Source organism: Henckelia pumila, chromosome 4 (assembly GCF_033568475.1).
Source record: "Henckelia pumila isolate YLH828 chromosome 4, ASM3356847v2, whole genome shotgun sequence".
Lineage (NCBI taxonomy): Eukaryota > Viridiplantae > Streptophyta > Magnoliopsida > Lamiales > Gesneriaceae > Henckelia > Henckelia pumila.
In genome coordinates, this window is record NC_133123.1 from 179,353,026 (window position 1) to 179,425,114 (window position 72,089).

Sequence of the window (72,089 nt, forward strand, 5' to 3'; positions counted from 1 at the left end):
ATGGTGTACAACCAAAACCGCGGACTTTATCCACTCGATAAGTGATAACCACTTGGAAAGTCCGGATAGGGTAGTTCGATTATTCATCCTCTGAATATCCATTTGCATGCTTCGAACATCTCCATGTTCCCTACCAATGAAACGTGGTACTCCGCATCGCAAATGCTAGTCTCAAACTCGAGCGATCCTTATCCTTATTATCGGACGGCTCAATTGACTAGGAACAGTTTAGAATATACAGTGACTATAAGATGTATTTCATGATAGACATCCCCATGTTCTACCACATCTTACATACACTATAGTATATTCAAGGTCTTTATCAAAACAACAATAGTATATCACAATATAACAATATGAAGAAAGATAAAGTCATTGCCATTAATAAAAGTGTAAATTATATTAAACCAAAGATCGTTTGTACAAAGAGTCATCAAAGCCCATAGCCACAAGTTGGCTCACTGGGCACCCACTCTTTCAATCTCCCACTTGCCCTATAGCCAACTAGTCATACTACGTAGACCCATTGCTTCGCGATGTTTGTCAAACAATGGTCCTGGCAAGGGCTTACTAAGCGGATCAGCGATATTGTCTGCAGAGGCCACTCGTTCGACAGTGATGTCTCCTCTTTCCACAATCTCCCGGATGATGTGGTATTTCCTCAGTACGTGTTTGGATCTTTGATGAGACCTTGGTTCCTTTGCTTGAGCAACGGCACCCGTGTTGTCACAGTACACCGGGACTGGACCAACATATTCAGGAATGACGCCCAACTCTTGGACGAACTTCCTCATCCAAACGGCCTCTTTAGCAGCAGCTGATGCTGCAATGTATTCAGCCTCAGTGGTGGAATCCGCTGTGGTGTCCTGCTTGGAACTCTTCCAAGAGACAGCACCGCCATTGAGCATGAACACAAATCCAGAGGTTGACTTCGAGTCATCCACGTCACTTTGGAAGCTAGAGTCGGTATAGCCTTCCAATTTCAGATCTCGTCCTCCATATACCATGAACATATTCTTAGTCCTTCGTAAGTACTTAAGAATGTCCTTCACGGCTTTCCAATGCATTTGACCGGGATTAGCTTGATATCTGCTTGTGACACTCAGAGCAAATGCTACATCCGGTCTGGTAGATATCATCCCATACATGATACTACCTATAGCTGACGCATATGGTACATGTGTCATATTCTCTATCTCTTCATCAGTCTTGGGACACATAGACTTGGATAGAGAAACTCCATGACACATGGGTAGATGTCCTCTCTTGGACCCATCCATTGAAAACCGTTTCAATATGGTGTCGATGTAGGTTGATTGAGTGAGTCCTATCATTCTCTTAGATCTATCTCTATAGATCTGTATCCCAAGAATGTAGGATGCCTCACCCAAATCCTTCATCGAGAATCTACCTGATAACCATATCTTTGTTGACTGCAACATCCCTACATCATTCCCAATGAGTAGGATGTCATCAACATAAAGTACTAAGAATGTCACAGCATCCTTAACTACTTTCTTGTACACGCACGGTTCCTCCTGGTTCTTGATGAAACCAAAATCTTTTATTGTTTCATCAAATTTCTGGTTCCAACTTCTTGATGCTTGTTTTAGACCATAAATTGATCTCTGAAGCTTGCATACCTTATGCTCGCTTCCCATGGATGTGAACCCCTCTGGCTGCTTCATATAGATTTCTTCCTTAATGTCTCCATTAAGAAAAGCAGTCTTCACATCCATTTGCCATATCTCATAGTCATACCATGCAGCTATGGCAATAAGGATTCTTATGGACTTGAACATTGCAACTGGTGAAAAGGTTTCATCATAGTCAACTCCTTGTCTTTGAGTGTAACCTTTCGCCACCAATCGCGCCTTGTAGGTCAATACCTTACCATCAGGCCCAAGCTTTCTCTTATAGATCCATTTACACCCTATTGGAACAATTCCATCAGGAGGATCTACTAAAGACCAAACTTGGTTTGTATGCATTGAATCCAATTCAGACTGCATAGCTTCAAGCCATAAATTTGAATCCGCATCAGAAATTGCTTCCTTGAAGTTTCTTGGATCACATGCAATGTCGGGTTCATCTTGATCCCCTTCAAGAAGAAGACCATATCGAACAGGAGGTCTAGAAGTCCTCTCGGATCTTCTAGGTTCAGGCGTGTCCAGTAATGGTTCCTGAGGCGTAGGATCGTTATTTTGTATTTCGGGTTCTTCTCGAACTTCTTCGAGTTCCATCATCTCGCCTTTCTTATCCAATAAGAACTCCTTCTCCAAGAAGGTGGCATTTCTAGAAACAAACACCTTTGTTTCAGCAGGATAATAGAAATAATATCCGATTGAATTCTTCGGATACCCTACAAAATAACATAAGCTGGATCGACTATCCAACTTATCTCCCACTGTCCGCTTCACGTAAGCAGGACATCCCCAAATCCTCAAGTACGAATACTTAGGAGCTTTGCCATTCCATAACTCGTATGGTGTTTTGTCCACTGCTTTAGTGTGGACGTTGTTCAACAACAATACCGTCGTTTCAAGCGCATAGCCCCAAAACGAAGGTGGAAGCTCAGTGAAGCTCATCATGGATCGAACCATGTCCAACAAAGTTCGATTACGACGCTCCGATACACCATTCAGCTGTGGTGTCATAGGAGGAGTCCACTGAGAGAGAATCCCATTCTCTTTTAGATAGTCCAAAAACTCGGTACTTAAGTATTCTCCACCTCGATCCGATCGAAGTGCTTTAATACTTTTACCTAGCTTGTTTTCTACTTCAGCCTTGAATTCTTTGAAATTTTCAAATGCTTCAGACTTATATTTCATTAAATATAAATACCCATACCTTGAATAATCGTCAGTAAAGGTAATGAAGTAGGTGTGGCCATATTGAGTCCCAACTCTAAATGGTCCACAAACATCTGTATGGATCAAATCCAACAGATTTTGACTACGCTCAGGCTTCCCCTTAAAAGGAGATTTAGTCATTTTCCCTTTTAGACAGGATTCACAAGTAGGTAGAGAGTTAATATCAGACATATCAAACATGCCCTCTCCCACTAGCTTGTTCATCCTCCTTGAGGAAATATGACCTAGTCTAGCGTGCCAAAGGTTTGCCGGGTTTTGACTATCGATTTTTCTTTTGTTTGTTGTTGCCGGTTTATCAATATAATTTATTGGAACGTCTTTCAGTTTTAAGTTGTATAGATCGTTTTCAAGTTGTCCATTTCCAATCAAACATTCATTCTTGTAAATATTGTAAATCTCATTCACAAAATTGCAAGAATAACTATCTCTATCAAGCATAGAAACAGAAATAATGTTTTTAATCAAATCTGGAACAAATAAAACATCTCTCAAAAACTTAAAATTGTTCTGCAAAAATGTCTCCTATAGCTTTGGATTTATCTCTGGAACCATTCCCGAGCCTTGACTGGGTCTCACCCATCCTTAGCCTATTACTTCTTGTCATCATTTGCAACTTATTGCAAATATGAGATTTACATCTGGTATCCAATACCCAAGAAGTAGTATTAAGAAAAACATTTTAATGTAAAACATACCCTTTGCAGTTCGCAACTGCTTGAGGTATTCCTTGCAGTTACGTTTCCAATGACCGGGTTTCTTGCAGTGATGGCAAACTTGTTTAGACTTGTCCAATTTTGCATGTAACATTTGGCCTTGAGATCATGGTCCAACCATTTCTCTAGTTCGGCCAACCTTTCGGCAGTTACATCAGCCGGGGCTGTTTTCGGAGAAGCCTTTTCTAACACTTTAGAAAATCTTTTCCGAACTTAGGACAATCTTAACTTATGGAATCATTCTGTATTGTTTGCGCCAATAAGTTTGTTTTGTTGGAGAATAGAAACATGTGGATTACTGAGATGAAACAGACAATTATCGATGATTGTTTAAGCAATTTACTAAGACATAAAATAGGCGAAATTTATTCTATGAATCTCACTCCCACTATTTTAACGATTTCACTACCCTCTAGTGAAAACGGGAAACTGTTTTCCTTAGTGAGAACATGGAGTCCAATTGACAAACTTATAGTCCCGAATAATATCAGCCAACCATAATTTTCAAAAGGTAGAGCCCAATTGCTTCCAAAGCAACCCCCATGTATTTACCTCATGTCCAATAAGGGCCCAATAATATGACGCCGTTTAAAGTGACATGTCAAGATGACCCATCAATATTAAGTTGTGATGGACGGTCGCCATGTGGATCCCCCAATAATATGAGCCGATCCCATGGGAGTTCCACCCAACTTACAACATGTGTCGATCCAATGTACAGCTTTCCGACGGACGGGCCCCCCCAATAATATGAGCCGGACCGTATCCGCGGGTAGCATCACATACATTGACCGTTGATGGAAGGTAGGAACATTTAAACAAATTCAAATTTCCTTTATTTATCTTGATATCAATTTTAAATCATATTTAAAATGAGGGATTTTTAATTATGAAAATTTGTCTCATCATATTCAATTTATTGCATGCTTGCCGGATTCACGCAATTATGTCTAAACATGCATACAATCATAATATCATATATTATTTAGGATTATCGATTCCATTTCTAATTGACCCGTGGTTGCCAATCACGAGTCTTAGTCCAATCCTAGGTAATATGCAGTATGCAATGCAATCCTATTACATGTGCTTCCAATTTACATTTCTTCAGTCTTTATTGTCTGCTGGGCCCACCATCTTCAAATCTTGATCTCCCACTAAATCTAATGTATTTACAATAAATAGCAATGACAAGTAGGGGATACATTTTTAGGGGTGGGAACGGGCCATAAACCAAGCCCACTTTTATTACATATGACATTCATATTGGGCCATAAACCAGGCCCATTAATAAAACCAACAACAATAAAACAAAATGTAAATTCCTAACATACACCTACAAAATTGGTCATGGCAATCGATCATCCTTATCCAATAACTTTTAATTCAAAATTAATTTATTGGATAACATGCAGTGGCAATTCAAATTTAAACAAGATAAAATCATATTTTACATATAAAATCTCATTTCACATATAAAATCATATTTTATCTCTTTATCAAATAAATCATATTTTATCTACAAAATCCAATTTTATAGATAAAATCATATTTTACTTAATATATCATAAGATCAAATCTTATCATCAATTGTACCAAAATAATTGATTTCAAAATTCAATTTAAGGATAAAATATTAAAATTTTCCAAAAATTCAAATTTATCCAAAAATCAATTTTAAAATTTACGGACTCGAACAATTCGATCCGAAATCTCGTGAACCAATCAAAAACAATTTTTGACCGGACAAAAAATAAAATTTTAACACATTAAAATTAATTTTAAATAAAAATTTAATTTTTCCCGCGGGCCACCCGGGACACTCCCGGGCCGGCCCGCACCCGTGGGCGCGGGCCGGGGCAGCCCGGCTGCCCCTTTAGGGCAGCAACAGTTGCTGCCCTGGCGGCGCCTGGCGCCGCCCTGGGCGGCGCCGAGCGTCGCCCATGGGCGGCGCCGTGCGCCGCCCTGGGCAGCGCCCAGCGCTGCCCTGGCGACGCTGTGCGCCGCCGTGGGCGGCGCTGTGCGCCGCCCGGGGCAGCAACAATTGATGCCCCACCGGGCAGCGATCCAATCGCTGCCCGGGTTTTGCCCCGAAAATTTTTTTTTTTTATTTAAAAATATTTATTTTGTTTAAAAAACCGAGACTCAAAAATTTTTGTACAATCGATTAATTTAATCATTTGATCTGAGCAACCTGGCTCTGATACCACTGTTGGAAAACTGGCGTTCAGATCAATCACGATTGATACTCGGTGCAGTGGAAGTTTAAAAATTTTATCATGGAACAATTCCATAGTGTGGGTATCAACCATTCAACGATTAAATTATATTGTGTGTGTAAAATTCAAATAACAATTAATTAAATTTTACCTTCAATCTCGAAGCGAGATTATTGGACACCAACAGAATTAATCTGCTCTTGTTGTCTCTCCCAGGAACTGATGAACTCCTTCAATCAGGTCCACGAATGGGGTTTAAATCCCTCTGATAGATTGCACTAGAAAATCTATCAGAAGTTTTTCTGCGAAGAGATTAAACGAATCTGATTCGTTATTCCTGACTGCAATTCAAAATCACAGACCGGAATTTCTCTGACAGAGAGGGAGGGGTTCGGCCGAAATATGTTTGAGAGAGAGAGGAGGGTTTCGAAAATCCTGTCTCAAAAATAATGACCTGTTGTGTGTAATTTCTGTACTGTAATAACTTATTTATAATGCAGGCCACTAACACCTTAGGGCCCATTAGTCATAAGTTGAGGCCCGACAAGCAAAGCCCGCATGTTCAGAAATTAATATAAAATTCATCGTGACTCCGATTGATAAACCGATTTTACCAATGTGCACAGAAACCATTTCTGCACATTTTAAAGTCAAGATAAATTTTCCTGAATCCGAATTCAGTGATTTCCAAAAATGTACATCCCTATGTCATTTTAGGAAATCCTACTCCCTTACTCTTATTTAAGAAGTCCAACTTCTTTATTCATTAAATTTAACTCTTTAAATTTAACTATCTCAACGGGGATTAAAAACTCCATTACACTGTGTGACCCTCAATGGTTCAGGGATACAGCTAGCCGTGGGCTCACAACTCCTTGTGACTCGGAACAACGATTTCCGACTTGCCCAACAAATCATGGTAAAGCGCCTAGCAACATCGCCCCATGATTCCCTAGGTATCACTGATAGTGCCTACAAGAACCAGTAGATTTTGGTTAGCGTACAGTACGGTCCCTTCATCCATATATCCCGATCGAATCAACAACCATTGGTATATCGAGAGTCGCTCAAGATTCGATAACTATGCAATACATCTTGAAGATCAAATTAGTGACATCGCATGTGCTACTAAGAAACCATTTCTTAAATCACATCAAGTACTCTGGCCAGAGATTCGTCACACTAATATCTCCTCAGATCGCATAGGATATCCACACTCGCAAGTATGTGGTGAATCCTTGACAACAATGCATCGACTCCTATATGTGTTGTAACTGTACCCAATCCCGACACCTGATGACCCCCATAGAGTCGGTAAACGAGTCAAAGCACAGTACTAGCATATAGAGTCTCCATGATGTTTCAAGTAGTAAGGACTAATGGTGTACAACCAAAACCGCGGACTTTATCCACTCGATAAGTGATAACCACTTGGAAAGTCCGGATAGGGTAGTTCGATTATTCATCCTATGAATATCCATTTGCATGCTTCGAACATCTCCATGTTCCCTACCAATGAAACGTGGTACTCCGCATCGCAAATGCTAGTCTCAAACTCGAGCGATCCTTATCCTTATTATCGGACGGCTCAATTGACTAGGAACAGTTTAGAATATACAGTGACTATAAGATGTATTGCATGATAGACATCCCCATGTTCTACCACATCTTACATACACTATAGTATATTCAAGGTCTTTATCAAAACAACAATAGTATATCACAATATAACAATATGAAGAAAGATAAAGTCATTGCCATTAATAAAAGTGTAAATTATATTAAACAAAAGATCGTTTGTACAAAGAGTCATCAAAGCCCATAGCCACAAGTTGGCTCACTGGGCACCCACTCTTTCATTCTGAACTTAATCATCCCAACTCTGTCAGAGTTTGCCAATAACCACTAGTAGTCACTAGCACAGATCCCGTGCCACCTTAGCACTACTAATCGTTGTCTTGTTCGCCCAAGGCAAACATCAAGATGAACTAAGACCATTTCCATCCCATGGAAAATCCTACGCTCAACCTCTGAAAATATCAGACAGTACTTAGCGCAACCACTGGACTCACTATCCTTACCTTGTTCATTCAGAATGAACACCACGGCTCGTCAATTCCAAGAAAAATAACTAAAGAATCCTAAAGATTTCCACAATCTTCGAACACTCTCCTGATCATATCCCTTGTTAAGATTGTGCAACAGTTCAAGACTAAGGTAGCTTACCTCAATAACCCACCTGGACAACCACCAAGGTTTCACGGGTATAGGCCACGCTTCCCTCATATCTCAGATAGTCATATACAATTCTTAGCGTCTGATACAACCCCATTACTGATGAAAGACTAACATCGTTGGAAATACTCACCTCCGAGTCAACGTCTCAGATAGTCTTCACTCTCCCCTCCTGAATAAGTCCCATATCAGGAGAATCCAATCATATTTCTAATATGATACTAGTCAGATGATATCCCCAATCATCATGGTGTAGTCCTCGTATTCGAGTTGAAGTCTTAAAACAACATCCTATCCAAGTTCTTGGATAATTCCTATCACAAGGAAATTCTAACCACAACTCTGATGACAACCCCTAGTCATCGTTGATAGAAATCCGTCCACCTACTAGATCCACACATCTAGCAGTAACCCAAAGGTTAATACCTATATGCTCAAGGTACACACTCGTTAAGGAAATCCCTCCATGACTGGTTCCCAAAGCAGAATACTCAACCTATATCTCTGGCACACCAGATGATATCAAACCATCGATATCAATCCTGATATCTAATCCAAGGTCATACCTCGTCGTGACTGTCACCAAATCCCTAGACTGAGTAGCCTTCCCACTGCCATCTCCTGAAGCACAAGGCTCTTGGGTAACCTCTGAAGTACAAGGACTCCCAGAGTAATACTGGCATAAGGTCGCGCCCCATCACGTCTAGTCCTGGTCATAGTCCACAACTCTCGGCATATACTGGACCTGGTATCCCGATGAAAACCCATCATCACAAGTCTCAACCTAACGAAGGTCAGATAGCCTGTTCTAAGGAAACAACCTTGAACAAAGCCCAAATGTTCTAAACCGAACAACATCCCTAATGCCTCTAGATGAGTCCACTCATCGCTGGCACTAACATAGTCCACTGACTAACTAGGTCAATCATAGGAAAATTCCTAAACTAACCACAAGTCAAACAGTCACAGTCGGCTCACTCAAATCCCATGAGCTACAGCAGTTGAACACTAATCAACTAAAACAATGCCAATCCTAGGAAAATCACTCGCAATCATTCACGAATTGCTGGATAAATAAAACATGTATCATTGCTTCCATTTATGTACAATTTCTCAATTACAATCCCATGTAATACATACAGTATTCAAAATACAATGAAATGTACAATCTAACTTGAAATGATACAACCATAGTATGATGATTCATTACAACTGAAATACTGTTTACAACTACAACGATACAGTATTTAAATCATCGTACTAATCTTGTTCCTTGAGCATGAAGCTTCTAATCGACACACGCATCGATACAAGCATACTCTCGACCAAGTCTCTCTACATGTCCTCCTACAAAGAACTCCGGAGAAATGGCTCGTGATAGCTAACCAGCTATGCTCTGCGTCAGTGCATGTCATTCGACCCCTTTTTCTCACGATCTAACATCAGCGTTCTTCTTGTATTCATATCATGCTTTTGAACATGAAGTTTCCAGTGTGCCTACCGAATGCATCGGTACAAGCATACCAGCAAAACTATGTTCTGCATGAGTTTAATGACAATCTCTCCAACTACTAGTGGAGAATCTTGAGAGTAGTGTCATCATGGAAATGACTGTACAGATGCAAGCATCAAGTAAGTCCCCACCAATCCTCTGCCACTGCCTCTAGCATTCGGTACTCGATCCAAAACTAGGATCTACCTGAGTAGAAATCTCGAAAACTCGGACACGATCCATCACTCATGTCCGCACTTGCTGGTATCCCATAAGCCAAATCTTCATAAATCCGGCCGATGATGATAATCTCTGGGCAAACTAATTGCCGCATCATCACCTCTTCCAATGTCTCATCCATCCTATAAGGATAACCTAAAGTCTCATTACTATATCCCAAGTCTCTTGCATGCATATGCTCTGATACCAATAAATGTAGCGACCTTACCCGGATCGGCTACCTAATCAGAGTTAAGAGCATAATTAAACATGCATTAAATAAATCGCTGCGGAAGACTTAAATAAAAATAGATCGGCAGAATACAACCGGTTAAACCAATTCGATTTATACAACCAAATTGAATAAATAGCCTAAAGGAAAAACCTATAGATAATCCTGCTTTCTTCACTGGTCACTGGCTACTCCAAGCTCCGGGTGCTCAATCCTGCACCTACACCTGCCCCGTCGAATTGGGTGTCCAGATACACAGAAAATATTGGACGTGAGCTCTAAGCTCAATACGAAAGAACTGGGTAAAACATACAAATATGATGCATGCAAATAATAGGGTATCCATATCTGGGATAACTGTATATAACTACTTAGTAATGGCGCCTAGGACATGAGTGGTACAACCCGGGGAGCAAACCCTGTCGACACTGCTCATTCCTATAGGACGTGGACTGTGTCCCCAGATGCTAACTACACATGACCCGTCAGTCACTGGGCACTAGACATCACCCGTCCAGACAGGGCTGAGCGGCCCTACATGGCTTATCTCATAAGATGGACAGGCACAATATGATATGCACATGCTGCATAATAATATGAGACACAAATGCAACATATAAGCATGCAAAACCCGCTGGCTATCTCAGTCTATACTTACGTACCTTACTACAGGCAGTTCCTAGCAGTCCCACTCTAGGTTCCAAGCCTATCATTAACTCTACAATGAAAATACCCATGCATCATTATTTAAGCTCTAAAAGCCTTAATTAAGCTATTGCATACTCCTAAATAATTTAAGGAGACCATAGCTATACCTGCGTCCGTCGTCAGCCCGCTGATGACAATTGCCTCAAAACTTAGGCATATCTTTGCCTCAACGTCAGGATCGCTATGCCACTTCCGGATTCCCAATAGGATGCCTAGAACTCCCTAGATCTGAGTTAGAAGGCCTAAGAATCAGAGAGAAGAGAGGGAAAGGTGAACTTGAAAATGAAATCTCGGCCCCCTATTTATATATGGAGTTCGGAGCCTTCGAACCCGGTTTGGAACGTTCGAACACTATCGGAACCTCCGATCCCTTCTTCAAAGCGTCTGATCGCCCAATATTACGTTAGCCATGACATCACTTTGCTGATGTCAGCAATGACACGTGCCCTGGTCCCGATCGGAACGTCCGATCTTATCGACGGAGCTTCCGATCTACTTCGGAGCCTCCGATCCTGAGTTCGGATCCTCCGATCTAGTTCGGAGCCTCCAGACTTGGTTCGGAGCTTCCGAACCATCCGAACCCTCGGAACCTTCTTGGCTATTTTCGAGTGTCCTGAATCCATTTCTGGACTCCGTTAACCCATTTGAAATTTCCTTAATTTTACTTAATCTAAACATGATTACATGATTAATTACTCATTAATCATCAATTCTGGATACGGGTTACTACAACTGATGTCCCCTTGCTATTGTCCATTAGCTTTTCCAACACTCGTTGGATCCCAAATACCATGGTATACTTAGATGCCATCATAGGAACACTTCGTCAAAATGTTCGGTTGACACCTTTGATATCGTTGTTAGAAAACTCCTACATGAAGAAGAACTTGTCCCCATCCGTTACTCAACCCGAGTATACAATTTCTATCACTAAGAAATTACTGGAATCAAATATCAGTTTCCCCTCAAGCACTCAGCGACAAAATACTATCCAAGTATCCTCGATTCGCTATGTCCTAATCATCATTGATTGGACTTATCCTATCGACCTCATAGATTTACTGTGGTCCACCCTTCTGGGTAATGAAATCAAATCAGACTACCATTGATCATCTAGACCTACGTGGCTCGATCAATAGTCTTGACTCGGTAGCCACAAGTCTACTATTTCCAACACTTTGAATACCCAAATCACTTTGGTTTCAATGCTCCTACGCTCGATATCTAGATGATAGCTATTAGTAGTCATTAGCACAATGCCCGTGCTAGCTTAGAAATACTATTCACTGTCTCTTTTTCACCACATGCGAACATCAAGATGAACTAAGCCCAATAATCGCTTGCGATCTATCAACCTAGACCATTTTCCATTCTATGGAAGTATCCTAAGCTTAATTCTGAAAACATCAGACAATACTTAGCGCAAATACTGGACTCAATATCCCTTATCTCATTTGTACGAAAAGAATGTCACGACTTGTCGAGTACAAGAATTATAACTAATGAATCCCAAAGATTCCCAAAATCTCCGAACACGCTCATGATTATATCTCTTGCTAAGATTGTGCAACAATTCAAATCTAAGGTAGCTGTAGTAACCCGCATTTCTAATTAGTGATTAATGAGTCATTAATCACGTGATCATGTTTAGATTAAGTAAAACATGATTAAGTAAGTTCCTGTTGGGATAACGGACTTCAGGAATGGATTCAGAGCACTCGAATTAGTTGAATTGGTTCAACAGGATCGAACGCTCAGAAGTAGACTTTGGAGGATCCGAAGTGGATCGGAAGCTCCGTGCCAGGATCGAAGGCTCCGATCGATATCGGACGCTCCGCCGGCGAGATTGGAAGCTCCGATCTGGACCAGGGCACATGTCATCGCTTACATCAGCAAGGTGACATCATGGCTGACATAATATAGAGTGATCGGAAGCTCTGAAAGTGTGATCGAAGGTTCCGATCGTGATCAGACATTCCGAACCGGGATCGGAGGTTCCGAACGCTGTCTATAAATAGAGGGTCCGAGAATTCATTTTCTCGCACCAATTTCCTCTCTTCTCTCACGATTCCTAAGCCTTCTAACTCATATCTAGGGAGATATAGGCGTCCTACGGGGAATCCAGAAGTGGCTTAGTGATCTAGGCGTTGTCGCGAAGCTATGGCCTAGTTTTGAGGCTATCGACAGCAAAGGGCTAACGACGGACGCAGGTATAGCTTTGGCATCCTAAAAATATTTAGGAGTACTCTTTAGCTTAGTTAAGGCTTTTAGAGCTTTATTGTTGATGCATGGATATTTGCATTGTAGTAGCAGTAGACTGGACTAGTAGGCTTGGAGTATAGGCCAGTGGAGCTAGCTTGTCCAGCAGTGTTAGAGGTACGTAAGTACTGACCGAGATAGCCGGCATGATATATTTGCATGTATGTTGCATGAGTATGTGCTATATTCTTTATCATGTTTTAGAATGTTTTACCGTATTAGCACATATATGAATTTACGTGTGACTGCATCCGGAGAGATGTGAGTCATTGACAGTCTCCATATGGAACTATGATCTTATTTTGGACTCGAGTCAGGTATGATAGTTTCAATATGGGACTTGTATCCTATTTTGGATTCGGGTCAGGATGGGGTTGGCTCAGCCCTGATATGGAGTATATGAGTACCCCGCGGAGTCGCTCTCTAGCCGGTACTGTATTTTCTCGGCGCCTTGAGCAAGTGTTTTCACTTGAGTTTTAAATCATCTGTGTGTGCATATTTGTATTTATATCATTGCATCGTATTGAGCGTTCTAGCTCACGCCCCTATGTTTGGGTATTGTGTACCTTGTGGCGGGGCAGGTTTGAGGCTGGACGGTCCAGGCGGCTCTCAGCAGGATTAAGCTTTGGAGAGTGCGAGGTTGTAGAGGGTAGGGATTTGTTTACCCTGAACCTTCGATTTGGTTGTATAACAGTACTTATACACTTGTGTTATCGTCGGTTGTATTATGCCGATTGGATTTGTTGTATTTTAATTATCCGCTCTTTACGCTTTAAGCTTTTATTGCGTGCGATTTTACTATAACTCTGATTAGGTAGTGGATTCGGGTTGGGTCACTACATTTTTGGTATCAGAGCGACGCATTGCACTGGGAATTTCGTAAAGCATATTTAGTAATTATCTGTTCTTATGTAACAGATGGCAGATTACGACGAGAGCCACGGTAGCATAGACGGCGGTCGTTGGGGCGATCCGGATGATCGTAGATGTCGGGGACAGCCCGAGGAGCGCAGGCGAGTGAGCATGCGTAGATTCAAGGAGGTTAGCCCGAAGCCTTTGACGGGTGGTGAGACAGCTGAAGAGGCGGAGGATTGGATTGAGAGGATGGAGCAGTGCTTCCAGGAGTTCCGTTGCACGGCATAGGATAGGATGGAGATTCTTGCCTTTATGCTTGAGGGCAGAGCGAGAAAGTGGTGTAGATCTACTTCCGCACCGTTCATAGCAGCTAGAGGTGCAGCTACGTGGGTTGAGTTTCGTACTGCTTATCAGAGGTTGTATTTTCCTCCTGCTCTTCGTCAGGCAAAAGCCAGTGAGTTGTTGAGTTTGCGACAGGGGACGATGACGATCGAGGAGTACCAGCAGAAGTTCTTTGATCTGCTACCTTTTTGTCCTCATGTTGCTGAGAGTTCTATGGCAAAGTTTGATCATTTCCTTTAGGGGTTGAACCCTTACATTCATCGTATGGTTGCTGTGGGTGGCGATGGGACTTACGAGGATTTGGTGGACCATTGTCGCCAGGCCGAGGACAGTATTCGGAAGAACAGGGGACTTTACTCTTCTTCTTCCAGGTCAGCGAGTGCTAGTGCTTAGGGCCCTAGGGGGCAGTCCTTCAAGAAGCCAGGAGGTACTTCTTCTTCTTCCTCTGGATCTGGTGGAGTGCATAACTTTGGTGTCAAAGTCCGAACCATTGTCGTCAGTGCAGACGCGACATCCGCCATGGCAGTGTGGTCGATCGACCACTGCATGTTTCCAGTGTGGCTAGGAGGGTCATATGAAGAGATATTGTCCTATGCTTATTAGGGCAGTGAGTGGTTCCGGAGGTTCTCAGGCATCTGTTCAGCCACCTCAGTACCAGCAGCCACCTTTCCAGCAGCAGTATTCGCAGCATCTCCAGCAGCCGCAGCAGTCTCAGAGACAGCCTACTCAGACTCCTTCTCGGGGTCATTCTTCTTTGAGGCCACGTGCCCAGGGTCAGGTCTTTGCGCTTATCCAGGATCAGGCAGAGGCTGACAGTGATGGGATGATTGCAGGTATCTATAGTTTATGTGGTTTTCTTGCATATGTTTTAATTGATACCGGTGCATCGCATTCTTTTGTCTCAACACGTTTTGCTAAGAAGTATAGATTGCCGTTTATTCCTTTAGACGTGTTGCTAGTGGTTTCTACTCCTATGGGGAGCGAGGTTTTAGCCAAGCGTCTAGTTTTGGGTTGTGTTTTGGATTTCGAGGGACATCAGCTTAGTGCTAACCTGATGATTCTAGCGATGGAGTTTGTTCAGCTTAGATCTATTGACTACCTACCGAGCGATAGTGGATTGCCATCAAAGGTTTGTTCAGTTTCGTCCAGAGGATGACGAGTCATGGTATTTCTATGGTAAGGGAGCGCGACCCCCGATGTCAGTGGTTTCAGCTCTGAAGGCCCGGCGTGCTTTAGAGTCTAGCGGGGAAGGCTACCTTATCTACGCCATTGATGCATCCTTAGGAGAGCCAGATATCCGAAAGATACCAGTGGTTCGTGACTTTCCAGATGTGTTTCTGGAGGAGATTCCAGGTTTTCCACCAGTAAGGGAGATGGAGTTTGGCATTGAGTTAGTGCAAGGGACTACACCGATTTCCAGAACTCCTTACCGATTGACACCATCAGAAATGAAAGAGCTGCAAAAGCAATTGCAAGATCTTCTTGATAAGGGTTATATTCGACCTAGTGTTTCTCCATGGGGAGCCCCAGTACTGTTTTTCAAGAAGAAGGATGGTTCGATGCGTTGTGTATTGACTATCGTCAGTTGAATCAGGTGACAGTGAAGAATAAGTATCCTCTTTCGCGGATAGATGATCTCTTTGATCAGTTGCAGGGTATTTCTGTCTATTCGAAGATTGATCTTCGGTCCGGGTATCATCAGTTGCAAGTTCGACGGGAGGATGTTCCTAAGACAGCATTTCGTACACGGTATGGGCACTATGAGTTTTTAGTGATGCCGTTTGGTTTGACGAATGCTCCAGCTGCTTTTATGGATCTGATGAATAGAGTTTTCCGCGACTTTCTGGATAAGTTCGTGGTGGTGTTCATCGATGACATTTTGGTGTATTCTTGCAGCATAGATGAGCATGCCTACCATCTCTATACTGTACTGCAGGTCTTGAGGGAGAGACAGCTGTACGCAAAGCTGAGTAAGTGTAATGCCCCGATTTTATTATTAATTGAGTTTAATCGAGATAATTAGGGTTTTCAGTAATTGAGGATTGTTTTGATATTTAGCAGGGGGTTACTTTGCAACCTTGGAGAAATAAAGGACTGAAATGCAAAAGTTGGATTTTTATTATTATTATACAAGCAAGTTGACATAGCCATCACTTCACTCTCCATACCTCTCCTCCTTCTCCTCCCTCTCTCTCGTTCATATGTACTGAAGCAAAAGCCATGGATGACTTTTTGAGCTTTTCATCCGTCCGATTCGCTCGATCCGACCTTTAGATTTTCATTTCGAGTTGAGATTCACGATCACCGCAATAAGGGCTTCATTTAGACGTAAGTTTTGCTACGATCTCTTGAACTTCGATTTTGTTGAGTTGTCAGAATTTGATAATATTGGAGTATGTCGTTCTTGAGCTAGTATAGATCGTGTATTCAAAGTCGGTTTGGAAAAAGAACAAAGTTTGGATTTTATATGATTTTAGAGGTGAAATTCGAAAATGATGATTTTGATTGAGGTTGTATTTGAGTTGTTTTGATGGATTGTGGTGATGATTGAGTTATTGTGATTGTTTTTTGATGGTTTGTATTTCCGGATAGTCAGTTTATAGTCGTTATGCCGTCGAAATCGAGTTTGATTTATCGGTTTTGGTTCGGTTTGATTTGTATATCAAACTTGATTGAGTTTGAATTCCGAGTTGATATTGAGTCCGTATTCGATGTTTTGACAGTTGAATGAGGATTCGGGAGTTGATCGAACTTGGAGACTTGTTTATCGATCAAAGAATTGAAGACGGTATATTATTGATTGTTGTATCGACTTTGAGTTTGTTATCCGAATAGACTTTGATATCGAGTTATCTTTTGTTGACAGGAATCACTTGAAGCTTCGAGAAAAAGGTAAAAGTCGACATTGAAATGAATGGGAATGAATACTCGAGATCGAATTATTCTCGAGTTCCCAAAAATCACATACCGCTTGTTTATTTGCTTGCGTGAACTTGATTTAGTTATTGCTGCACTTGCATTCATATTGAGCCGACTTTCGATTCGTTTTGAAATTAGATGTTTTAGGGAGCTATATTGAAGTGGTTTTGGATTTTGAGTTTTTCCCATTGCCAGAATACTTCTTATAGTTGCTCTGAAGTCTAGGGGATCGAGTTGATCGACTTCCACCCCGAAAGGGTGCATCGGTGAGTTGTCATGAAGACTTGACCCCGGGATCCCAACCGAGTACCGATCGATTTTATGATTATCTGACTTGATAATCTCGACTTTTAAATCCATGCATTCATTCAATATCATTTCGATGTTATGATTTATGTTGACACATTTCGATTGAAGTGTTTATTTGATATTGAGTGCATGTCTCTTTTACTTAGAAATTATATTTTTAACCGGATTATTCCGGCTGTTGTCTTTGTTTTGTATGTGTAACTTGGCAACAGGAGGATCAGGAGCTGGACCGATTCGTCCTGGTTAGCTTGGGGGCGAGATTGATAGAAGTGAGACTCCGGGTCGTAGGGTCGAGTCTAATTGGAATTGTATTAGTTTTGTTGAGTCGGTGGAACTCATTTATAAAACTCGACTGGTTATTGTATTTTGGGCAGAACCTAGATTTGGCATGTTCTAAATATTGATTTGTATTATGTTTGAACTTGGAATGTTTAGATTTGCCTTGTTGGTTGTTTTTGCAGGCTCCTCGACCCCTCTGCCCATTTTGCCTGCGCGCGGGTGAGGCATCACCTCGCGCGCGCGCGAGTAGTTTGAAGAGGCTCGGGAGATTTTGCCCGCACGAGCATCTCCGCGAGTCTCTGCTCGCGTAGCCTGCGCGCGCGAGGCTTCTTTTATAAAAAAAAAATATTTAAAACTTTTGATTTGTTTTCCGCGGCTTATTGTGTTCGATTATGATTAATTATTCGAGTTTAGAAGATAGAAACGAGGTCTCGCATTAAGTGGTATCAGAGAGATAAGATTTTTGGAGTCGAACTAGAGTGAGCGGGGTAGATCGAGTCCGCATGATATGAACTCTCGCATGTGATTGATTTATTTAAATGATTATTTTAAATATATGCGAGCATGCTTTATTGATTCTTGGATTAATTGAATTACATGAGTTGTGGTTTAATTTATAAAGCATGAATTATGTGATATATATCTGTCATTGTATATTGTTGAGATTCATGAGTTCTCAGAGCAGAGTTTTGGATACCGAGGTTTTGAGGTCGAGATTGAGATTGAGTTTGAGATATTGTATCCTAACCCCTTGATATCAGATGGCACCTCGATGATCTTTGAGAAGGAATCAACCACCTTTGACTCTTCCTTCTACTGAGAATCCTCCGCCAGTTATTACTCCTCCGAATGATCAGGATAGTACAGGAGTGGATCAGTTTGATGCAACAGCGACCCCGATGGAGACTCTTCTGAAGAGATTCCGATCTTTTCGACCGCCTACTTTAACGGGTACCGAGAACTCCGTTGCTTGTGAAAGTTGTCTAGATGAAATGTATGAGTTCTTTGATTCCCTCGACTATACCGATGACCGCAGAATCAAGTTAGTCAGTCATCAGTTGCAGGGTGTTGCTAAGAATTGGTGGACCACAACCAAAAGAGCGAATGAGAACCGAGGCACCGCCATCACTTGGAGCTTGTTCAAGACTGATTTCTTTAAGCGTTTCTTTCCTGTCTCATATCGAAAGGAAAATGGTGCCGAATTTGCGAATCTGAAACAAGGGAACTTGAGCATTGAGGACTATGTGAGTAAATTTGATAGTCTCTTGAGGTTTGCACCTCACGTTGCAGATAACGAAGAAGCCAAGTCCGACCATTTCATCAATGGATTGAACCCTGAGATATTTACCTTGGTCAATACCGGAAGACCCAACAACTTCGCTGATGCTATGGATCAAGCAAAGGGAGCCAAAGCCGGATTCTTGATGCAACAAGGTAATCAGGTAGCTCCTCAGCAGCAGCAGAGATCTTTTCAGAACCAGCCTATTTAGTTTCAGCCTCAACAGTCTCAGTATCAGTACCAACCATCTCAACAGTCAAATCAGCCTCAGAGGATTGAGGGAGGCAACAGTGGCAGAAACAAGCGAGATCAGTATCGGCCAAAGGGGAAGAATTTCAAGAAGTCTGGTAACAGTTCATCGAGTTCCAGTGGATCTAGACAGTTCAATTCTGGGCAGAGTTTAGGGTTTTCTAGAGCTTCGTGCAGCAAGTGTGGAGGACGTCATCCGAGTGATCAGTGTCGAGGCGTGTTTGGTAGTTGCAACATCTGCCAGCAGCCGGGTCATTTTGCTAGAGTCTGTCCTCAGCGAGGATCCGATAGAGCTCAGAGCGGCAGTTCTTCACGACCGCCAGCTCAGCCCGAGAGATCAGCTTCTATAGTCCATTCCTTTCCGCCTCAGCAACAGAATCGTCAGGGAGGTAATCAGAACCAGAACCAACCTCCACGACAACAGGCGAGGGTGTTTGCCTTGACAGAGGATCAAGCCAATGCAGCCCCGAATGACGTGATAGCAGGTAACTGTTCAATCTTTGGTTATCCTGCGTTTGTTTTGATTGATACGGGTGCTTCTCATTGTTTCATCTCTGAAATATTTGTTGTGATGCATGATTTAATTGTTGAGCCTTTATCTAATGTTGTTTCTATTACTTCACCTTTGGGTGGAGAGACTGTTTCGGTGAGATTGGTCTATAACTATGTGTTAGAATCCGAAGGGAATTCGATTGAGATTGACTGCATCGTACTTGAATTATCTGATTTTGACTGTATTGTCGGGATTGATGCTTTGACCAAGTATAGGGAGACAGTAGATTTCTTTCAGAAAGTGGTTCGATTCAGACCTGAGACGGCAGACGATTGGAAGTTTTTCGGTAAGGGTTCTCGATCCAAAATTCCGTTGATTTCTGTGTTATCCATGTCTCGTTTGCTACAGAAAGGAACAGAGGGATTCTTGATTTATGCAATGGATGTTCAGAGGTCTAGTCCTGAGTTGTTTGAGATACCGGTTGTTAGCGAGTTTCCAGATGTTTTTCCGGACGAGATTCCTGGTTTACCGCCTATTCGAGACATCGAATTTAGCATTGAACTTACATCAGGTACTCAACCTATTTCGAAAGAACGTTACTGTATGGCTCCGTTAGAGTTGAAAGAATTGAAGGAACAGTTAGAGGATTTGATTGCCAAGGGATACATCCGACCTAGCATATCGCCTTGGGGTGCACCAGTTCTTTTTGTGAGCAAGAAAGACGGTTCTACGCGACTTTGCATCGATTACCGCCAGTTGAATCAAGCGACGGTCAAGAACCCGGAGGAACCGTGCGTGTACAAGCTTCAGAGATCGATCTATGGTCTCAAACAAGCATCAAGAAGTTGGAACCAGAAATTTGATGAAACAATAAAGGATTTTGGTTTCATCAAGAACCCGGAGGAACCGTGCGTGTACAAGAAAGTAGTTAAGGATGCTGTGACATTCTTAGTACTTTATGTTGATGACATCCTACTCATTGGGAATGATGTAAGGATGTTGCAGTCAACAAAGATATGGTTATCAGGTAGATTCTCGATGAAGGATTTGGGTGAGGCATCCTATATTCTAGGGATACAGATCTATAGAGATAGATCTAAGAAAATGATAGGACTCACTCAATCAACTTACATCGAAACCATATTGAAAAGGTTTTCAATGGATGGGTCCAAGAGAGGACATCTACCTATGTGTCATGGAGTTTCTCTATCCAGATCTATGTGTCCCAAGACTGATGAAGAGATAGAGAAAATGACACATGTACCATATGCGTCAGCCATTGGTAGTATCATGTATGAGATGATATCTACCAGACCGGATGCAGCATTTGCTCTGAGTGTCACGAGCAGATATCAAGCTAATCCCGGTCAAATGCATTGGAAATCCGTGAAGGACATTCTTAAGTACTTACGAAGGACTAAGAATATGTTCATGGTATATGGAGGAAGAGAACTAAAATTGGAAGGCTATACCGACTCTAGCTTCCAAAGTGACGTGGATGACTCGAAGTCAACCTCTGGATTTGTGTTCATGCTCAATGGCGGTGCTGTCTCTTGGAAGAGTTCCAAGCAGGACACCACAGCGGATTCCACCACTGAGGCAGAATACATTGCGGCATCAGCTGCTGCTGAAGAGGCGGTTTGGATGAGGAATTTCGTCCAAGAGTTGGGCGTTATTCCTGAAGTTGTTGGTTCAGTCCCGGTGTACTGTGACAACACGGGTGCCGTTGCTCAGGCAAAGGAACCAAGGTCTCATCAAGATCCAAACACGTACTGAGGAAATACCACATCATCCGGGAGATTGTGGAAAGAGGAGACATCACTGTCGAAAGAGTGGCCTCTGCAGACAATATCGCTGATCCACTTACTAAGCCCTTGCCAGGACCATTATTTGTCAAACATCGCGAAGCAATGGGTCTACGTAGTATGACTAGTTGGCTTTAGGGCAAGTGGGAGATTGAAAGAGTGGGTGCCCGGTGAGCCAACTTGTGGCTAAGGGCTTTGATGACTCTTTGTATAAACAATCTTTTGTTTAATATAATTTACACTTTTATTAATGGCAATGACTTTATCTTTTTTCATATTGTTATATTGTGATATACTATTGTTGTTTTGATAAAGACCTTGAATATACTATAGTGTATGTAAGATGTGGTAGTACATGGGGATGTCTATCATGAAACACATCTTATAGTCACTGTATATTCTAAATGGTTCCTAGTCGATTGAGCCGTCCATAAATAAGGATAAGGATCGCTCGAGTTTGAGACTAGCATTTGCGATGCAGAGTACCACGTTTCATTGGTAGGGAACACAGAGATGTTCGAAGCATGCAAATGGATATTCATATGATGAATGATCGAACTACCCTATTCGGACATTCCAAGTGGTTATCACTTATCGAGTGGATAAAGTCCGCGGTTTTGGTTGTACACCATTAGTCCTTACTACTTGAAACATCATTGAGACTCTATATGCTAGTACTGTGCTTTGACTCGTTTACCGACTCTATTGGGGTCATCAGGTGTCGGGATTGGGTACAGTTACAACACATATAGGAGTCGATGCTTTGTTGTCAAGGATTCACCACATACTTGCGAGTGTGGATATCCTATGCAATCTGAGGAGATATTAGTGTGACGAATCTCTGGCCAGAGTACATGATGAGTTTTAAGAAATGGTTTCTTAGTAGCACATGCGATGTCACTATTTGATCTTTAAGATGCGTTGAATAGTTATCGAATCTAGAACGACTCTCGATTTACCAATGGTTGTTGATTCGATCGGGATATATGGATGAAGGGACCGTACTGTATGCTAACCAAAATCTATTGGTTCTTGGAGGCACTATCAGTGATACCTAGGGAATCATGGGGCGATGTTGCTAGGCGCTCTTACCATGATTCGATGGGCAAGTCGGAAATTGTTGTTCCGAGTCACAAAGAGTTGTGAGCCCACGGCTAGCTGTATCCCTAAACCATTGAGGGTCACACAGAGTAATGGATTTTTAATCTCCGTTGAGATAGTTAAATTTAATGAACAAAGAAGTGGGACTTCTTATTTAAGAGTAGAGGAGCAAGATTTCCTAAAATGACATAGGGATGGGCACTTTTGGAAATCACTGAATTCGGATTCAAAAAATTTATCTTGACTCTAAAAGATGCAGAAATGGTTTCTGTGAACATTGGTGAAATCGGTTTATCAATCTGAGTCACGATGAATTTTATATTAATTTCTGAACATGCGGGCTTTGCTTGTCAGGCTTGAACTTATGACTAATGGGCCCTAAGCTGTTAGCTGCCCACATTATAAATAAGTTATTGCAGTACAGAAATTAGACAACAGAGGTCACGAAATATTTTCGAAAACCCTAGCCGTGTTTTCTCTAAGTGGCCGCCCCCCTCCCTCTCTCTATCGGGAAAATCCAGCCTGTGAATTTTGAATTTGCAGTCTGGTTTAACGGATCAAATTCGTTAATTCTCTTCGTAGAAACTTCTGATAGATTTTCTAGTGCAATCTATCAGATGGATTAAATCTCTGTTCGTGGACCTGATTGAAGAACAGTTCGTCCATCAGTTCCAGGGATATACAACAAGAGCAGAGTAATCTGTTGGTGTCCATAATCTCGATTCGAGATTGGAGGTAAAAGATTTATAATTGTTATTTAATTTTTACACACACAATTTAATCGTAAAGTTTTGATACCCATTATGGAATCGTTCCATATAAAATTTTTAAACTTCCGCTGCACCGGGTATCAATTTTGATTGATCTGATCGCCGTTCTCCAACAAGAAGTGCAGATCTCCATTATTTTGGGATGAGATTTCAGAATCACCTGAGCTGGGTCCAGATATGATTCGTGATATGGCAGAGCAGGTGAAGTTGATCCGAGTCAGAATGAAGACAGTCCAAGATTGATAGGCCAAGTATGCGAATGTCAGACGCAGACCACTGTATTTCGAGCAGGGAGACCGTGTGTTTCTGAAGATTTCTCCTTTCCGAGGCACTGTCAGATTTGGGAAGAGAGGAAAGTTATCGCCGAGGTTTTTTGGCCCGTATGAAATTCTGGAGAAGATAGGCGATCATGCCTATAGGATTGCTCTTCCTCCGTCTCTTTCAGGCATCCACGATGTGTTTCACGTTTCGATGCTACGGAAATATCATCCGGATCCGTCTCACGTTCTTCAACCAGACGAGGCCGAACTTGATGAGACTCGGAGTTACTTCGAGCGACCGATTCAGATTCTTGACAGAAAAGAGAATCAGCTCAGAAACAAGTCGTTTCCCTTGGTGAAGATACAGTGGAGTCATCACGGAGTTGAAGAAGCAACTTAGGAGACCGAATCCGATATGAGGCAGCGATTTCCAGAGTTATTCGATTGAGGTGAGTTCGTCTTCATTTTGTTTCGTTCTTGTTCAGTCTGTGATCTGTCAGATTTCAAGGACGAAATCGAATCTTAGAGAAGGAGAATTTTAATGCCCCGATTTTATTATTAATTGAGTTTAATCGAGATAATCAGGGTTTTCAGTAATTGAGGATTGTTTTGATATTTATCAGGGGGTTACTTTGCAACCTTGGAGAAATAAAGGACTGAAATGCAAAAGTTGGATTTTTATTATTATTATACATGCAAGTTGACATAGCCATCACTTCACTCTCCATACCTCTCCTCCTTCTCCTCCCTCTCTCTCATTCATACATACTGAAGCAAAAGCCATGGACGACTTTTTGAGCTTTTCATCCGTCCGATTCGCTCGATCCGACCGTTAGATTTTCATTCCGAGTTGAGATTCACGATCACCACAATGAGGGCTTCATTTAGACGTAAGTTTTGCTACGATCTCTTGAACTTTGATTTTGTTGAGTTGTCATAATTTGATAATATTAGATTATGTCGTTCTTGAGCTAGTATAGATCGTGTATTCGAAGTCGGTTTGGAAAAAGAACGAAGTTTGGATTTTATATGATTTTAGAGGTGAAATTCGAAAATGATGATTTTGATTGAGGTTGGATTTGAGTTGTTTTGATGGATTGTGGTGATGATTGAGTTATTGTGATTGTTGTTTGATGGTTTGTATTTCCGGATAGTTAGTTTATAGCCGTTATGCCATCGAAACCGAGTTTGAGTTATCGATTTTGGTTCGGTTTGATTTGTATATCGAACTTGATTGAGTTTGAATTCCGAGTTGATATTGAGTCTGTATTCGATGTTTTGACAGTTGATTGAGGATTCGGGAGTTGATCGAACTTGGAGACTTGTTTATCGATCGAAGAATTGAAGACGGTATATTATTTATTGTTGTATCGACTTTGAGTTTGTTATCCAAATAGACTTTGATATCGAGTTATCTCTTGTTGACAGGAATCACTTGAAGCTTTGAGAAAAAGGTAAAAGTCGACATTGAAATAAATGGGAACGAATACTCGAGATCGACTTATTCTCGAGATCCCGAAAATCACATACCACTTGTTTATTTTCTTGCGTGAACTTGATTTAGTTATTGCTGCACTTGCATTTATATTGAGCCGACTTTCGATTCGTTTTGAAATTAGACGTTTTAGGGAGCTATATTGAAGTGGCTTTGGATTTCGAGTTTTTCCCATTGCCAGAATACTTCTTATAGTTGCTCTGAAGTCTAGGGGATCGAGTTGATCGAATTCCACCCCGAAAGGGTGCGTCGATGAGTTGTCGTGAAGACTTGACCCCGGGATCCCAACCGAGTACCGATCGATTTTATGATTATCTGACTTGATAATCTCGACTTTTAAATTCATGCATTCATTCAATATCATTTCGATGTTATGATTTATGTTGACACATTTCGATTGAAGTGTTTATTTGATATTGAGTGCATGTCTCTTTTACTTAGAAATTATATTTTTAACCGGATTATTCCAACTGTTGTCTTTGTTTTGTATGTGTAACTTGGCAACAGGAGGATCAGGAGCTGGACCGAGTCGTCCTGGTTAGCTTGGGGGCAAGATTGATAGAAGTGAGACTCCAGGTCGTATGGTCGAGTCTATTTGGAATTGTATTAGTTTTGTTGAGTCGGTGGAACTCATTTATAAAACTCGACTGGTTATTGTATTTTGGGCAGAACCTAGATTTGGCATGTTCTAAATATTGATTTGTATTATGTTTGAACTTGGAATGTTTAGATTTGTCTTGTTGGTTGTTTTTGCAGGCTCCTCGACCCCTCTGCCCATTTTGCCTGCGCGCGGGAGATTTTGCCCGCGCGCGCGCGAGCTCCCTTCTCGCGCGGGCGCGAGCATCTCCGCTAGTCTCTGCTTGCGTAGCCTGCGTGCGCGCGAGGTGATGACTTCGCGCAGGCGCGAGGCTTCTTTTATAAAAAAAAAATAAAAAAAATTTAAAACTTTTGATTCGTTTTCCGCGGCTTATTGTGTTCGATTATGATTAATTATTCGAGTTTAGAAGATTAGAAACGGGGTCTCACAGTAAGTGTGACTTCTGGATTGACCGAGTTGTGTTCCTTGGTCATGTCATTTCTCAGGAGGGCGTATCTATTGATCCTAGCAAGACAGAGGCTATTTTAAATTGGTCACGTCCGACTACAGCTTCTGAGATTCGTAGTTTCCTTGGTTTAGCAGGATACTATCGTCGTTTTGTGGAGAATTTCTCTCAGATAGCTAAGCCTTTGACTCAGTTGACGAAGAAAGACGTTTCTTTCGTTTGGTTTGATGCTTGTGAAGACAGTTTTCGTGAGTTGAGACGTCGTCTGACGAGAGCTCCAAATCTTGCTTTACCGTCTGGATCAGGTTGTTTTGTAGTCTTCACTGATGCTTCTCTCCAGGGTTTGGGGTGTGTGTTGACTCAGAATGGCCACATGATCGCTTATGCCTCCAAACAGCTGAAGACTCACGAGGAGAACTATCCCGTACATGATTTAGAGCTTGCAGCCATTGTCTTTGCTCTTAAAATATGGCGTCACTACTTGTACGGAGAACGATTTGAGATCTTCACCGATCATAAGTGTTTGAAGTATATGTTCACTCAGGCTGAGTTGAACATGCGGCAGCGTCGTTGGATGGATCTTTTGACGGATTACAATTGTGAGATCAAGTACCATCCAGGTTCTTCAAATCCTGTTGCTGATGTGCTTAGTTGCAAAGTTTATGTGAGTTCCCTTCGTACCAGTTCGGTACGGAAGGCAGTGGAATAGTGTTGTTCTTCAGGATTCACATTCCGTCATAAGAAAGAACAACAAGGGATTCGTGTTTCTTCTGTGCTTGCAGAGCCAGCGTTGTACCGACGAATCCGGGAAGCTCAGAATTCTGATCTGAAGACACAGAAGTTAACCCGTTTGGCTGAGGGTGATAATACTTCTGGTTTCCATTTGCAGGGAGACGGCCTGTTGTGTCTTTCTGGTCGAGTTGTGGTACCCGAGGACTCTACTTTGAGGGATGAGATCTTATCGCAAGCTCACCGCAGTCGATTCTCTGTACATCCAGGCAGATGAAGATGTATAAGGATCTTCGCACTCGATTTTGGTGGAAAGGGATGAAGCGCAGTGTCTATCAGTTTGTGTCCCGATGCCTTGTGTGTCAACAAGTCAAGGCAGAGCTTAGACTATCCGGAGGGTTACTTCACAGCTTAGAGATTCCTGAATGGAAGTGGGAGCATGTGACGATGGACTTTGTCACCCACTTGCCTATGTCTTCCAAGAATTGTGATGCTATTTGGGTTGTCGTGGATCGGTTGTCGAAGTCATCGCATTTTCTTCCCTATAACCGCGATTACACCTTTGATAGAATGGCGCAATTGTATGTGCGGGAGATTGTGCAATTGCATGGGATTCCATTGAGCATTGTCAGTGATAGAGATCCGAGATTCACCTCGAGATTTTGGGGTAGTTTCCAGCGAGCCCTTGGTACTACTTTGAGCTTGAGTACGGCTTATCATCCAGAGACGGACGGACAGTCGGAGCGTACTATTCGCACTTTAGAAGATATGCTTTGCGCGGCGGTGATGGATTTTGGTCCCGTGTGGCATGATCATTTACCATTGGTGGAGTTCGCTTACAACAATAGTTACCATCGCAGCATTGGCATGGCACCATTTGAGGCTCTTTATGGACGTCGTTGTCGTACACATTTGTTTTGGGATGAGGTTGGCGAGCGTCAGGTTGAGGGTCCTCAGATGATTCAGCAGATGATTGATGCAGTAGAGTTGATCCGACGTCGGATTAAGGCAGCCCAGGATCGACAGGCTAGCTACGCGAACACTCACCGTAGGCCACTTCATTTTGAGGTAGGGGAATACGTTTTCTTGCGTGTGTCACCTTTCTGGAAGGTGATGAGGTTTGGTCGCAAGGGTAAGCTGACACCTAGATTTATTGGTCCTTTCAAGATTCTCGAGAAGATTGGGGATGTGGCTTATCGTCTAGCCTTGCCACCCGTTCTTTCGGAGATCCACAATGTGTTCCACGTGTCCTTGTTGAGGCAGTATGTGGCGGACGAGTCGCATATTTTGCATCCAACCAAGGTAAAGGTAGATCGGGATCTAACGTATGTGGAGAAACCCCTGCGGATTCTTGACATGAAGGACAAGGTACTTCGTAACAAGCGTATACCGTTGGTGATGGTACAGTGGCAACGCAGAGGGACAGAGGAAGCTACTTGGGAATTGGAAGACCGGATGCGAGCCGAACACCCCGAGTTGTTTTGAGCTCCTGTATTTCCTTGTATCAAGTTTATACTTGTTCAGTTGTAATAAAGAACATTTGGTTGGCTATTTATGTTTTCCTCTAAGACTTAAATTTCGAGGACGAAATTTATAAAGTGGGGGAGAATGTAGTAACCCGCATTTCTAATTAGTGATTAATGAGTAATTAATCACGTGATCATGTTTAGATTAAGTAAAACATGATTAAGTAAGTTCCTGTTGGGATAACGGACTTCAGGAATGGATTCAGAGCACTCGAATTAGTTGAATTGGTTCAGCAGGATCGGACGCTCCGAAGTAGACTTTGGAGGATCCGAAGTGGATCGAAAGCTCCGTGCCAGGATCGGAGGCTCCGATCGTCGGACGCTCCGTCGGCGAGATCGGAAGCTCCGATCTAGACCAGGGCACACGTCATCGCTTACGTCAGCAAGGTGACATCATGGCTGACGTAATATAGAGCGGTTGGAAGCTCCGAAGGTGCGATCGGAGGTTCCGATCGTGATCGAACATTCCGAACTGGGATCGGAGGTTCTGAACGCTGTTTATAAATAGAGGGTCCGAGAATTCATTTTCTCGCACCAATTTCCTCTCTTCTCTCTCGATTCCTAAGCCTTCTAACTCAGATCTAGGGAGATCTAGGCATCCTACGGGGAATCCGGAAGTGGCTTAGTGATCTAGGCGTCATCGCGAAGCTATGGCCTAGTTTTGAGGCTATCGACAGCAAAGGGCTAACGACGGACGCAGGTATAGCTTTGGCATCCTAAAAATATTTAGAAGTACGCTTTAGCTTAGTTAAGGCTTTTAGAGCTTTATTGTTGATGCATGGATATTTGCATTGTAGTAGCAGTAAACTGGACTAGTAGGCTTGGTGTATAGGCCAGTGGAGCTAGCTTGTCCAGCAGTGTTAGAGGTATGTAAGTACTGACCGAGATAGCCGGCATGATATATTTGCATGTATGTTGCATGAGTATGTGCTATATGTTTTATCATGTTTTAGCATGTTTTACCGTCTTAGCACATATATGATTTTACGTGTGACTGCATCCGGAGAGATGTGAGTCATTGACAGTATCCATAGGGAACTATGATCTCATTTTGGACTCGAGTCAGGTATGACAATTTCCATATGGGACTTGTATACTTTTTTGGATTCGGGTCAGGATGGGGTTGGCTCAGCCCTGATATGGAGTATACGAGTACCCCGCGGAGTCGCTCTCTAGCCGGTACTGTATATTCTCGGTGCCTTGAGCAAGTGTTTTCACTTGTGTTTTAAATCATCTGTGTGCGCATATTTGTATTTATATCATTGCTTCGTATTGAGCGTTCTAGCTCACACCCCTGTGTTTGGGTATTGTGTACCTTGTGGCGGGGCAGGTTTGAGGCTGGACGGTCAAGGCGGCTCTCAGCAAGATTAAGCTTTGGAGAGTGCGAGGTTGTAGAGGGTAGGGATTTGTTTACCTTGAACCTTCGATTTGGTTGTATAACAGTACTTATACACTTGTGTTATCGTCGGTTGTATTCGGCCGATTGGATTTGTTGTACTTTAATTATCCGCTCTTTACGCTTTAAGCTTTTATTGCGTGCGCTTTTACTATAATTCTGATTAGGTAGTGGATCCGGGTTGGTTCACTACAGTATATTACCGCAATAACCCACCTGGACAACCACCAAGGGTTCACGGGTATAGGCCACGCTTCCCTCATGCCTCAAATAGTTCTGTACAATCCTTAACATCTGATATAATCCATTGATGAAGTCAATCATCGTGGAGCAATTCTCCTATTCGAGTCGAAGTTTTGACAAAGCATCCCATCCAAAATTTTGGATAACTCCTGTCACAAAGAAATCCAAATCATAACCCTGATGACAATCCCTAGTCATCGCTGGAAGAAATCCATCTACCTACTAGATCGATCCATCTAGCAGTATCTCATAGGTTGAAACTATCTGCTCAGAGCACATGCTCGTCAAAGAAATCCCTCCAAGATTGGTTCTCACAACAGAAAACTCAAACTAATATCTCTGACGAAAGCCAGACGATATCTAAATCCTGATACCAAACTAGGCATCTAATCCAAGTTCATATCCCGTCGTGACTGTTACCAAAACTCTAGACTAAGTAGCCTTCCCACCGCCATCTCCTGAAGCACGAAGACTCCCAGGCAACCTCCAAAGTACAAAGACTCCCAGAGTAATACTGTCATAGGGTCGCGCCTCATCACGTTTAGTCATGGTCATAGTCCACAAATCTCGGCATATACTCGGCCTGGTTCTTGATGAAATCCCATCATCGCAATTCTCAACATTACAAAGGTCAAACAAACTACCGTTCTAAGGAAACAACCTAGAACAAAGCCCAAAGAAACCATATCCCCATGCCTCCTAATGAATCACTTCATCACTGGCACTATCCCAGTCAAACGAATAATTAGGTCAATCCTAGGAAAAACACCTAGACTAACCCCAAGTCAATCAGTTACAATTGACTTACTCAAAACCTATGAGTTACAATAGTTGAACACTAATCAACTAGAACCATGCCAATCTTAGCAAAATCATGTGCAATTGTTCACGAATTGCTATATAAATAATACATGTATCATTACTTCAAGTTATGTACAACTTCTTTATTACAATCCCATGTAATACATACAGTATTCAAAATACAACGAAATGTACAACCAATAACTTGAAATGATACAACCAAAGTCTGATGATTCATTACAACTGAAATATTGTTTACAATTACAACAATACAGTATTTAAAATCATTGCCTCGTCATCATTTCTTGAGCATGAAGCTTCTAATAGACACACGCATCAATGCTAGCGTACTCCTGACCAAATGTCTCTACCCGTCCTCCTTCAAAGACATCCGAAGAAATGATCCGTTCTCACTAATCAGCTATGCTCTGCATCAATGCCTGTCAGTCAACCTCTTCTGCTCACGATCAACCATCAGCTTTCTTCTTGTATCCATCTCATGCTTTTGGACATGAAGTTTTCCGTTTGCCTAACGAACGCATTTATACATGCATACTGGCAAAACCATGTTTTGCATGAGTTTAATGACCTTACGCTCAAAACCCGTCATGCCTTAAGCACTCGAGGCATTTCCAGGTGAAGGTCTATCTGACAATCTCTCCAACTACGATTGGAGAATCTCCAGAGTAGTGTCATCATGGTATGGACTGTACAGATGAAAGCGTCAAGTGCGTCCCAACCAATCCTCTGCCACTGCCTCTGACATCCGGTACTCGATACAAATCTAGGATCCATATGAGTAAAGGTCTCAAAAACTCGAACATGATCCGTCGTCCCTATCCGTACTTGCTGTAATCCCATAAATAAAATATTCAAAAATCCTGTCGATGATGATAGTCTTCAGGAAACCTAATCGCCGCATCATCACCTCTTCCATGATCTCATTATTCCTACAAGGATAACCCAAAGTCTCAATACTATATCCCAAATCTCTTGCATGCAGCTCTGATACCATAAATGTAGCGACCCTTCCCGGATACACTACCTAATCAGATTTTAGAGCATAATTAAGCATGCATTAAAGAAATTTCTGCGGAAGACTTAAATACAACTAGATCGGCGAAATACAACTGGTTAAACAAATTCGATTATACAACCCAATCGAATAACTTAAATAAAACCTACAGCTAATCTTGTTGTCTTCAAGGGTCACTGGCCTCTCCAAGCTCCTGGTGCTCAATCCTGCACCGACACCTGCCCCGTCGAATGGGGTGTCCAGATACATAGAAAAGACTGGACGTGAGCTCTAAGCTCAATACACAAATACGGATAAACATACAAATATGATGTATACAAATGACAGGGTATCCATATCTGGGATAACTGTATACAACTGCTCAGACTGGCGCTTGGGACATGAGCTCCTCACATCGGGGTCACTAACCATTGTGTGCGACCACTCACTCCCAAATCTCGGATGCGGACCACGGAGTCCTCTAGATACCAGTACCTAAGGGTACTCGACATCAAGACGTCCGAACAGGACTGAGAAACCCTAACTGGATCATCTCAAAAGATATACAGGCACAATATGAAATTTACATGCCATATATCAATAACAATAACATGCAAACACTTAAATGCAACATATAAGCATGCATATCTGCTGACAATCTCAGTCAGTACTTACGTACCTTACTACAGGCAGTCCTAGTAATCCCACTCTAGGTTCCAAGCCTATCATCAACTCTACAATGCAAATACCCATGCATCGTCTATTAATCTTTAAAAGACTTAACTAAGATATTGCATACTCCTAAATAATTTAAGGAGACCATAGCTATACCTGCGTCCGTCGTCATCCCACTGATGGCGACTGCCTCAAAACTTAGGCACAACTCCACTTCGCCGCCGGGATCGCTCTGCTACTTCCGGATTCCCAATAGGACACCTAGAAATCCCTAGATCTGAGTTAGAAGGCTAAGAAACGAGAGAGAATAGAGGAGAGGTTCGATTTGGAATGAAGCCTCGGATCCCATATTTATAGACCCGGAACGGAACATCCGTTCCTCCATCATTGCGTCCATTTGCCATCGTTGCATCCGTCCGACGAACGTTGCGTCCGATGTCCCATCATGTTCGTAAGCAATGACGCCATATTGCTGACGTCATGGATGACATCAGCTGGCACGAACGTTGCGTCTGTTCCCCGGACGTTGCTTCTGTTCTAGGTCACCCTTTGGGCCATTTTTGAATCCATTTCTGAAGTCCGTTAATCCAACAAAAATCTCATTAATCGCTAATTATAGATACGGGTCACTACAGTCCATCTAAACGTAGTCTTTCTCCATCCTCCATTGCTTCTTGTTGTAGTCGTCTTCTCCTGCAAAAAGTTCTTTTGATTTCTGGATCAAAAGGCACAAGTTCCGAATCAGGTGAATGTTGCATGAACTGCTGGAGTATCCTGCAGTTCTCAAATGATAATAGTAATTAAAATTTAAGTAGAGAAAATTAAACAAAACAAATCAAAGTAATCAATAGTCCACAGCAATGGCGCTAAAAACTTGATCGAGCAAATTGTAGTAGCCCGAACCCTAATTGAGTAATTAAAGGATTAATGCTAATTAAATAAATTGGGGATTGGAAGGATCGGAAGCTCCGAAGGGACGATCGGAAGCTCCGATCGGGATCGGAAGCTCCGATGAGGATCGGAGGCACCGATGATATTACGTCATCCATGACGTGTGGCTGGATCGGAAGCTCCGATCAGGACCGGAGGCTCCGATCACCCCTATCCGGAGTCAACAAATGATATTTTGACACGTGGCAGATCAGGATCTTTGGAAGCTCCGATGGCAGGATCGGACGTTCCGATCGAGGTTCGGACGTTCCGATCGAGGATCGGAGGCTCCGATCGTTGTCTATAAATAGAAGGCCGAGATTTCATTTCTCCTTGCCAATTCCGGATTTCCTCTCTATTTCTAGTCATATTCGAGCTGTTCTAGTCTTCTTAGGCTTGGTCCGGAGGTCGGAGAGGCGTTCGATAGTCGTAGCGGAGTTGTGCCCAAGTTCTGGAGGCATCGACATCAAAGGGCTAACGACGGACGAAGGTATAGCTTTTGCTTCCTATAAATATTTAGGAGTATGCAATAGCTTAGTTAAGGCTTTTAGAGCACTGTAATGATAGTAGTATCATTTCGCTGTGTAGGCGGACTTTAGGCTTGGACTTAGAGCTAGTAGTGCCTACCTGGTATTTGAGGTACGAAAGTACTGTTCGAGATATCCTGACTGAGTATGCATGTATTATGTGACCGCATGATTTATATGCCATGATATTATGCTGCATTCATTTGCATCTTGCTGTATCTCCTTCGAGATGTCTGTTAGTAGGGTTGTACCCTATCCTGTTAGTGGATGGACTTCCATCGATTTGGGTCCGGTGTTTCCACGGTTATCTCGGTATGGGAGCCACCTCCTGAAGCGACGGCACAGCGTGCTACATACCAGGGCCCGGTCTGTCTCTGTTATCTGATCCTTTACCTCGAGTCTATAGGGAGTTCACTTTGCATGCATGTATACTCATACTCTCGCACTGAGCGTTTTATGCTCACGTCTCGTACTCTGTATTTTCTGGACACCCTATTCCATGGGGCAGGTTTGCGATTGGACGAGGAGGGTGGATCCAGGAGGGGCTAGTCAGTGGTTGGCCAGCTGGAGCTTCGTCTAGGCCTTATTACTGTTGTTTGGGTTTATACAGCTATTCGATTTGGTTGTATAATATTGGATAATTACAGATTCCTTTTCTTGGGATTGTATAATGTTATTGGTTTCCGCAGTTTTATTCTGATATCTGTTTAATTTGAAAGAGTGGGTGCCCAGTGAGCCAACTTGTGGCTATGGTCTTTGATGACTCTTTGTACAAACGATCTTTTGTTTAATATAATTTACACTTTTATTAATGGCAATGACTTTATCTTTCTTCATATTGTTATATTGTGATATACTATTGTTGTTTTGATAAAGACCTTGAATATACTATAGTGTATGTAAGATGTGGTAGAACATGGGGATGTCTATCATGAAATACATCTTATAGTCACTGTATATTCTAAACTGTTCCTAGTCAATTGAGCCGTCCGATAATAAGGATAAGGATCGCTCGAGTTTGAGACTAGCATTTGCGATGCGGAGTACCACGTTTCATTGGTAGGGAACATGGAGATGTTCGAAGCATGCAAATGGATATTCATAGGATGAATAATCGAACTACCCTATCCGGACTTTCCAAGTGGTAATCACTTATCGAGTGGATAAAGTCCGCGGTTTTGGTTGTACACCATTAGTCCTTACTACTTGAAACATCATGGAGACTCTATATGCTAGTACTGTGCTTTGACTCGTTTACCGACTCTATGGGGGTCATCAGGTGTCGGGATTGGGTACAGTTACAACACATATAGGAGTCGATGCATTGTTGTCAAGGATTCACCACATACTTGCGAGTGTGGATATCCTATGCGATCTGAGGAGATATTAGTGTGACGAATCTCTGGCCAGAGTACTTGATGTGATTTAAGAAATGGTTTCTTAGTAGCACATGCGATGTCACTAATTTTATCTTCAAGATGTATTGCATAGTTATCGAATCTTGAGCGACTCTCGATATACCAATGGTTGTTGATTCGATCGGGATATATGGATGAAGGGACCGTACTGTACGCTAACCAAAATCTACTGGTTCTTGTAGGCACTATCAGTGATACCTAGGGAATCATGGGGCGATGTTGCTAGGCGCTTTACCATGATTCGTTGGGCAAGTCGGAAATCGTTGTTCCGAGTCACAAGGAGTTGTGAGCCCACGGCTAGCTGTATCCCTGAACCATTGAGGGTCACACAGTGTAATGGAGTTTTAATCCCCGTTGAGATAGTTAAATTTAAAGAGTTAAATTTAATGAATAAAGAAGTTGGACTTCTTAAATAAGAGTAAGGGAGTAGGATTTCCTAAAATGACATAGGGATGTACATTTTTGGAAACCACTGAATTCGGATTCAGGAAAATTTATCTTGACTTTAAAATGTGCAGAAATGGTTTCTGTGCACATTGGTGAAATCGGTTCATCAATCGGAGTCACGATGAATTTTATATTAATTTCTGAACATGCGGGCTTAGCTTGTCGGACCTCAACTTATGACTAATGGGCCCTAAGGTGTTAGTGGCCTGCATTATAAATAAGTTATTGCAGTACAGAAATTACACACAACAGGTCATAATTTTGAGAGAAAAATTTCGAAAACCCTAGCTCTCTCAAAAGAATTTCGGCCGCCCCCCTCCCTTCTCTGCGTGAGAAATTCCGGTCTGTGATTTTGAATTGCAGTCTGGAATAGCGAATCAAATTCGTTTATTCTCTTCGTAGAAAACTTCTGATAGATTTTCTAGTGCAATCTATCAGAGGGATTAAACCTCTAGTCGTGGACCTGATTGAAGGAAAGCTTGTTCATCAGTTCCAGGGAGATACAAGAAGCGCAGAGAAATCTGTGTGGTGTCCAACAATCTCGCTTCGAGATTGAAGGTAAAATTTAATAATTGTTATTTAATTTTACACACACTTATAATTTAATCGTTAAACGGTTGATACCCACACTATGGAATTGTTCCATAATAAAATTTTAAACTTCCGCTGCACCGGGTATCAATCGTGATTGATCTGAGAGCCGCGTTTTCCAACAGTGGTATCAGAGCCAGGTTGCTCAGATCAAACGATTAAATTAATCGATTGTACAAAAATTTTTGAGTCTTGGTTTTTTAAAACAAAATAAATATTTTAAATAAAAAAAAAAAAAATTTTTTTCGGGCAAAACCCGGGCAGCGATTGGATCGCTGCCCGGTGGGGCAGCGACGCTCGCTGCCCCGGGCGGCGCACGGCGCCGCCCAAAGGGGGCGCACAGCGCCGCCCACGGCGGCGCACGTCGCCGCCCAGGGGCGGTGCTCAGCGCAGCGCAGCGCAGAGCGCTGTAGCGCTGCCCAGGGCGGCGCCAGGCGCCGCCAGGGCAGCGATTGTCGCTGCCCCGGCCCGCGCCCACGGGTGCGGGCCGGCCCGGGAGTGTCCCGGGCGGCCCGCGGGAAAAATTAATTTTTTTATTTAAATTAATTTTAATGTGTTAAAATTTTATTTTTGGTCCGGTCAAAAATTGTTTTTGATTGGTTCACGAGGCATCGGATCGAATTGTTCGAGTCCGAAAATTTTAAAATTGATTTTTGGATAAATTTGAATTTTTGGAAAATTTTAATATTTTATCCTTAAATTGAATTTTGAAATCAATTATTTTTGGTACAATTGATGATAAGATTTGATCTTATGTATATATTAAGTAAAATATGATTTTATCTATAAAATTAGATTCTGTAGATAAAATATGATTTTATTTAATAAAAGGTAAAATATGATTTTATATGTAAAATATGATTTTATATATAAAATATGATTTTATCCTGTTTAAATTTAAATTGCCATATGCATGATATCCAATAAATTAATTTTGAATTAAATGTTATTGGATAAGGATGATCGATTGCCATGACCAATTTTGTAGGTGTATGTTAGGAATTTACATTTGTTTTATTGTTGTTGGTTTTATTAATGGGTCTGGTTTATGGCCCAATATGAATGTCATATGTAATAAAAGTGGGCTTGGTTTATGGCCCGTTCCCACCTTTAAAATGTATCCCCTACTTGTCATTGCTATTTATTGTAAATACATTATATTTAGTGGGAGATCAAGATTTGAAGATGGTGGGCCCAGCAGACAATAAAGACGAAGAAATGTAAATTGGAAGCTAATGTAATAGGATTGCATTGCAAACTGCATATTACCTAGGATTGGACTAAGACTCGTGATTGGCAACCACGAGTCAATTAGAAATGGAATCGATCATCCTATATATAATATATGATATTATGATTGTATGCATGTTTTAGACATAATTGTATGAATCCGGCAAGCATACAATAAATTGAAAAATGATGAGACAAATTTTCATAATTAAAAATCCCTCATTTTAAATATGATTTAAAATTGATATCAAGATAAATAAAGGAAATTTAAATTTGTTTAAATGTTCCTACCTTCCATCAACGGTCAATGTATGTGATGCTACCCGCGGATACGGTCCGGCTCATATTATTGGGGGGGCCCGTCCGTCGGAAAGTTGTACATTGGATCGACACATGTTGTAAGTTGGGTGGAACTCCCATGGGATCGGCTCATATTATTGGGGGATCCACATGGCGACCGTCCATCACAACTTAATATTGATGGGTCATCTTGACATGTCACTATAAACGGCGTCATATTATTGGGATCTTATTGGACATGAGGTAAATACATGGGGGTTGCTTTGGAAGCAATTGGGCTCTACCTTTTGAGAATTATGGTTGGCTGATATTATTCGGGACCATAAGTTTGTCAATTGAACTCCATGTTCTCACTAAGGAAAAAGTTTCCCGTTTTCACTAGAGAGTAGTGAAATCGTTAAAATAGTGGGAGTGAGATTCATAAAATTAAATTCGCCTATTTTATGTCTTAGTAAATTGCTTAAACAATCATCGATAATTGTCTGTTTCATCTCAGTAATCCACATGTTTCTATTCTCCAACAAAACAAACTTATTGGCGCAAACAATACAGAATGATTTCATAAGTTAAGATTGTCCTAAGTTCGGAAAATACTTTCTAAAGTGTTAGAAAAGGCTTCTCCGAAAACAGCCCCGGCTGATGTAACTGCCGAAAGGTTGGCCGAACTAGAGAAATGGTTGGACCATGATCTCAAGGCCAAATGTTACATGCAAAATTGGACAAGTCTAAACAAGTTTGCCATCACTGCAAGAAACCCGGTCATTGGAAACGTAACTGCAAGGAATACCTCAAGCAGTTGCGAACTGCAAAGGGTATGTTTTACATTAAAATGTTTTTCTTAATACTACTTCTTGGGTATTGGATACCAGATGTAGATCTCATATTTGCAATGAGTTGCAAAATGATGACAAGAAGTAATAGGCTAAGGATGGGTGAGACCCAGTCAAGGCTCGGGAATGGTTCCAGAGATAAATCCAAAGCTATAGGAGACATTTTTGCAGAACAATTTTAAGTTTTTTTTGAGAGATGTTTTATTTGTTCCAGATTTGATTAAAAACATTATTTCTGTTTCTATGCTTGATAGAGATAGTTATTCTTGCAATTTTGTGAATGGGATTTGCAATATTTACAAGAATGAATGTTTGATTGAAAATGGACAACTTGAAAACGATCTATATAACTTAAAACTAAAAGACGTTCCAATAAATTATGCTGATAAACCGGCAACAACAAACAAAAGGAAAAACGATAGCAAAAACCCGGCAAACCTTTGGCACGCTAGACTAGGTCATATTTCCTCAAGGAGGATGAACAAGCTAGTGGGAGAGGGCATGTTTGATATGTCTGATATTAACTCTCTACCTACTTGTGAATCCTGCCTAAAAGGGAAAATGACTAAATCTCCTTTTAAGGGGAAACCTGAGCGTAGTCAAAATCTGTTGGATTTGATCCATACAGATATTTGTGGTCCATTTAGAGTTGGGACTCAACATGGCCACACCTACTTCATTACCTTTACTGATGATTATTCAAGGTATGGGTATTTATATTTAATGAAATATAAGTATGAAGCATTTGAAAAGTTCAAAGAATTCAAGGCTGAAGTAGAAAATAAGCTAGGTAAAAGTATTAAAGCACTTCGATCGGATCGAGGTGGAGAATACTTAAGTACCGATTTTTTGGACTATCTAAAAGAGAATGGGATTCTCTCTCAGTGGACTCCTCCTATGACACCACAGCTTAATGGTGTATCGGAGCATCGTAATCGAACTTTGTTGGACATGGTTCGATCCATGATGAGCTTCACTGAGCTTCCACCTTCGTTTTGGGGCTATGCGCTTGAAACGGCGGTATTGTTGTTGAACAACGTCCACACTAAAGCAGTGGACAAAACACCATACGAGTTATGGAATGGCAAAGCTCCTAAGTATTCGTACTTAAGGATTTGGGGATGTCCTGCTTACGTGAAGCAGACAGTGGGAGATAAGTTGGATAGTCGATCCAGCTTATGTTATTTTGTAGGGTATCCGAATAATTCAATCGGATATTATTTCTATTATCCTGCTGAAACAAAGGTGTTTGTTTCTAGGAATGCCACCTTCTTGGAGAAGGAGTTCTTATTGGATAAGAAAGGCGAGATGATGGAACTCGAAGAAGTTCGAGAAGAACCCGAAATACAAAATAACGATCCTACGCCTCAGGAACCATTACTGGACACGCCTGAACCTAGAAGATCCGAGAGGACTTCTAGACCTCCTGTTCGATATGGTCTTCTTCTTGAAGGGGATCAAGATGAACCCGACATTGGATGTGATCCAAGAAACTTCAAGGAAGCAATTTCTGATGCGGATTCAAATTTATGGCTTGAAGCTATGCAGTCTGAATTGGATTCAATGCATACAAACCAAGTTTGGTCTTTAGTAGATCCTCCTGATGGAATTGTTCCAATAGGGTGTAAATGGATCTACAAGAGAAAGCTTGGGCCTGATGGTAAGGTATTGACCTACAAGGCGCGATTGGTGGCGAAAGGTTACACTCAAAGACAAGGAGTTGACTATGATGAAACCTTTTCACCAGTTGCAATGTTCAAGTCCATAAGAATCCTTATTGCCATAGCTGCATGGTATGACTATGAGATATGGCAAATGGATGTGAAGACTGCTTTTCTTAATGGAGACATTAAGGAAGAAATCTATATGAGGCAGCCTGAGGGGTTCACATCCATGGGAAGCGAGCATAAGGTATGCAAGCTTCAGAGATCAATTTATGGTCTAAAACAAGCATCAAGAAGTTGGAACCAGAAATTTGATGAAACAATAAAATATTTTGGTTTCATCAAGAACCCGGAGGAACCGTGCGTGTACAAGAAAGTAGTTAAGGATGCTGTGACATTCTTAGTACTTTATGTTGATGACATCCTACTCATTGGGAATGATGTAGGGATGTTGCAGTCAACAAAGATATGGTTATCAGGTAGATTCTCGATGAAGGATTTGGGTGAGGCATCCTACATTCTTGGGATACAGATCTATAGAGATAGATCTAAGAGAATGATAGGACTCACTCAATCAACCTACATCGACACCATATTGAAACGGTTTTCAATGGATGGGTCCAAGAGAGGACATCTACCCATGTGTCATGGAGTTTCTCTATCCAAGTCTATGTGTCCCAAGACTGATGAAGAGATAGAGAATATGACACATGTACCATATGCGTCAGCTATAGGTAGTATCATGTATGGGATGATATCTACCAGACCGGATGTAGCATTTGCTCTGAGTGTCACGAGCAGATATCAAGCTAATCCCGGTCAAATGCATTGGAAAGCCGTGAAGGACATTCTTAAGTACTTACGAAGGACTAAGAATATGTTCATGGTATATGGAGGACGAGAACTGAAATTGGAAGGCTATACCGACTCTTGACGTGGATGACTCGAAGTCAACCTCTGGATTTGTGTTCATGCTCAATGGCGGTGCTATCTCTTGGAAGAGTTCCAAGCAGGACACCACATCGGATTCCACAACTGAGGCTGAATACATTGCAGCATCAGCTGCTGCTAAAGAGGTCGTTTGGATGAGGAAGTTCGTCCAAGAGTTGGGCGTCATTCCTGAATTTGTTGGTCCAGTCCCGGTATACTGTGACAACACGGGTGCCGTTGCTCAAGCAAAGGAACCAAGGTCTCATCAAAGATCCAAACACGTACTGAGGAAATACCACATCATCCGGGAGATTGTGGAAAGAGGAGACATCACTGTCGAACGAGTGGCCTCTGCAGACAATATCGCTGATCCGCTTACTAAGCCCTTTCCAGGACCATTGTTTGACAAACATCGCGAAGCAATGGGTCTACGTAGTATGACTAGTTGGCTATAGGGCAAGTGGGAGATTGAAAGAGTGGGTGCCCAGTGAGCCAACTTGTGGCTATGGGCTTTGATGACTCTTTGTACAAACGATCTTTTGTTTAATATAATTTACACTTTTATTAATGGCAATGACTTTATCTTTATTCATATTGTTATATTGTGATATACTATTGTTGTTTTGATAAAGACCTTGAATATACTATAGTGTATGTAAGATGTGGTAGAACATGGGGATGTCTATCATGAAATACATCTTATAGTCACTGTATATTCTAAACTGTTCCTAGTCAATTGAGTCGTCCGATAATAAGGATAATGATCGCTCGAGTTTGAGACTAGCATTTGCGATGCGGAGTACCACGTTTCATTGGTAGGGAACATGGAGATGTTCGAAGCATGCAAATGGATATTCATAGGATGAATAATCGAACTACCCTATCCGGACTTTCCAAGTGGTTATCACTTATCGAGTGGATAAAGTACGCGGTTTTGGTTGTACACCATTAGTCCTTACTACTTGAAACATCATGGAGACTCTATATGCTAGTACTGTGCTTTGACTCGTTTACCGACTCTATGGGGGTCATCAGGTGTCGGGATTGGGTACAGTTACAACACATATAGGAGTCGATGCATTGTTGTCAAGGATTCACCACATACTTGCGAGTGTGGATATCCTATGCGATCTGAGGAGATATTAGTGTGACGAATCTCTGGCCAGAGTACTTGATGTGATTTAAAAAATGGTTTCTTAGTAGCACATGCGATGTCACTAATTTTATCTTCAAGATGTATTGCATAGTTATCGAATCTTGAGCGACTCTCGATATACCAATGGTTGTTGATTCGATCGGGATATATGGATGAAGGGACCGTACTGTACGCTAACCAAAATCTACTGGTTCTTGTAGGCACTATCAGTGATACCTAGGGAATCATGGGGCGATGTTGCTAGGCGCTTTACCATGATTCGTTGGGCAAGTCGGAAATCGTTGTTCCGAGTCACAAGGAGTTGTGAGCCCACGGCTAGCTGTATCCCTGAACCATTGAGGGTCACACAGTGTAATGGAGTTTTAATCCCCGTTGAGATAGTTAAATTTAAAGAGTTAAATTTAATGAATAAAGAAGTTGGACTTCTTAAATAAGAGTAAGGGAGTAGGATTTCCTAAAATGACATAGGGATGTACATTTTTGGAAACCACTGAATTCGGATTCAGGAAAATTTATCTTGACTTTAAAATGTGCAGAAATGGTTTCTGTGCACATTGGTGAAATCGGTTCATCAATCGGAGTCACGATGAATTTTATATTAATTTCTGAACATGCGGGCTTTGCTTGTCGGGCCTCAACTTATGACTAATGGGCCCTAAGGTGTTAGTGGCCTGCATTATAAATAAGTTATTGCAGTACAGAAATTACACACAACAGGTCATAATTTTGAGAGAAAAATTTCGAAAACCCTAGCTCTCTCAAAAGAATTTCGGCCGCCCCCCTCCCTTCTCTGCGTGAGAAATTCCGGTCTGTGATTTTGAATTGCAGTCTGGAATAGCGAATCAAATTCGTTTATTCTTTTCGTAGAAAACTTCTGATAGATTTTCTAGTGCAATCTATCAGAGGGATTAAACCTCTATTCGTGGACCTGATTGAAGGAAAGCTTGTTCATCAGTTCCAGAGAGATACAAGAAGCGCAGAGAAATCTGTGTGGTGTCCAATAATCTCGCTTCGAGATTGAAGGTAAATTTTAATAATTGTTATTTAATTTTACACACACTTATAATTTAATCGTTAAACGGTTGATACCCACACTATGGAATTGTTCCATAATAAAATTTTAAACTTCCGCTGCACCGGGTATCAATCGTGATTGATCTAAGAGCCGCATTTTCCAACATAATTAAGTTAATTGCATGCATAAGTTCTGTTTAGTAGGTGATCCGGGTAAGGGTCACTACATTTATGGTATCAGAGCATGCAAAAGATTTCTTGGGATTTAGTCTCATCTTGAGGTATTTTTTGTATATGTCAAATCGTGACGACCAGAGTTCTCATGGCAGTGTTGGTGGGCGTTGGGGTGATGCCGACCGGGAGCCTCGTCGAGAACGGCGTCATCGTCACCATGACGACGAGCGTTTCACTGTGCGTCGATTCTTAGCTATGGGTCCTAAGCCCTTAGTTGGAGGTGAGTCTCCGGAGGATGCGGAGAACTGGTTAGACCGCATGGAGACGACTTTTCAGACTTTCCAATGCACCGATGAGCAGAAGGTGGAGACCCTTGGCTATCTTCTGGATGGGCGCGTGCGCAGGTGGTGGAGGTTTACTTCTGCACCTTTTGTTGCGGCGAGAGGAGTGGCCACCTGGGCCCAGTTTCGCACAGCTTTCCAAAAGCGGTATTTTCCTCCTGCACTCCGACAGTCGAAGGCAGGCGAGCTACTGAGTCTGCGACAGGGAACTATGTCTATCGATGAGTATCAGCAGAGGTTCTTTGATCTGCTATCCTATTGCCCCGAGATTGCTGATAGCTCAGGGATGAAGTATAATCTGTTCCTTCAGGGCCTTAACCCTGAGATCCATGACCGTGTGGCGGTTGGTGATGACATGTCCTACGAGGGTTTGGTGAGCCGTTGTCACCAGGCGGAGGACAGCATTCGGCGGAACAGGTCTTTCTCTCAGTCGAGACCTGCTAGTTCTTTGGGTCCCCGTGCCCAAACTTTCAAGAAGTCTGGATCTACTTCTTCCTCTGGTTCGGGAGGTGTTGTCCGTTTCGGTAAGAAGGACAAGTGTGATCACTGTGGGAAGAACCATCCATCCGACAAGTGCCGCAGAGCTTCTGGAGCTTGTTTCCGTTGTGGAGAGACTGGTCATATCCGAAGGGATTGTCCACAGTCTGGGGGAGGCGGTTCTGGATCTGGTTCAGGATCGGGTTCTCAGGCTACCGTACAGCAGAGGTCGCAGGGACAGTCTGCTGGGAGTTCTCATTTGAGGCCACGAGCTTCTGGCCAGGTGTTTGCCCTGAGACATGATCAGGCTGTGGAGGAGAATGAGAAAGTCATCGCAGGTACATTTATGCTTTATGGTATACCTGCTCTTGTACTTATTGACACTGGTGCATCTCATTCCTTCATTTCTGCACGTTTTGTTAAGAGGCATAAATTACCATGCATTGCACTAGACGTAGTGATGTCTGTTTCTACTCCGACGGGCCAATCTGCTTTGGCTAAGCGTCTAGTGATGGGTTGCCCTTTAGAGTTCGAAGGGAACATTCTGTTAGCGAATCTCATGGTCCTGGTGATGGACGACTCTGATTGCATTCTGGGAATAGATGTGCTGACTACCTATCGAGCTTCAGTGGACTGCTATCAGAGATTAGTACGCTTTCATCCGGAAGGGAGTGAGAGTTGGTTTTTCTATGGTGAGGGAGCGCGACCCCCGATGCCTTTGGTATCAGCTTTGAGAGCCTGTCGAGCTCTGGAGTCTGGCGGGGAAGGCTACCTTATCTATGCAGTTGATTTGTCCGCTGAGAGTATTGGGATAGAGAGCATTCCTGTTGTGGATGAATTTCCAGATGTGTTTTCTGATGAGATTCCGGGTTTTCCTCCTGCTAGGGAAGTCGAGTTTGGCATAGAGTTGATGCCGGGTACTTCGCCTATTTCTAGAGCACCGTATCGTCTGGCTCCGTCAGAGATGCGTGAGTTGAAGAATCAGCTACAGGATCTTTTGGACAAGGGGTACATTCGTCCTAGTGTATCTCCTTGGGGAGCTCCTGTTCTCTTCGTGAAGAAGAAGGATGGGTCGATGCGGCTGTGCATTGACTATCGGCAGCTGAATCGAGTCACTGTGAAGAACAAGTATCCGTTGCCTCGTATTGATGACTTGTTTGATCAGCTGCAGGGTACTTCTATTTACTCCAAGATTGACTTGAGATCTGGGTATCATCAGTTGAGAGTCCGTGATCAGGACGTAGCCAAGACTGCATTTCGTACTCGCTATGGGCATTACGAGTTCCTAGTGATGCCATTTGGTTTGACCAATGCGCCGGCTATATTCATGGATCTGATGAACCGTGTCTTCAGGGAGTATTTGGACAAGTTTGTCGTGGTCTTCATTGACGACATCTTGGTGTATTCGCGTAATACGGAAGAGCATGTTTCTCACTTGCGGTTGGTACTGCAGACTCTTCGAGATGACAATTGTACGCCAAACTGAGCAAGTGTGAGTTCTGGATGGATAGAGTGGTTTTTCTTGGCCATATCATATCCAGGGAGGGGATTTCTGTTGATCCAAGCAAGATTGAAGCGGTACTTAATTGGTCGCGTCCGACGACGGTTGCTGAGATCCGTAGTTTTCTGGGTCTAGCAAGGTATTATCGTCGCTTCATTCTGAACTTCTCTCAGTTAGCTCGACCGTTGACGCAGCTTACCCGCAAGGGTGTGGATTTTGAGTGGTCCTCCGAGTGTGAGGAGAATTTCCGTGAGCTTCGACGGCGGTTGACTTCTGCGCCGGTGTTAGCATTACCGTCAGGATCTGGAGGGTATGTAGTTTACACGGATGCTTCTCTTCAGAGGTTAGGTTGTGTCCTGACTCAGAATGGGCATGTGATCGCATACGCTTCTAGACAACTGAAGCTTCACGAGGACAACTACCCAGTCCATGATTTGGAGTTAGCAGCCATTGTGTTTGCTTTGAAGATCTGGCGTCATTATCTGTATGGCGAGAAATTTGAGATCTTCACCGACCATAAGAGTCTCAAGTATTTGTTCACTCAGGCAGAATTGAACATGAGACAGAGACGTTGGATGGACTTGCTTAAGGACTATGATTGCGAGATTAAGTACCATCCGGGAGCTGCTAATCTCACCGCTGATGCTTTGAGTCGCAAGGTGCGACTATCCGCACTTCAGACTTGTTCGATGTCTAGTGCGATCAGTGACTGTTGTACTTCAGGTTATACCTTCAAGCATAAGAAAGGTATGCAGAGTATCCAGATGTTTGCGATATTATCTGAGCCAGCCTTGTACTCGCGGATCTGAGATGCTCAGATGCCTGATTCGAAGACCCAGCGTTTAGCTCGTCTAGCTAACGAGGGTAGCTCGTCTGGATTTCATTATCAGTCAGATGGCTTTCTGTGTTTGTCTGGTAGGCTTGTGATTCCACAGGATGAAGAATTGCGAGAGGAGATTTTATCTCAGGCACATCGCACTAAGTTGAGTATTCATCCTGGGAGCAACAAGATGTACAAGGATCTACGTACTCGTTTCTGGTGGAAGGGAATGAAACGCAGTGTTTATCAGTTTGTTTCCAGATGTTTGGTGTGTCAACAGGTCAAGGCAGAGCACCGACGACCTGGAGGATTGCTTCACAGTCTGCCTATTCCTGAATGGAAATGGGAGTTTATCACTATGGACTTTGTGACCCATTTGCCGGTATCCCCGAGGAACTGTGATGCTATCTGGGTTGTGGTGGACCGACTCACCAAGTCAGCACATTTCATTGCCTATAGCCGAGAGTACTCTGTGGATCGCATGGCACGGATGTACATTCAGGAGATCGTTCGACTTCATGGAGTGCCTGTGAGCATTGTCAGCGATCGGGGCCCCAGGTTTACTTCTAGATTCTGGGGGAGTGTTCAGCGTGCGATGGGTACTACTCTCAGTTTGAGTACAGCCTATCATCCAGAGACTGATGGTCAGTCAGAGCGCACTATCCGTACGTTAGAAGATATGCTTAGAGCGTGCGTCTTGGATTTTGGTTCAGCCTGGCAGGATCATTTGCCGTTGATCGAGTTCGCTTACAACAACAGCTATCACACTAGTATTGGGATGGCACCTTTTGAGGCGTTGTATGGGCGACGTTGTCGTACTCCACTCTTCTGGGAAGAAGTGGGGGAGAGACAGGCTGAGGGACCGGAGTTTATCCAGCAGGCGATAGACATTGTTGATCAGATCAAGAAACGGATTAAGACTGCACAGGATCGTCAGGCCAGCTATGCTAATATCAAGCGTAGGCCTTTGCAGTTCGAGGTCGGGGAGAAAGTGTTTCTGAGAGTGTCACCTTTCCGCAAGATTCTCAGATTTGGCCTTAAGGGCAAGTTGTCTCCCAGATTTATCGGTCCGTTTGAGATCTTGGAGAGTATTGGCGATTTGGCTTATCGAGGCGTTCGATAGTCGTAGCGGACTTGTGCCCAAGTTCTGGAGGCATCGACATCAAAGGGCTAACGACGGACGAAGGTATAGCTTTTGCTTCCTATAAATATTTAGGAGTATGCAATAGCTTAGTTAAGGCTTTTAGAGCACTGTAATGATAGTAGTATCATTTCGCTGTGTAGGCGGACTTTAGGCTTGGACTTAGAGCTGGTAGTGCCTACCTGGTATTTGAGGTACGAAAGTACTGTTCGAGATATCCTGACTGAGTATGCATGTATTATGCGACCGCATGATTTATATGCCATGATATTATGCTGCATTCATTTGCATCTTGCTGTATCTCCTTCGAGATGTCTGTTAGTAGGGTTGTACCCTATCCTGTTAGTGGATGGACTTCCATCGATTTGGGTCCGGTGTTTCCACGGTTATCTCGGTATGGGAGCCACCTCCTGAAGCGATGGCACAGCGTGCTACATACCAGGGCCCGGTCTGTCTCTGTTATCTGATCCTTGACCTCGAGTCTATAGGGAGTTCACTTTGCATGCATGTATACTCATACTCTCGCACTGAGCGTTTTATGCTCACGTCTCGTACTCTGTATTTTCTGGACACCCTATTCCATGGGGCAGGTTTGCGATTGGACGAGGAGGGTGGATCCAGGAGGGGCTAGTCAGTGGTTGGCCAGCTGGAGCTTCGTCTAGGCCTTATTACTGTTGTTTGGGTTTATACAGCTATTCGATTTGGTTGTATAATATTGGATAATTACAGATTCCTTTTCTTGGGATTGTATAATGTTATTGGTTTCCGCAGTTTTATTCTGATATCTGTTTAATTAAGTTAATTGCATGCATAAGTTCTGTTTAGTAGGTGATCCGGGTAAGGGTCACTACATTTATACTAACACTTCAAATCAATATAAATATCTCTCAAATATGCTCAAAATTATCGCAAGTGCACGAATCAAGTTATATTAAAGTGTACTGAGTACGAGTATCGTCCTCAGGGACTATGTCACAATAATTCAATTACTTTATTCCTCTACCCAAAGTAACGAAATTTTGGTGAAATATTATACTAAAATTATAAATTAATGAGTTCAAATTAAATTAATTGAATTAAAATAAATTAACCACATCAACTTTTAGAGCATAAAAATATACTATGAGAATATTTTGTTGGAATCTCGGTTCACCTTCCACCTAATTGAACTGGACGATTGACATTTACTTTTATACACATAAATTCGACAGGAATTCCTGATATATCGACACTCTCTCTCGAGTTTATACCAATCTAATTTAAGTTAATGAAACATTTAAATCTCTTTAATTATTTATCATTACTGATTGCTTTGCGTTCTTTGAATTCTTACAACTTTCAACCTGGTGGTCTATGGTTATCAACATGTACTAAATATCATATCTCTATGCATATTTTAAGTCCATGAATTGTGTCATTCGTCCTAATCATGAATTTATCTCTAGATAAAAATTCACGACCTATGAATCTATGCTAAAGTTAGCTACTCCTTAACATAGAAAAATAAACCATGATAGAATCAAATAAGATTATAAAGTAAACGCAACTCGTTCAATAAATTCAATCACACAAACGTTTTTCGGGGTTCGGATCCCCTAAATTCCAACAAAAGAAAGTTTAGCTACTATAACTCATAATAAAAATTTATCTAGCAATGTTTTCAACATAAAAATTTAAAGTTTGGAAGAGAAGAAAACTCAAAACAAGCCGAGCGATCTTCCAATCCCTTCACAGCTGTCGTGCCTTGTTCTTCTGCGTGTCGAACCCTCAAAACTTCTGAAAATCTTCTATTTATATTGCCCTCAGAGTCCTTTTCTTCTAAAACACCCGGAATAATAATTTCCAAAATTACGCGAGAGCGCCCGAGCAGTAGAAATTTGCAGCTCGGGCGCTGAGAATACCGAGATTAAATGCAAACAAAACGAGATTAAAACGAACAAATTGACACAAAAAAATGCAAAACACAAAAACAATCATGCAATAAAACACGCGAAAATGAATCCTAACAGTACTCAAGCTAGAATAGTTGCTTGAGTAGTCCAAAAAAAACCACATCCTTTATGCCTATTTGCTTATGTGCTTATGTGATGATTTATGTGTTTAATCCTTGCTAGATTAGCTTGTATGTTTTTTTGGCTATGATTTAATGCTACTAAATGTTGTAACATTCATATTGAGCCAACTATTCCTTAAGATTTTGAAAGGCAGATTCGCCAAAAGAGTACGAACGTTTGGACTTATATCAAGAAACATATGGAGATTGATCGACTCCTAAGCTAGAAGTTCTATTTAGTGGGCCAAAGTCCGGGAATAAGAACTCAACGCCACCTCGATTGGGAGAGTAGGTGGGAGAGTGGTTGTGTTCTTATTCCCCGGGATCCCAAGAACCGATATATAACTTGATAGCAGATTTTTAAATCATGCATTGCATTAGATTTTGTTTATGATAGATGCTCTATGTTTTATAAGCCAATGAGAGGTTCATATGGCTATTGTTTTTAATGCTATGCATGTTCATGTTGTTTATACTGGGAATGTAATTCTCACCAGAGATATACGGCTATTGCTTTGTTGTATGTGTGCATGGCAATAGGTGGGGCAGACACGAGTCAGGGACGCCCGTGAAAAAACAAGATCGAGGTAGATGTGGTGACTTCGGGTTAGAGTTGTAGAAGTTGTTGTCAATAATCTTATTTATATTCTCTAGATAAGAGTTTGTATAAGTTTTATGAACTTATCAAGTTTAGTTGTATGTGTTGATCAACGAGAAGCTGGTTGATGTACTAGCATGTAGTGTGATAACAACTTGTAATGTTTGGATCCTTAAACACTTTATGATATTCCATGTTTTCTTCTAGATTTTGAGGTATGGAAGTTGATATACTTGTTATAGAATGTTTGAGGTTCAAAGCAGGGGAAAAACCTTCATTCTTCAGTTTGACATGGAGGAGATTCGAAGAAGCGGCACGCCCGCACCAGACCCAAGGCACGCTCGCGCCTAAGCCTCGCACCATGGTGCCCATGGTGCGAGACAAGGGCGCGCCCACGCCTCCATTTTAAAAAAATATTTTTTTTGATTGCTTCGTACCTTGTTGCCCTGACTTGAATTAACATAGATTATATGTTATGTATTGAGATTAGCACCCGAGGTCCCCACAATGCTGCTGACATTCATTTTCATCTCAAAGAACTCTTTGGTGAGCAAACAATTGTAGTGACCCTGCATGGTATCACCTACTAACTGGCAACTAATAGCATGCATTAAACTTAATACAGCAAAATAACTTAACAGAGTAAGACATGCGGAAACAAAACCATAATTTACATATCAGTTTAGTAACATAATCCATACTTAAATCTGGAGTGATACAACCAAATCGAAATCTTAAACAGTAAACATTATACAGCTATATCGAATCCTGCTGTATAATAAAATCCTCAAGGCTCCTGCTCCCTAGTCCTGCCTTGAACTACCAGCTCCGTCCATCCTGCGACCTGCCCCATGGAATAGGGTGTCCAAGATAACAACTAGGACGTGAGCGCTACGCCTAGTACATAGACATGAGTAAACATATGTATATAATGCATGCAACATGATGACTGGTAAAAGATCATCTGAAAAGTCATGCTCAGAACCGGCGCCATATGAGTGCTGCCACCGCACGGATCAACCTCTGGGTGCAACCACACTCGTCTAGTACACCAGAGTAGACAGACATAAATGCCCCCGCCGTCGCGGTACTCTCAGTGACAGACTATCGAGTATAGAGCTGAGCGGCTCTTATAATCAGGTATAACAAGGTATAGGCTCAACGTGTATATGCACATGACATATGAGTATAGAAAACGGTAAATCATACATCATGCCATATAATAATGCCAAATAAATGCAACATATAAACATGTATACTCGCTGGCAATCTCAGTCAATGTGTACGTACCTCTAGGCTAGTTCAAGTAAAGTAGATCCTAGGTTCCAAGCCTATATTCAAAAGTTCACCGTATCACTACACAAGTTCTATAAGCCTTAACTAAGCTAATAAGTACTCCCAAAACTTAAATCGATTCCCGGACCATACCTTCGTCCGAAGTAAGCCCTTTGAAGACGCTAGTCCCGGATGACTATAACCACAACTTGGTTATTCCAGAACTTCGATTATAACCGATAGGGCCCTCAAGTGTATATCTCACACTATATAACTGAAGAAGGAAACTCGGGAATTCGTAATTGAAAATGAACTCTGAACGGCCCTATTTATAGCCAAATTTCTCGGCCAGGATCGGAACTTCCGATTTCAGGATCGGAGCTTCCGATCCAGCTCATTGTGTGCATGTCTGCCACGCCAGGATCGGAACTTCCAATCTACGATCGGAGCTTCCGATCTGCTCTATGATCGACACTTGTCAAAACTCGCGACTGAGTCATCGATCATTTCTGGCAGCTGGGGATCGGAACTTCCGTTCCAGGATCGGAGCTTCCGTTCCGATCGGAGCTTACTATCCAGGATCGGAGCTTACTATCCGGGTTCGGAACTTACTATCCGGCCCAAAATTAAAAAGCTCAAATTTTACTTCTGAAGTCCAATAACACTCCGAAATTGGTTAAATACCAACCCTTAATCATGTTTAACATATTATTATCTTAAAATAGTATCTGGGTTACTACATTCTCCCCACCTTTAGATATTTCGTCCGCGAAATAACATCTAAAGACAAATCAAGATAACAATATGAAACATCAAACCATGTCTTATTACAACAACGGTAATTACATCTTACATGGTAATCAAAAATACAAAGCAAACAACTCAGGATATTCTGCTCGCATACAACTCTCAGTTTCCCAAGTTGCTTCTTCAACGCCTCGGCGCTGCCACTGTACCATCACAAGTGGTATAGTCTTGTTCCGAAGAACTTTCTCCTTTCTGTCTAGGATACAGATTGGTCGTTCAACAAAAGACAGATCTGGCTCTAGCTGAATATCAGTAGACTGAATCACATGAGATTCATCAGCTATGTACTGTCGAAGCAACGACACATGAAAAACATTGTGTATACTGGAAAGAGATGGCGGTAAAGCCAAACGATAAGCAACATCTCCGATCTTCTCCAGTATCTGGAAAGTCCAAATGTAACGAGGAGACAACTTGCCTTTCACACCGAATCTCATCACCTTCCTGAAAGGTGATACTCGCAGAAAAACATATTCACCAGGCTCAAACTGAAGTGGCCTACGGCGAATATTCGCATAACTGGCTTGTCTATCTTGAGCAACTTTGATCCTATGCTTGATCAAATCTACCTTGTCTACAATCTGCTGCACCAATTCAGGACCCTCGACTTGCCGTTCCCCGACTTCATCCCAGAATAACGGAGTACGACATCGTCGACCATACAATGCCTCGAAAGGTGCCATATCAATACTACGATGATAACTTTTATTGTAGGCAAATTCAATCAAAGGTAACTGATCTTGCCAAGATAAACCAAAGTCCATGACAGAAGAACGTAGCATATCCTCCAGCGTACGAATAGTGCGCTCTGACTGCCCGTCAGTCTCCGGATGATACGCCGTGCTCAAACTCAGAGTGGTACCCAACGCCTGCTGAAAACTACCCCAAAAACGTGAAGTAAATAGTGGATCTCTATCACTGACAATACTCACTGGAATCCCATGTAATCGCAAAATCTCCTGGATATATAAGCGTGCCATGCGATCATAAGAATACTCCCGGTTATAAGGAATGAAATGTGCTGATTTTGTCAAACGGTCAACGACAACCCAGATAGCATCACACTGACGTGAAGTCATAGGCAAGTGGGTAACAAAATCCATAGTCACGTGCTCCCACTTCCATTCAGGAATCTCAAGATTCTGTAGTAATCCACCTGGTCGTCGATGTTCAGCCTTGACCTGTTGACAAACCAAACATCTCGAAACAAATTGATACACACTTCGCTTCATCCCCTTCCACCAGAATCTAGTTCGCAAGTCCTTATACATTTTCATACTTCCAGGATGAACTGATAATCGACTCCTGTGAGCTTGAGATAGAATATCATTCCTGAGCTCCGCAACATTAGGTACAACCACTCTATTGGATAGACACAATAAACCATCTGCCTGAAAATGGAATCCAGATGTATTAACTCCATTGGCTAGACGTGCCAATCGCTGAGTCTTAACATCAGATATCTGAGCATCTCTGATCCGAGAATACAATGCTGGCTCAGATAGAATAGTATACAAACGAATCACATTCCTCCCTTTCTTGTGCTTGAGCGTAAAACTTAATGAACAACACTCTTGAATCATATGAGATATTTCATTAGTTTGAAGTGCAGACAGTCTCACTTGCCGACTCAAGGCATCAGCAGTAAGATTAGCAGAACCTGGATGATATTTGATTTCACAATCATAATCCTTCAGGAGATCCATCCAGCGTCTCTGTCGCATATTCAACTCTGCCTGAGTGAATAAATACTTCAAACTCTTGTGATCCATAAATATCTCAAATTTCTCGCCATAAAGATAATGTCTCCAAATCTTGAGCGCAAATACAATGGCGGCTAACTCGAGATCATGCACTGGATAGATATTCTCATGCGTCTTCAACTGTCGAGAAGCATAGGCAATAACATGTCCATGCTGTGTCAACACACATCCCAACCCCTGACCAGAGGCATCAGTATAAACAACATAACCTTTTGATCCAGAAGGTAGAGCTAGCACAGGTGCAGTAGTAAGACGTCTACGCAGCTCGTGAAACGACTCCTCACAATCCGAGGACCAAATGAAGGTAACATCTTTCCGAGTAAGCTGAGTCAAAGGCCTGGCCAACTGTGAAAAATTCTCGATGAACCGACGGTAATATCCCGCTAGACCCAAGAAACTACGAATCTCAGCAACCGTTGTCGGACGAGACCAGTTCAGCACTACCTCTATCTTACTAGGATCAACAGATATTCCTTCATTAGAAATCACATGACCGAGAAACACTACCCGATCAAGCCAGAATTCACACTTGCTCAATTTCGCATATAGCTGCTTATCTCGTAACGTCTGTAGAACAATCCTCAAATGTTGTGCATGCTCATCCTTGTCATGAGAATAGACAAGAATATCATCTATGAAGACGATGACAAATCTATCCAGATAATCTCGAAATACCTGATTCATTAGATTCATAAAGACTGCCGGTGCATTCGTCAAACCGAATGGCATTACCAGAAACTCATAATGCCCGTATCAGGTCCAGAAAGCAGTCGTAGATATATCTGAGTCTTGTACCCGCATCTGATGGTATCCAGATCTCAGATCTATCTTCGAATAAACAGAAGTACCCTGTAGTTGATCGAACAGATCATCAATCCGTGGCAAAGGATACTTATTCTTGATGGTGACACGATTCAACTGCCTGTAATCAATACATAATCGCATCGATCCATCATTTTTCTTGACAAACAAAACAGGTGCTCCCCACGGAGAAACACTCGGACGAATATATCTCTTATCAAGCAGTTCTTGCAACTGCTGTTTCAATTCCCTCATCTCTGACGGTGCCAGACGATAAGGTGCTCGGGATATAGGCGTAGTTCCTGGTACTAGATCAATACCAAATTCAACCTCTCGAACCGGAGGAAAACCAGGAATCTCATCAGGGAATACGTCAGGAAACTCGCTAAAAACCGGTAGCTGATCAATACCCGTACTACTCATGGACATATCAACTGCATAGATGAGGTAGCCCTCCCCACCTGACTCCAAGACATGACATGCCTTCAGAGCCGAAACAAGTGGCATCGGAGGTCGCGCACCCTCACCATAAAAGTACCAGCTATCACCCTCAACGGGATGAAACTGCACCAGACGCTGATAACAATCCACAGTAGCGTGATACAAAGTCAGCATATCTATTCCCAAAATACAATCAAAATCCGTCATCGCTGATATCATCAAATTAGCCGATAACACATTACCCTCAAATTCCAGAAGGCAACCCATCACTAGACGCTTAGTTACTACCTCCTGCTCCAACGGAGTAGATACAAATAAATCCATATCTAATGATACGTAAGGTAATCTATGTCTCTTAACGAAGCGACTAGAAATAAAGGATTGCGATGCTCCAGTATCAATTAATACAAGTGCGGGAATACAACATAACAAGAAGTTACCTGCCAACATGCGATCGCTTCCTTCCGTAGCCTACTCCTGAGATAGAGCAAACACCTGCCCTTGAGTCTGGGGATGATAACCAGAAGAACTCTGTGGTGCTAGCTGCTGACGTGGAACAATAGAAGCCTGAGATCCAACCTGTGATCCCGATCCACTAGCAGAACCCATACGCTGAGGACAATCTCTCCGCAGATGTCCCTGCTGACCACAAATATAACACGCCCCAGTAGATCTCCGACATGAAGCTGCAGGATGCTTCCCACCACAGTGGCTACAAAACTCCTCCTTCTTCTTCTTCTTCCCAAAGCGGAAAGTACCTCGTGAACCATGAGAACCAGACGAAGTAGTAGGAGTAGAAGAAGACGTAGGTACAGATGACACAACAGATTGAGCTCGAGGCTCAATAAATCCACTAAGCTGTGCTGACATCATCAACTGTCCACGCCTGTTGCTGGTCTCCACAAGACGGCAATGGTTCACCAAAGTCTCATAAGACACCAGGTCATCACAGACGACAACCTGAGAGTAGATATCTTGGTTCAGGCCTTGCAGAAAGATATCATACTTCGACGCATCACTCGCATTGATATGAGGACTGAAAGGTAACAGATCAATAAATCACTGCTGATACTAATCAATAGTCATTGATCCTTGCCTCAAAGTAAGCAACTCCATAGATCGTGCTTGGCGAACAGCCGGAGGAAAATATAATTTCTGAAACTCTCGACAGAAATCCCCCCAAGTCACCTGTCCTCTCTCAGTACGTTCCTGAGCAACCTTGGCATCCCACCAAAAACGTGCTCTATCCTCTAGAACGAATTCTAGAACTTCCAGTTTCTGCTCCTCAGTACACTCGAAAGCCCGGAACGTGCTCTCAAGTTTAGACATCCAGCTTCTAGCTTGTTCAGGATTCTCACCTCCTACTAAGGGTTTCGGTCCTACCTGCATAAACTTATTAATAGTATAGAGACGTCGACCCTCATGAGGACGATGTTGATCATCCTGATGATGATGGCGACGATGATGATGACCACTTCCCTGGCCAACACTACCGTGACTCTCGTCAGCCATATCCTGAAAAGAATTGCACATTAAAATCCCAAATGCGCAAGAATTACTCAAGACTAAACTAAATCCCAAGTACTAATCCCAAAATCTATGCATGCTCTGATACCAAAAATGTAGTGACCCTGCATGGTATCACCTACTAACTGGCAACGAATAGCATGCATTAAACTTAATACAGCAAAATAACTTAACAGAGTAAGACATGCGGAAACAAAACCATAATTTACATATCAGCTTAGTAACATAATCCAGACTTAAATCTGGAGTGATACAACCAAATCAAAATCTTAAACAGTAAACATTATACAGCTATATCGAATCCTGCTGTATAATAAAATCCTCAAGGCTCCTGCTCCCTAGTCCTGCCTTGAACTACCAGCTCCGTCCATCCTGCGACCTGCCCCATGGAATAAGGTGTCCAAGATAACAACTAGGACGTGAGCGCTACGCCCAGTACATAGACATGAGTAAACATATGTATATAATGCATGCAACATGATGACTGGTAAAAGATCATCTGAAAAGTCATGCTCAGAACCGGCGCCATATGAGTGTTGCCACCGCACGGATCAACCTCTGGGTGCAACCACACTCGTCTAGTACACCAGAGTAGACAGACATAAATGCCCCCGCCGTCGCGGTACTATCAGTGACAGACTATCGAGTATAGAGCTGAGCAGCTCTTATAATCAGGTATAACAAGGTATAGGCTCAACGTGTATATGCACATGACATATGAGTATAGAAAACGGTAAATCATACATCATGCCATATAATAATTCCAAATAAATGCAACATATAAACATGTATACTCGCTGGCAATCTCAGTCAATGTGTACGTACCTCTAGGCTAGTTCAAGTAAAGTAGATCCTAGGTTCCAAGCCTATATTCAAAAGTTCACCGTATCACTACACAAGTTCTATAAGCCTTAACTAAGCTAATAAGTACTCCCAAAACTTAAATCGATTCCCGGACCATACCTTCGTCCGAAGTAAGCCCTTTGAAGACGCTAGTCCCGGATGACTATAACCACAACTTGGTTATTCTAGAACTTCGATTATAACCGATAGGGCCCTCAAGTGTATATCTCACACTATATAACTGAAGAAGGAAACTCGAAAATTCGTAATTGAAAATGAACTCTGAACGGCCCTATTTATAGCCAAATTTCTCGGCCAGGATCGGAACTTCCGATTTCAGGATCGGAGCTTCCGATCCAGCTCATTGCATGCATGTCTGCCACGCCAGGATCGGAACTTCCGATCTGCTCTATGATCGACACTTGTCAAAACTCGCGACTGAGTCATCGATCATTTCTGGCAGCTGGGGATCGGAACTTCTGTTCCAGGATCGGAGCTTCCGTTCCGATCGGAGCTTACTATCCAGGATCGGAGCTTACTATCCGGGATCGGAACTTACTATACGGCCCAAAATTAAAAAGCTCAAATTTTACTTCTGAAGTCCAATAACACTCCAAAATTGGTTAAATACCAACCCTTAATCATGTTTAACATATTATTATCTTAAAATAGTATCTGGGTTACTACAACAATCCTCCTTAGACATGCGACAGTCAAGAAGCTGATCACTTTGCACATGAAATATGGGTCATCGGTCCATGAGCATGGTGTGAGGATGATTGGGCTTGTGGAGAAGCTCGTTGGCATGGATCTTGTGTTGCCAGCCAAGTTGACCATGGACATGTTGATCTTGTCACTACCGATCTCGTTTGATTATTTTGTGTTGAACTTCAACATGAACAAGATGGAACCGACCCTTGAAGAGTTGGTTAACATGCTTGTTACGTATGAATCCACAATCAAGAAAGAGAATCCGGTTCTTTATGTGGGTTCTTCATCTGGTGCAGAGAAAAGACCACGTGGGAAAGGAAATAAGCGTTCTGTTCCTCCTCCCAAGAAGAACGTGCCCTTAAAAAGGCAAGCTCCGAGTCTCGTTGTGGCAGCCACACCAGTTAAGGCTAACAAGATGATATGAATCTAGAAGTCTATCGAAGATTCATATTGTTCCAAGATTTTTTTTTATAATTTTCCATCGAGATTAGAAGGAATTGAGATCCATAACAATCAAGTTGGGGAGCAAGGGAGCCAAGTTGGAATGCATGGAGCTCGAGGTGGAGGACTAAAATTTATTGGCAACTCTAAAGAGATCAAAATCCAATATCCACCATTTAGAATGTAGTTTAGGATGTTATAAAGCTACATTTACAATTTTATCCCGATCTGACAGCTAGAACTTGAGATATGAATTTTTCACGAATTATGCACAATTTGGAACAGTTTTAGCGTCTAAGCTCCAGTTCCAAGAGCCTAGGCACTAGTTTGGGATTTTCACACACTCGACGTGTGGTGTGTTTTTGTATTTTTTAGTATTTTTTATTATTTTGAGTATTCTAAGCCTTTAAGGAAACTTTTAGATGATATTGTTAAGATATATTTTAAATTATCTTGTGATATCTTTTACTATTTGGTAGTTGTATTATAAATACAACAAAAGACATTCATTATTGAATAGAATTCAGATTTTGATTATAGAATAAAAATTATGGAAATTGATTTTATCAATTATAATTCTTTCTAGAATTATGTCAAAGTTTTGCTTTGTTTATCAAATCAAACTTATCAAAGTTTCATAAACTTTGTGGCGTTTATCGAATGTTCTTATTCGTGGATTTTCATAAACAAGTTTTTTGAAGGTTTCGTTGAGATCGATTGTTTATCTCGTGATTATCTGTTTCTAGTTTTATTGTAAACTAGAGGTGGATATCCGAAAACATACTTGTGTCAAAATATCGGGGCAACATTATTGAGTCTTTTTGTTATTCAATTGAGGGTACGATTTTCTATAATCGTGTTTGTCTTTCATGACATCCAAGATTCTTATCACAAGATTAGTGACGTCTGTCATTATTGCAAGAAGCCTGGACATTGGAGGCGTAACTGCAAGGAATATCTTGACCATAATGATTTTGGAAAGGGTATGTTCTACATTGAAGTAAACATTTCAATTAAATCTTCTTCTTGGGTATTGGATATCGGATGTGGCTCATATCTCTGTAATGATTTGCAGGTGATGGCAAGAAGTAAGAGGCTTAGGGAAGGTGAGACCTTCTTGAGGATAGTCAATGGGGCAAGAGTTGCTGCCAAAGCCGTGGGAGATGTTTACTTATTTTTTAACACTGATTTTAAATTAGTATTGAGAGATGTTTTGTTTGTACCGGATTTGGTGAAAAACATTGTTTCCATTTCTATGCTTGATAAGATGGATATTCTTGTTCATTTGGCAAAGGTGTTTGCAATATTTACAAGAATGAATGTTTAATTGATACAGGCGAATTGGAAAATGATCTCTATAATTTAAAATTAAAAGATATTCCATTGAATAATGTCAAAGAAATATCAACAACACACAAGCGAAAACAAGATACTCTGAATCCGGCATACTTGTGGCATGCTCGATTAGGTCGTATTTCCCTAATAAGGATGAACAAACTAGTGGGAGAAGGCATGTTTGATATGTCTAATATTAATTCTTTTACTACTTGTGAACCCTGTCTAAAAGGAAAGATGACCAAAATTCCCTTTAAGGGCCAAGTGGAGCGAGCCAAAGGACTGTTGGATTTGATCCATACAGATGTGTGCGGTCCACTTAGCATCACCACTAAGCATGGACATTCTTACTTCATCACCTTTACCGATGATTTTTCTAGGTATGGGTATGTGTATTTGATGAAATACAAATCTGAAGTTTTTGAAAGGTTCAAAGAATTCAGAAATGAAGTAGAGAAACAATTGGGACGAAGCATCAAGACACTTCGATCGGATCGAGGTGGCGAGTACTTGAGTGTTGAATTCCAAGAGTATCTTAGAGAGAATGGGATTCTCTCACAGTGGACTCCGCCTGCTGCACCTCAGTTGAATCGTGTTTCAGAACGTCATAACCGGACTTTTATGGACATGTTTCGGTCTATGATGGGGTTTACAGAGTTGCCGCCATCCTTTTGGGGATATGCGCTTGAAACAGCGGCACTGTTGTTGAACAATGTCCATTCAAATGCAGTTGATAAGACACCATATAAGATATGGATGGGAAGCCTCCTAAGTATTCTTATCTTATAATATGGTGGTGCCCTGCTTATGTGAAGCAGACAATGGGAGATAAATTGGATGATCGATCCATTTTATGCTACTTCGTGGGATATCCAAGGAATTCGGTTGGATATTATTTCTATCATCCCAAAGAAACAAAGGTGTTTGTTTCTAGGAATGCAACCTTCTTGGAGAAGGAATTTCTATTGGATAGAAAATGGGAGATGATAGAACTCGAAGAGGTTCGAGAAACACCCAAGATTGTAGAGCCCATACCCGAACAACCAAGAGAAAAGATACAAGCTCCTAGGAGATCCGATAGGGTCTCGAGACCACCTATGAGGTATGATCTACTTCTTGAAGAAGGCCATGATGACCCTTACCATGGATGTGATCCGAGGACCTTCAAGGAAGCGTTATCTGATGTCGATTCATCCAAGTAGCTTGAAGCTATGGAATCTGAGATGAATTCCATGCATTCGAACCAAGTGTGGAATCTTGTAGATCCACCTTAGGGAATTGTTCCTATAGGGTGTAAATGGATTTAAAAGAGGAAACTTGGGGCGGATGGGAAGGTGGTGACCTTCAAGGCGCGATTGGTAGAAAAAGGTTATACTCAAAGACAAGGAGTTGACTTTGAGGAAATTTTTTATCCAGTCGCAATGTTCAAGTCTATAAGGATAATGCTAGCCATAACAGCTTGGTATGACTATGAAATATGGCAGATGGATGTGAAGACGACTTTTCTTAATGGGGATATTAAGGAAGAGATTTACATGTCTCGGCCTGAAGGGTTTACATCTATCGGAAGTGAACATATGGTATGCAAACTTCAGATATCTATTTATGGTATCAAGCAGAGATGGAACCTCATATTTGACGGTACAATCAAAGATTTTGATTTTAATAAGAATCCTGAGGAACCCTGTGTGTATAAGAAGGTCAGTGGGAGTGCTGTGACATTCCTGGTACTTTATGTTGATGACATTCTACTCATTAGGAATTATGTAGTAATGTTGCAATCAACTAAAGTATGGTTAGCGAGTAAGTTCTCGATGCAAGACTAGGGTGAAGCATCTTTTGTATTGGAAATACAAATCTATCGGGATAGATCAAAAATATTGTTTGGTCTCACCCAGTTTACATACATTGATACCATCGTGAAGAGGTTCTCGATGGAAGAGTCCAAGAGAGGACATACCAATGTGTCATGGCATGTCACTATCCAAGTCCACATCTCCCAAGACTGATGCAGAGATAGTGACGATGACACGCATTTCATATGCATCTGCTATTGGTAGTATCATGTATGCGATGATATCTACACATCTTGGCGTGAAATTTGCACTGAGTTTTGCAAGTAGATATCAATCGAACTCCGGTCTTCCACATTGGAAAGCTGTGAAAGACATCCTCAAGTACTTGAGAAGGACTAAGAATGTGTTTTTGGTCCGTGGGGTGGAGAACTAAAATTGAAAGGCTATACCGACTCTAGCTTCCAAAGCGATATCGATGATTCGAAGTCAACCTCTGGGTTTGTATTCATGCTCAATGGTGTTGCTGCCTGTTGGAAGAGTTCCAAGCAAGACAGCAATGCAGATTCCACCATTGAGGCCGAATACATTGATGCATCAGATGTAGCAAAGGAGGGTTGTTGGAAGAAGAATTTCGTCCAAGATTTGGACGTTATTCCTAATGGAATTACTCCAGGTCTCATTAGAAATCTTGTATGACAATCTTTATTTTAATAATATTTGACATTATTTATTTGGCACACATTTATCTATATACGCATGCTAGTTGCATAGATAAAGACCTTGAATATACAAATAGTAGAAAGAATATGAGATGTTCATGTGATGACTATCATGAAACTCATATTTGGAATATTGTATATTCTAAACTGTTCCTAGTCGATTCAGCCGCCAAAAAGAAGGATAAATGTCGCGCGAGCTTGAGACTAGTATTTGTGATGTGAGTACCATGTTTCATTGGTAGAGGACATTGTGATGCCCAAGCATGCAAATAGGTGCTCCTTGTAGAGTGCATTGAACAACCTCCCTAAAGGACTTTCCAACTGGTTCTCACTTATCGAGTGGAAATGTCCTAGTTTATGGTTATACACCATTAGTCCTTATGACCCGAGATAACATGTAGACTCTATATGCTAGAGCTTTGCTACAACATAAATTGTAATTCACCCAAGTATAGGTTGTCTGCAAGTAATATACTCGTGAGTACGAGATCGATCCACGGAGAGGATGTTGTAAGTTTAATTTTAGCAATGATATATTATAGATGGAAATATTATTATAAAACTTCAAATACACAAATTATAAAATTTTCAAGGCTTCAAAGATTCATTGTTGGTTTATTTAAGATTGCTTAACAAAAATAAATTAAAAAAAAACTAAAATAAGAATAAACATAAAAGAACAATTAAATATTTAAACAAATATATCATATAATATAGTTTCCACTATATTAATATCAGATTAACCGATATTTAATACATGGTAACCATAATATATATATAGATGCATAAATATAAACATAAAAGAAAAATTAAATATTTAAACAAGTATATCATATAATATAGTTCCCACTATATTAATATCAGATTAACCGATATTTAATACATGGTACCCATAATATATATATAAATGCATAAATATAAATTGACATAAAAGTAAATGTTAGATCAAATCACAATATATTATTTAGAACAACCGGTATAGTCACGCTACTGTCTAAATAAAATAAATGATTTTTTTATGTTAGTTGCAGAAATTAAATGTTAGTTGCGGAAATATAAATGTTAGTTACGGAAAAGTAAATGTTAGTTGCGAGAAAGTAAATGTTAGCTCAAATCACAATATATTATTTAGAACAACCGACAGAGCCACGCAATTGTCTAAATAATATATATGACTTTATTATAAATTGATACATATATTTATAGTATATAATTATTGTAGTATTTATTGTATCATATTAGATAACAAATCAAGGTAGCCACATTTAAGGTACCAAGTATTTGATGTAAATAGATAACAATAAATCATCCAAATTATACCTACAAATAAAGATCAATTAGTAAAACAAAATAAAAATAGAAAATGGAAGAATATACAAAATATAAACAATCTTACTTGACCAACAATGAAACCTTTTCACCTTGACATAAAATGATTTAGCTTTCCATGAACATAAGACTCAATTGTAAGGATAAAAGAAATTTCATACTTAAACTTGGAGAAATATGCACACTCAAACTCTTATTCTTACACACACGATATTTATTTTACAAGTGAGGAATTTCTCTTCATTTTTGCATACTTCAAAACTTATACAACACATCTATTTATAGGCCAAATGAGATCAAGAGTCCAAGACTCATTAAATGTGGAATAGTAAAGTTGGTGGGTGCTTGTCTCCTTGAATGTCAATACCAATATCCAACTTTAATTGGCTTGTTGATGCCTTAGACCACCGATTCAGCCTTTCTATTCAACATAGATCACGTAGGAAATTTTGTGTAGATATGTTTGGACATATAATTCACCTCTTTTGGGTAAAAGGTGAAATAGTTATAATATTTTTACTAAAAGCTGGTCATAGTAAAAGTAAATCTGTCTCTTTTTTTATTTTTGATAATTTGATCATCTTAATGAGGTTTCTGGAATTTCTTGTCTTCTACAAAGTTGAAGATTCCTCTTTTGTGATTCTAAAAGATTTGAGATTACTCCAATATGTGAAAGAGTGGGTGCCCAGTGAGCCAACTTGTGGCTATGGGCTTTGATGACTCTTTGTACAAACGATCTTTTGTTTAATATAATTTACACTTTTATTAATGGCAATGACTTTATCTTTCTTCATATTGTTATATTGTGATATACTATTGTTGTTTTGATAAAGACCTTGAATATACTATAGTGTATGTAAGATGTGGTAGAACATGGGGATGTCTATCATGAAATACATCTTATAGTCACTGTATATTCTAAACTGTTCCTAGTCAATTGAGCCGTCCGATAATAAGGATAAGGATCGCTCGAGTTTGAGACTAGCATTTGCGATGCGGAGTACCACGTTTCATTGGTAGGGAACATGGAGATGTTCGAAGCATGCAAATGGATATTCATAGGATGAATAATCGAACTACCCTATCCGGACTTTCCAAGTGGTTATCACTTATCGAGTGGATAAAGTCCGCGGTTTTGGTTGTACACCATTAGTCCTTACTACTTGAAATATCATGGAGACTCTATATGCTACTACTGTGCTTTGACTCGTTTACCGACTCTATGGGGGTCATCAGGTGTCGGGATTGGGTACAGTTACAACACATATAGGAGTCGATGCATTGTTGTCAAGGATTCACCACATACTTGCGAGTGTGGATATCCTATGCGATCTGAGGAGATATTAGTATGACGAATCTCTGGCCATAGTACTTGATGTGATTTAAGAAATGGTTTCTTAGTAGCACATGCGATGTCACTAATTTGATCTTCAAGATGTATTGCATAGTTGTCGAATCTTGAGCGACTCTCGATATACCAATGGTTGTTGATTCGATCGGGATATATGGATGAAGGGACCGTACTGTACGCGAACCAAAATCTACTGGTTCTTGTAGGCACTATCAGTGATACCTAGGGAATCATGGGGCGATGTTGCTAGGCGCTTTACCATGATTCGTTGGGCAAGTCGGAAATCGTTGTTCCGAGTCACAAGGAGTTGTGAGCCCACGGCTAGCTGTATCCCTGAACCATTGAGGGTCACACAGTGTAATGGAGTTTTAATCCCCGTTGAGATAGTTAAATTTAAAGAGTTAAATTTAATGAATAAAGAAGTTGGACTTCTTAAATAAGAGTAAGGGAGTAGGATTTCCTAAAATGACATAGGGATGTACATTTTTGGAAACCACTGAATTCGGATTCAGGAAAATTTATCTTGACTTTAAAATGTGCAGAAATGGTTTCTTTGCACATTGGTAAAATCGGTTTATCAATCGGAGTCACGATGAATTTTATATTAATTTCTGAACATGCGGGCTTTGCTTGTCGGGCCTCAACTTATGACTAATGGGCCCTAAGGTGTTAGTGGCCTGCATTATAAATAAGTTATTACAGTACAGAAATTACACACAACTGGTCATAATTTTGAGAGCAAAATTTCGAAAACCCTAGCCTCCTCTCTCTCAAATATTTCGGCCGCCCCTTCCCTTCTCTGCGTGAGAAATTCCGGTCTGTGATTTTGAATTGCAGTCTGGAATAGCGAATCAAATTCGTTTATTCTCTTCGTAGAAAACTTCTGATAGATTTTCTAGTGCAATCTATCAGAGGGATTAAACCTCCATTCGTGGACCTGATTGAAGGAGTTCATCGGTTCCAGGGAGAGACAACAAGAGCAGAGAAATCTGTTGGAGTCCAATAATCTCGATTTGAGATTGAAGGTAAAATTTAATAATTGTTATTTAAATTTTACACACACTTATAATTTAATCGTTGAACGGTTGATACCCACAATATGGAATTGTTCCATAATAAAATTTTTAAACTTCCGCTGCACCGGGTATCAATCGTGATTGATCTGAACGCCAGTTTTCCAACAGTGGTATCAGAGCCAGGTTGCTCAGATCAAACGATTAAATTAATCGATTGTACAAAAATTTTTGAGTCTCGGTTTTTGAAACAAAATAAATATTTTTAAATAAAAAAAATTTTTCAGGGCAAAACCCGGGCAGCGATTGGATCGCTGCCCGGTGGGGCAGCAATTGTTGCTGCCCCGGGCGGCGCACGGCGCCGCCCAAAGGGGGCGCACGGCGCCGCCCACGGCGGCGCACGGCGTCGCCCAGGGCGGCGCACGGCGTCGCCCAGGGCGGCGCACGGCACCGCCCATGGCGGCGCCAGGCGCCGCTAGGGCAGCAACTGTTGCTGCCCTAAAGGGGCAGCCGGGCTGCCCCGGCCCGCGCCCACGGGTGCGGGCCGGCCCGGGAGTGTCCCGGGCGGCCCGCGGGAAAAATTAAATTTTTATTTAAAATTAATTTTAATGTGTTAAAATTTTATTTTTGGTCCGGTCAAAAATTGTTTTTGATTGGTTCACGAGATTTCGGATCGAATTGTTCGAGTCCGTAAACTTTAAAATTGATTTTTGGATAAATTTGAATTTTTGGAAAATTTTAATATTTTATCCTTAAATTGAATTTTGAAATCAATTATTTTTGGTACAATTGATGATAAGATTTGATCTTATAAATATATTGAGTAAAATATGATTTTATCCATAAAATTGGATTTTGTAGATAAAATATGATTTTATTTGATAAAGAGATAAAATATGATTTTATATGTAAAATGAGATTTTATATATAAAATATGATTTTATCATGTTTAAATTTGAATTGCCACTGCATGTTATCCAATAAATTAATTTTGAATTAAATGTTATTGAATAAGGATGATCGATTGCCATGACCAATTTTGTAGGTGTATGTTAGGAATTTACATTTGGTTTTATTGTTGTTGGTTTTATTAATGGGCCTGGTTTATGGCCCAGTATGAATGTCATATGTAATAAAAGTGGGCTTGGTTTATGGCCCGTTCCCACCCCTAAAAATGTATCCCTACTTGTCATTGTTATTTATTGTAAATACATTAGATTTAGTGGGAGATCAAGATTTGAAGATGGTGTGCCCAGCAGACAATAAAGACAGAAGAAATGTAAATTGGAAGCACATGTAATAGGATTGCATTGCATACTGCATATTACCTAGGATTGGACTAAGACTCGTGATTGGCAACCACGGGTCAATTAGAAATGGAATCGATCATCCTATATAATATATGATATTATGATTGTATGCATGTTTTAGAGATAATTGCGTGAATCCGGCAAGCATGCAATAATTTGAAATTGATGAGACAAATTTTTATAATTAAAAATCCCTCATTTTAAATATGATTTAAAATTGATATCAAGATAAATAAAGGAAATTTAAATTTGTTTAAATATTCCTACCTTCCATCAACGGTCAATGTATGTGATGCTACCCGCGGATACGGTCCGGCTCATATTATTGGGGGGGCCCGTCCGTCGAAAAGCTGTACATTGGATCGACACATGTTGTAAGTTGGGTGGAACTCCCATGGGATCGGCTCATATTATTGGGGGATCCACATGGCGACCGTCCATCACAACTTAATATTGATGGGTCATCTTGACATGTCACTTTAAACGGCGTCATATTATTGGGCCCTTATTGGACATGAGGTAAACACATGGGGGTTGCTTTGGAAGCAATTGGGCTCTACCTTTTGAGAATTATGGTTGGCTGATATTATTCGGGACCATAAGTTTGTCAATTGGACTCCATGTTCTCACTAAGGAAAAAGTTTCCCGTTTTCACTAGAGGGTAGTGAAATCGTTAAAATAGTGGGAGTGAGATTCATAAAATTAAATTCGCCTATTTTATGTCTTAGTAAATTGCTTAAACAATCATTGATATATGTCTGTTTTTCTTTTCAGTATTTCATACAATGAATTCGCGTAATCCATTATTCTCGATCCTCGAACAAAACAAGTTAACTGGCGCAAACTATACGGAATGGTTCCGGAAGTTGAAGATTGTCTTGACTTCGGAGAAGATGCTCTACGTGTTAGAGAAATCACCTCCGAAGGAAGCACCAGCTGACGTAAGTCCGAAGGAATTGGCCAAACTTGATGCATGGTGGGACCATGACATCAAGACCAAATGCTATATGCAAGCCTCGATGTCTGATGAACTCCAGAGGCGATTTGAAGACACCGTGAATGCTGCTGACATTCACGCTCAACTCAAGGAACTTTTTGGGGCTCAATCGAGGGCTGAAAGGTTCGCTACAGTTAAGGAGCTAATGACGTGTCGCATGCGTGAAGGGACTTCGGTCCGTGATCATGGGGTACGAGTGATTTGGCTCATACAAAAGTTAGCGACCCTTGATTTGGTGTTGGAGCATGAACTCAACGTGGATTTACTGCTTCTGTCTCTTCCTTCTTCGTTTGACGGATTTGTGGTAAATTTTAATATGAACAAGATAGAGGCCACCCTTGAAGAGATGGTCAATATGCTTGTGACATATGAATCCACACTAAAGAAGGATAAACCAGCTTTCTTGGTGGGCTCCTCATCTTCTACTAAGAAGGGGCCAAGTACGAAGGGCAAGAAACGTTCTGCCCCACCCAAGAAAGTCGAGCCCGAGAAGAAGCACAAGACAAAGGCTTCAAACAATGGAAAATCCAAGGATGTTTGCCATTACTGCAAGAAGCCCGGTCATTGGAAGCGCAACTGCAAGGAATATCTAGAGCAGTTGGGAACTGCAAAGGGTATGTTCTATATTGAAATAAACATTTCACTTAATACTACTTCTTGGGTATTGGATACCGGATGTGGATCTCACATTTGCAATGATTTGCAGGTGATGACAAGAAGTCGCAGGCTTAGAATGCGTGAGACCCAGCTGAGGCTCGGGAATGGTTCCAGAGTTGAAGCTACAGCCATTGGAGATGTTTGTTTAATTTTGCAGAACGGTTTTAAGTTATTTTTAAGAGATGTTTTATTTGTTCCGGATTTAATTAAAAACATTATTTCTGTTTCTATGCTAGATAGAGATGGTTATTCTTGCAATTTTGTGAATGGGATTTGCAATATTTACAAGAATGAATGTTTGATTGGAAATGGACAACTTGAAAACGATCTATACAACTTAAAACTAAAAGACGTTCCAATAAATTATATTGATAAACCGGCGACAACAAACAAAAGGAAAATCGATAGTCAAAACCCGGCAAACCTTTGGCACGCTAGACTAGGTCATATTTCCTCAAGGAGGATGAACAAGCTAGTGGGAGAGGGCATTTTTGATATGTCTGATATTAACTCTCTACCTACTTATGAATCCTGCCTAAAAGGGAAAATGACTAAATCTCCTTTTAAGGGAAAACCTGAGCGTAGTCAAAATCTGTTGGATTTGATCCATACAGATGTTTGTGGACCATTTAGAGTTGGGACTCAATATGGCCACACCTACTTCATTACCTTTACTGACGATTATTCAAGGTATGGGTATTTATATTTAATGAAATATAAGTCTGAAGCATTTGAAAAGTTCAAAGAATTCAAGGCTGAAGTAGAAAACAAGCTAGGTAAAAGTATTAAAGCACTTCGATCGGATCGAGGTGGAGAATACTTAAGTACCGAGTTTTTGGACTATCTAAAAGAGAATGGGATTCTCTCTCAGTGGACTCCTCCTATGACACCACAGCTGAATGGTGTATCGGAGCGTCGTAATCGAACTTTATTGGACATGGTTCGATCCATGATGAGCTTCACTGAGCTTCCACCTTCGTTTTGGGGCTATGCGCTTGAAACGGCGGTATTGTTGTTGAACAACGTCCACACTAAAGCAGTGGACAAAACACCATACGAGTTATGGAATGGCAAAGCTCCTAAGTATTCGTACTTGAGGATTTGGGGATGTCCTGCTTACGTGAAGCGGACAGTGGGAGATAAGTTGGATAGTCGATACAGCTTATGTTATTTTGTAGGGTATCCGAAGAATTCAATCGGATATTATTTCTATTATCCTGCTGAAACAAAAGTGTTTGTTTCTAGGAATGCCACCTTCTTGGAGAAGGAGTTCTTATTGGATAAGAAAGGCGAGATGATGGAACTCGAAGAAGTTCGAGAAGAACCCGAAATACAAAATAACGATCCTACGCCTCAGGAACCATTACTAGACACGCCTGAACCTAGAAGATCCGAGAGGACTTCTAGACCTCCTGTTCGATATGGTCTTCTTCTTGAAGGGGATCAAGATGAACCCGACATTGGATGTGATCCAAGAAACTTCAAGGAAGCAATTTCTGATGCGGATTCAAATTTATGGCTTGAAGCTATGCAGTCTGAATTGGATTCAATGCATACAAACCAAGTTTGGTCTTTAGTAGATCCTCTTGATGGAATTGTTCCAATAGGGTGTAAATGGATCTACAAGAGAAAGCTTGGGCCTGATGGTAAGGTATTGACCTACAAGGCGCGATTGGTGGCGAAAGGTTACACTCAAAGACAAGGAGTTGACTATGATGAAACCTTTTCACCAGTTGCAATGTTCAAGTCCATAAGAATCCTTATTGCCATAGCTGCATGGTATGACTATGAGATATGGCAAATGGATGTGAAGACTGCTTTTCTTAATGGAGACATTAAGGAAGAAATCTATATGAAGCAGCCAGAGGGGTTCACATCCATGGGAAGCGAGCATAAGGTATGCAAGCTTCAGAGATCAATTTATGGTCTAAAACAAGCATCAAGAAGTTGGAACCAGAAATTTGATGAAACAATAAAAGATTTTGGTTTCATCAAGAACCCGGAGGAACCGTGCGTGTACAAGAAAGTAGTTAAGGATGCTGTGACATTCTTAGTACTTTATGTTGATGACATCCTACTCATTGGGAATGATGTAGGGATGTTACAGTCAACAAAGATATGGTTATCAGGTAGATTCTCGATGAAGGATTTGGGTGAGGCATCCTACATTCTTGGGATACAGATCTATAGAGATAGATCTAAGAGAATGATAGGACTCACTCAATCAACCTACATCGACACCATATTGAAACGGTTTTCAATGGATGGGTCCAAGAGAGGACATCTACCCATGTGTC